The following is a 72089-nucleotide window of genomic DNA, read 5'->3' on the forward strand; positions in this document are numbered from 1 at the left end:
TGGTCAGAATCCCACAGAGCTTGGGACTGGGCCCACGCCTACTAGGAAGGACGGACCAAACTTGCAAGTTCAGATGGGAGTCCCGTTAGATGGTGCCCAGCTTTTCGTGGAGTTACGTGGATACTGGGAGGGCCCTTTGTGAGCACCGTTCAAGCCAAGGGAACTGGGAACAGTGACGACCCCGAGCTTCTCCCACCAAGACGTCCAGGCGACTCTGTCTCTGTAACCCACAGACTGAAAGGGAAGTCAACACCACTCAACTCCATTCAACCATTTTGAGCCCTGTTGTGTGTTGGTCCACTTACCATATCTGGGGACACAAAGACGAAGAGAGCACCATCTTTGGTCGGGTTCTTTGACTGTAAACGATGTAGGGCCCTCCAGCTGTGGGGTACCTCACAGCGTTGATGGAAAAGCTAAAGAGCCAGCTTCCCCAAGGAGGAAACCTAAGGAGCCAGAGGACAGGCTCCTCACAACCCAGTTCCAGACATTTCCATCTTTTTGTCACCCACTCAAATCCAAGTACCAAGGAGGGACAAGGCCCTTTGATCACAGTTCCACCCAACAAAACCCCGAGGCCGTCCCAGAAGAGGGAACTGAGGCAGCACCGGCAAACAGCAAGGTCTAGCTTACATCCTAATACGCAGGGCCTGCCTTCGTGGGGCCTGAGCCAGTGGGGGAGCAGGACCCGCAGAGGAAACGGTGCCAGCGTGTGAAAAGTGACAGCGAGGAGCCCGGGGCCTGCACAAAGGAAAGGCGGTCAGCAGCGCGCTTCGTGGCAGATGAGTTCCACTCCAAGAAGAAGGTTTTGAAAAGGCAAAGGTGCTGAGCCTCCCTTGGCTGCTGTGTCTCTGGGTTCTCGGGGCACGTATGTGAGTGTGTCAGGGCAGTTCCAAGCGTTCATGGCTCTGCTGAGGATCCAGTGTGAGTGCTGTGTTGTGAGGNATCACTCATCCCTGATGGGGGCTGTGGTTACTGTTGAGAGTCAACTGTAGGTGACCTGGGGTCAGGCCTGCGGTTCTCACTTCAAAGTCTGAGATAATCTGTAAATGGTTTTCTCCCTGGTTTCCTTTCCCAGCAGAAGTAGTTCACCAAAAAAGTTTATTTTTGCAAGAAAAGTGGCTCAAAATTTGATCATTGATTTTGCTTTGTTTTAAAAGTTTCTAAACAATGTTTAGAATCGTGCAGCGGATCCCAGCCCACCAAGGGGTTGCAGGAAGGAAGGAAGAAAGAAAGAAAGAAAGAAAGAAAGAAAGAAAGAAAGAAAGAAAGAGGGAAAGAAAGAAAGAAAATGAAGAGAGAAAAGCAAGGAGGGAGGGCAAATAACCTTCAACCAACACTTCAGGTCAGGTCGGCTCACCTGGAGCTGTGCCTGCCCCCACCTCCACCCCTGGGCTGGGCTGTCCTGGGCCCAACCCCAGGTCCCCACTGTGCACCCACTTGCTGCTATTCGGAAGGCTGGCTCTTGATGGAATGCACAGCTTCTCAGCTAAAGCTGCCTGGGACTCGGGCCCCAGGGAGAGGGCAGCATACTCAGATGACGAGGGGAGACTGAGGCTGCACACAGCACCTCCGACCTGGAGCTGGGCCCAAGGACAGAGTCTCTGGAAGCTTCTGGCACAATGCAGTCGGGGGCCACTGTAGCGCCAGTAGGAGGACACACTTCCAGACTCATCCCCAGACTTCCACACCTCATTCTAGGGCCAAGGGAAAACAGATACAAGGAGATGAGTGGAGCAGGGACCAGACACATTCTAATTAACAAAGCACTTTTGTATTCATCCTTTGGACAGTTCGTTAGGACTTTTGTTTTCCCCATTTCGCATATGTACCAACTGAGGCTCAGAGAGACTTGCTCAGGGTCAATCACAGGACCACACAGGGGGCATCACACTCAAGTCACACACAGACCCCATGCTCTAAGGGCCAAAGCCCAGGCCGTGTCTCCGTAATTGGTCTCCCCAGCCCCGTGAGAGAGATGCCGCTGTCCCTACTTCAGCAGAGAATGAGATGAGGGACCCAGGGTCACACAACTAAGGAGTGACAGACCCCGGGTTCACCACCCACTCTGTGTCCACTTGATCTACGTGCGAGGTTTCCTCCCATACAGATAGGACACCCTATTTAGATAACAATACAAATAATCTGCCTGAAAAGTCTGTTCTGTTCTGCTCTGGTGCGAACTCCCTAGTCTGTAGAACTCCAGAAAACAAAGCATTTCACAGACACCCAATACAAGCAATGAAAACATCTCCATTGTCTTTTCAGTGACACGGTCCTAAGAGGAAAACTGATGTGCCAACAAAGATTGGCTCCAAGCACAAAATCTATATGAAAGAACAAATGCTTTAAAAAAAATAAATAAATAAGCTTTGTAAGCAGAATGCAAAATGGTATACTCAGTGGGGTTACCACTGAGTATAAAAAGTGCACACATGCAGACAAAGGCTGGAAGGGAAATGCAAAAATTGAATCGGTTCTATGGCAAAGAGATGGTTTATTTTTCCTTCTTTAAAAAACACATGTAATATTTTTATCCTATCGGTGTAAAAACAAAAAGACTCTGCTATTGTGCGTGGAGATTCGTCACGTGAAATACAAAAGATCTTCACGTGATGCTATAAACCCAAGACTCAGCCACTGGAGTTCCTGGGAGAATTGCCGCTAGGTTGACCACGTTTGACCTTGACCAGTCCGGTGATGGTCACCATAGAGATAGAAAGAAAGAGGGGAGGGAGCTGCCTTTCCACCCAGCCGTTTTGCTGATTGCTTGTTAGTGTAACATTTTGGATGCAGACTATTCCCCATATATCCATTTTTGTAAAGCCTCACGGCCAGGTCAGAATCAATTCAATGCTGTCAAGTTCACTGAGCACCTACTATGCGTTGAGCCCGGGGGTTCAGACAGCATAGGACAGGATCTCTGCCTTGTGAGAGCTCACAAGTTCAATTGTGGGCAGTTTTAGGAGCCTGTAGAGGGTGAAGCCGTGTGGTCTTTGCATACCCCTTCCTCCCACAGCCTGTCTCTCCCTTGCCCCCAAGCAGAGCTCCTCCAGAGTCATGAGGCTCTCTCTCTGCATCTCATCCATTGTGTCTAACACTCAGACAATGCCAGGCACGTGGTAGACACTCGATATACCTTCATCAAACAAATCTCACGGCTACCTTGCAGATACCACTCGCTCAGTAGATGCATGACCCAGGCAAATGTCCTGAACCCTCTGTGTATCATTCTCAATAGAGCAAAGTTATGAAGCCTGCGGGGGCAGGCTAGCATCTTATCCATGTGTAGCCAGGCCTGGCATGGTAAATTGCTATTTGGGGCGCTCGGCCAAGACCTATAGAGTTAACTCAACTTGACTCAACCTTGGAGGGAGCACAGCCCCTCAGTGGGCTTCTGTGAACCTCTCCCACCTCCTCAGCCCCTTACAGATTACCCGGGGACTATTCAGAGAAGCTGTTACAGGGGCTGCGCCATGAATCCAAATTTCCTCTGGCTCGCCTCCCTTTCACTGATCCCATGTTTGATCTCAGACCTCGCCTCCCTCCTGGGTGGACCAGAGAATGAAGAGAGGCCTGGCTCGGGGGCCCAAGGAAGAGCCATCCTCCCAGGATGTAGGAGGTGGCAGCTGGCCATCAGGAAGACTCTTTCAGAGGAAGACGTTGATTATTTAATCCGGTCTCTCTCTGTCTGTTAGAAGACAAACAGAAAACTTTAGAGCCAAATTACTTCAAAATTTAAAAATAACAGCCCAGAATGCACCTCCTAATTCCTCTCCAAATTCTGCTGAGTAATTCCCCAGGTTTCTCTTTTGTTTTGCCACTAGATGCAGAGAACTATCGGGAAATGGAGTGGATGTATTTTATTTGTATCCATGGACTATAACACCAGCTTCTGGAGAATAAGGAATGTGTATTATTTGCTACGTTCTTAGCATAGGACCTAGAGTGCAGACCTAGTAAGGTCCGTAGTAGGTGCTTAGTGTTTGCTCAGATACTGAGCATCCACAATGAACTCTGCACTATGTAGAGTGGAAGGGTACACGGACGGGTGAATGGATGGTTGGTTGGATGGATAGATCATGGGTGAACTGGCGTATGGATGGATGAATAGTGGATGGATGGACGGGTGGGTGGATGGTGGGTAGACGGGTGCATGGGTGGATAAATGGATGGAAGATGGGTGGATGGGTGGGTGGATGGGTGAATGAATAGTAAGGCACTGTGTCAAGAAACAGATGCACAAATTGGGAAATTGAAGGAGGGTTTAATCAAGAGCTATTTACAAAGAGGTGGACAAGGGTTTAGGGAAATCAACAAGACATGGATGCAGTTCCAGGGCAAAGGAAGAAAGTGATTACCAGAACCCAGAAAGAGCAGCTGACAGGAGAGGAAGCTGTGGCTTCCAGTAGAGGGGAGCAGCGAAACTAGGGAGCAGGAAAGACGCCTTGACTTCAGCTCCTCCGAGGTATTACAGGTTAAATTATATCCCCCAAAAGGATATATTGAAATCCTGACCCCAGTGCCTCAGAATGTGACCTTCTTTGGAAATAGAGTCATTGCAGATGTAATTAATTAAAGTGGGGACAAACTGGAGTAAGACGGGCCCTTCATCCAACAGGACTGGAGTCCCCATAAGAAAGGAGAAAGCCCTGTGAAGACAAAGACGCACAGGGACAGGAGGGCCATGTCAGGACAGAGGCAGAGACAGAAATGACGCCTCTACAATCCAAAGAGCATCTAGTGGCAAAACCAAACCAAACCAAACCGAAAAATCAAGTGCCACCTGGAGAATAACTCAGCACCAGAGTCCTGCCCACTTGAGACACAAGGAAGTTTGGGTTTGGAAAGAGTAGCTGTCTCCAGTCACCCAGGCAGTAGGTGGCAGAGCCAACACTAAAGATCCTGTTGGATCTACAATCTACACCTGCGTGCTCCCCCAGCATGGGGCCCTGGGGCCCGGGCCAGGTGTGGGAAGATAGCATGCTCTCTGTGCAGCGTGCCACAGACATGCCAGGTACGGGGTGAGGCCCGGCACCAAGGCACACCACCTGCAGCACCCGCCTGGCCTGCTAGATGTCCGGCGTCCCCATGAGTGTAATGGGTTGGGAGGACGCCGTTTCACAAAGGCCTCCCTGGTACTGCGCCGGCCTCCAGCCTGGGCCTCACTGGAGGAGGGAAGAGCCCATCCAGCCGTGTCTCTAGCTCCCGGTGGAGCCGGCGGGGGAGGAAATCCAGTGTGTCTAGTACTTACGGCACATCTCAGTTAAGACTAGCCGCATCTCAAGGCTTGAGTAGTAGCCACATGTGGTTAGTGGTTACCAGACAGCGCTGGTCTACACCTATTTCAAAAACAAAGGCCCAGAAAAGACAGGTATACTTTCAAAGTCACATAGCTAGTAGAGTTGAGACAGCATGTTGTGTGTCTGACACCAAACCAGGGCATTGCCCGCTATCCCGCACAACCAGGACGCCGAAGGGTGCATACCCACAACCGGTCCCAAGCACCCCGCATCGGCTGAACAGAGGTGTTTCCCACTGCCTCCCAGGTCAGGAGAGGGCCCCTGAGACGGGGTGGGGCGGAGAGGAATGAGCAGGGGCGGACGTTGCAGTCCCGATCCTGGGCTGAAGGGAGGACTTGTATTCGAGCACCCAGGAGAATCTAAGGAATGAAGCTCTCAGCCGGAGATGACTCACCCAGGCAAGGCCTCCGCAGGCCCTCTGCCCAAGCACCAGCCACTGCCTGTCCCTTACTTCTGTCTCTGCAAACCCCACTTGGTTGCAGGGCCCAGCACCTTCCAGAAAAGCCAGGAGCGCACCACTTCTAATCTCCCAGTATTTGCTGTCTCTGCAAACCAACAAGGCTGCTGCCAACAAAGAAAGCTGATGGGGAAGTTGGCCTCCGAGAGTGACTCTGGGGAAGAGCTGGCTCGGGCCTGAGAGCGCACTCGCCTCGGCAGGGAATCAACACCCTGCAGGTGGACTGCGTGCGGACCGGCACCGCCACCGAGCAGCCCGCCGGCCAGCCTCCGAAGCGGGCTTCCAAGGGAGTCTGGAAGGAGGCCTCGGCGCTTATGCGCTTACAAGCATGTGGTTTTTTTAAACTCGGAACGAGGCTTATGAAACGGACGTCTGATCAACAAGTCGTGGTTTCAGTGATTTTCTGAACTTCACATGAGAGTCTGGGTTCCTTTGACCAGAATATCATTTCATGGCCCATTTCAATTCCTAAACAAATAAGAAGCCGTTTCAGCTCTGAGGGGCTTGCTTTGCACACCGAGTAGAAGGCACTGGGATCCGGTGCTGGGAAATTTGGAGATCTAGATACCAGTCTTGGTTCTACCACTAAGCAATTGGGAGCTCTCAGATGTCACATTAACTAGTTGGGGTTCAGTTTCCTGATCTATAAAATGGGTCTAGACTGTGGAGTCTCAGACGTCTCCAGGAGTTAGTGACAGAGGTAAATGAGGACTGATGAGAAGGTCAGAAGACGAACACCTTGCATATAGGAAGAGCTCAATAAATGATAGCAAATTGACTGAGTGCAGCATGTAACTCACAGATCTCTCCGCAAATACTAAATCTCTTTACAATCTGTCTGGCTCTCACTCCCACCTCTGTCTTCAGCCCTACTCCTCATCTCCCTGTCCCGTACTTGAAGCTCCCAACTGCTCATGATTTCCCGGGCACACTTTGTTTCCACATATGATTCTGTGACTTTGCATATGCTGTTCCCCCTGCCTGGAATTTTCTTGCACCCTGCACTGGCTGGGCTCACACTTCTTCATTCTTTAAAACCCAAGTTAGCTGTCATTTCCTCCAGGAAGTCCTCCCCACTCCCCTCCCTCCACATTACGTGGAGGTTTCCTTTCCCAGATGGCATTTGTCTCTTCCTCTTTCTTGGGGCTACTGCGTCATCTGGGGGCAAACTTTTTCCTCCCATACATCCTGTATTGTACTATAACAGGGTTGACCCTGTCCCCACAGACCTGGGAGCTCCTCAAAGGCAGGGGGTCCTTGTTCCTCTCTGTGGCCCCATCTGGGACAGGGCTCAGGAAATTGGGTGCAGCAGGCCCTCCAGTGTCTATTTCTCTGAAGAGGCCTGGAGATGTGCCAGATACCCTTTCTGGGGAGGTCCCTTCCTAGTCCCTTGAACTCTGAGACAGGTCCCCTGAAGGGCTCCCCTGTTTCCAAACATTCCCCCCGAGGTGTGAGCCTGCACTTAGTTACGTTCTCACCTCCCCCCCCACAACACTGCCGAGGCTGTGGGGCTGGGCAGGTGGAGGCCAGGTGAGGAGCCCTCCTGGCGGCCAGGAAGCCCTGAGACTCCCCTCCAGTCTTCGGCTGTACCCACTGCTTCTCTCCTCCCTTGTGGCTGCCACCGTCCCTAAGAGGAACTTGGTGCCCAAGGCACTGGAGGACTTGGGGTATAGACGCTTCCCTTCCATCCACCCCTTTCTCTGCCCCTTTAGTTCTCTTTCTCCTTGAAGCAAACATTTGCGAACAAACTGCCACATGGCCCCGTCACTCAGCTAGGTGCCTGGGACCCAGAAACAGACACTATAGGCCCTGGCATTGGAGATTTCACAAGAAGGAAACCACCATTGCAACACAGGGCGGGAAAAGCAATGCCCAGGGCTTCCAGGGCACAAGCGTGCAGTGAGGGGTGATCAGCAGGGAGGCTGTGTCCTGCCAGGCCAAGGCTGGGGAGGGGGTGGCATGCACAGACAACCTGCACGATGGGTCATGGGTCGATGGTTCAATGGGTGGATGGGTCGGGGCTGCCTAGGCAGGGTCTCTCCACAGGGTGTGTCTTCCCGAACCTTGCAAAGATACCGTCTGGTGAGTGGTGGCCCTGGGCTCAGGGCAGTTTGGAAAAGAGTCGTGTAAGCTTGAAAAAGGAGAACGTTGACTTTAGAGGATGAGTAGAACCCCACTGGTAACAAAGGCAGCAGGACGCTGGAAGTGGAAGGAAGGGATGAGTGCAGGGAGGGAGGTGGGCAGGAGAGAGGCCAGTGTGAGGGCTGGGAGGGAGGCAAGAACCAAGAGTGGGGGCTTGGTGCCTCACCTAGAGTTTCGGATGTATCCCGCGTGTGATGCAGAGCCATCAGAGAGGCGTGAACCGGGGAGTGGCATCATCCTGTCCTTTCTCCAGTCTCTCTCTCCAATCATTTCTGCCACAACCTGTCGGCTCTCTGCAGGTAGTGCCATCCCTTCTCATGGACACCACCCAAGGAAGTGCCAGCATGTGAGTCCCCAGCCACCTGCTTCCGCATCAGGAAGGACTAGCCCCCTGCAGCAACTGACGTCCTCCTCCTGAAATGTCCATCAGCTTGGCTCCCTGGTGCATCGCCTCCAAGCCCACTGCCCAGCAGTGATAGCAAAATACTTACCCACCCAACATGGCTGCAGAGCAGGACTCCTTACCCCCACTCCCAGGGCCTGGGCAGGCACTGACCCTTTTGTTGCTAGAAAGGGGTGTGGAGAATCTAAGGGGTCCCAGGAAGGAGCCGAGCAACAGGGTGGCATTCGTGGGGCTTGGAAGCAGCCACTGCTTACTCACGGGAGCAGACTATTCCAATATGTTAATGTTGGTGCATGCCGTCGTCCTGGGGTGCACGCGAGTCTGGCATTGGCCCCCAAGTGACCTGCTTGTGACCTCACAGTTCCAAGGAGTAGAAGCTCACTAAACCTCTTTGCAGCAACAGAGAGGACGGGCCCCCGTCTGAGGGAGGCAGAGTACAGGTTAGACTCAACAAAGACAAAACTGGAAGGAACTTTTGTTTGTCAGGAATCTTCCTTGCTAACCAATACAACAGCTCAAAATTCTGCCTAATGATGAAACTCTGCTCAAAAGAACTCTGGAGGGTGTAATGATTTTCCTGCCTGAACTTCTTTTTTCTTAAATATGTATTTATTTTGTTAGTGTATTTTTTTAAGTTTATTTATTTATTCATTTTAGTACTCTCTACACCCAACCTGGGGCTCGAACTCACAACCCCGAGATCAAGCGTCACACACCATTCCAAATGAGCCAGCCAGGTGCCCCTGAACTTCTCCATAAAAGCTGTCGGGGGACTAGAATCTTTTTTTTTTTTTAAAGATTTTATTTATTTATTTGACAGAGATAGAGAGCCAGTGAGAGAGGGAACACAAGCAGGGGGAGTGGGAGAGGAAGAAGCAGTCTCATAGTGAAGGAGCCTGATGTGGGGCTCGATTCCATAACGCCGGGATCACGCCCTGAGCGGAAGGCAGACGCTTAACCGCTGTGCCACCCAGGCGCCCCGGGGGACTAGAATCTTGCACCAGGAAATACAGACAAACACTTGCTGTCATCAGAAACCAGGAAAATGGTCACAAAGTGAAAGGTGTGTGTGGAAAGAGCCACATCGTGCTTCTGGTGCGGTGTCGTTCCTGCTGTGCGCACACTCACGACCGCTAGTTGGGTACACGGCAATCAAGGACAACACGCACGCACACATACGTGCTCGTTCTCAGGCAGCCCGACCCGTGCCTCTCCTGCCCGCATCAAGGAATCAGGTGTGTCCGTGACTAAGTTGAAGAAGTTTCTGAGTTTAATTGTCTGGAAATGAATCATTTTTGCTGTAAAAAAATTCCTGACATTAATATTTATCGAGTACTTACACTGTGCTGGGGGAGAGAGAAACATAGCCCCCGCCCTCAAGTTGGGGAACTACCATGGCACGTAGTGAACAATAAATCGCTTTCCAGAGACACTGAATGATGTTCGGGCATGAAAAGCCAAGTGTGTTGAATGATCAGAAACTCAAGCCCCACACTCAAAATACCTTCAGAATCTATGACGTCTGACTTCAATGAGCAAGTGTGAAAAGGAAACTGAAAGCTTTTTCCATCAACAAATCCTGGATTCTCTGAGCCAGCAGTCAATGAGGTAGCCGCCCAGCCCTGTGGATTTGGCCTACGAAGCCTATGATTTAAAACAATACGGCACGAAGAAGTCGGGTGCGTGCGTGCTCCGTCAGGCAGACAGAGCCCAGTCCTGTGGGAACAGAGAAGGCTTGTACCGTTTCCTATTCGCATGAGTTTCCGAGGTCCCTCCAACCCGTGTCCCATCCCCGACACCGGCCAGTCTCATCTCATTCAGCAGAGTGCACACCAGCTCACACCCTGTTCCAGATGCTTCCCTGCACCTACCCACACACCACCAGCCCACTTGGAGCTCAGGGTGTCATGCAGGGAAAGCCCCATGGTTTAAGTGTTTAGATGAAATCCTGTGCTCAGAACACACTTCTCAGAAGGGCACCCGAAGGGGAGCTCCCAGGGGTGAGGAAGGCAGAGAGAGAGATGGGTGTGCAGGCTCTGAGGGAGAGTGTGCGGGGGAACTGCAGGGGGAGCCGGATGTGGTCTGAGAGAGGGGAAGGAGAGGAGGGGCTCACCCTCCTCCTCCTGGGCTCCCAGAGCCAGCAGGAGATACGGGCATCCTGGGCGCAGGAAAGGAAACGTCTCAGGTGCTAAGGAAGACAGGGTGGTTTGGGACCAGAGCAAGTTGGGAGAAGCAATGAGAAGGGAGAAGAATGAGGCTGGCAGAACCATCGTGTGCAAGAACTTCCTTTCTGCAGAAAGTGAAGGCCAAGTCTTCAGGGAGGGGGGGACCCGTTTCTTCTTCAGAACAACAAGGAATGGGCAATTCCATCTCCTCACGAACAACCTTCTATATGTATATTTTACCACAATAAAAATAGATAAGTAAAAATAGGGATGCCTGGCTGGCTCAGTCAGTAGAGCACGTGACTCTTGATCTTGGGGTCATGAGTTCAAGCCCCACGTAGGGCATAGAGCTTGCTTAAAAACTAAATCAAGAGAATCTGGTGATTCCTAGTGGTCTCGGATGCAACACCCATTCCTCAGAAAGACGTGCAAGGCCTCTCAGAATGTGACCCCAGTCTTCATTAGCGTCTCTGTCCCCCACTTCCTTGTGGGGGTCCACGCTCACAAAATGTCCCACCCATTTTGTTACCCAGACACACCATGCTTTCTCATGGTTCCTTGCCTCTGTCTATACTGTTCCTTCTCTCTAGAGTATACTTCTCCCCCTGCCCCTCAATGGGCAAGAACATCTCAATCTTTAAAACTCATTTAAACCAGGTCACCTCCTCTGGGAAGCCTTCCCGCCTCGACACACCTGGCACAGATATGACATTCTTCTCTAAGGCACAGGCCCTGCCTTTGTCCCCTCAGTCTCCCCAAGGCCTACCAGACACTCAATAAATGTTTGTTAACTGTATAATGAATAAGATTTTTGTCTCCATCCTGGGGGAGCTTTGCAAGACATACATAAATGAAGTGATTCAGTTCTTAATAGTATGATGCGACGTGGAACAGCATCTTCCATGAGAGAGAGAGAAAGAGAGGCAGAGAGAAATCTTTGTGGATCTGGCAGGAGGTCAAGTTTGAGTGGGGACAAGACTTCCAGGTAGAGGTGTCATTGATAGCAAAGCCCCCGTCTCTTTCTTCCGGAGAAAGACGAGATCCAGGCCAAGGCTTTTCCCAGACTCCATCTTTCATAAGCCCCCCTGGCTTTTGCCAAGTATTACTTCAAGCGACATGGGTCTTTCCAGGCTGCCCAGCATCTGAAACCCTTTCTGCTGTTTGAGGAATTCCTCATGTTATGAGTTTTAGTGGGAGGCAGAGCCCATTTTCCTCCCTGGAAGGTATATATTCCTGATACCTACTTTCCCAGCTCTGTCTTACAAAGGGGTGTGGCACGTGACTCAGACCTGGCCAGACACCCTACCCAGGATTTTAATTCTAGAATGAATGACCCAAAGAAATGGGGATGGAGGAGAATCCCTTCTGGGGGCAGCAGCGAGACTGCCTTGGATTTCAACAAGGATGGAGCCAATGCAGGGTCCAGGGCTCAATGTCTTGTGTCCATGGAGTGCCATAGGGACAGGTGTCTGGGGTCTGGTGGCTGAAACAACAAGGATATCTCCGTGCAAGCTCTGCAGTGTGATTTGGCCTGTAGTTCTGGCTATAGACCCTCCCCAGGGCCCGCCCGTTTTCGAGGCCTGGTTTGCCAGCCTTCCTCACGATCGGTCAGAAGTAGCGGCCTCATATGTAAGTCCACGAGAGTCAGTTCCTATGACTTGTAGCTAGGGACTCTGGGGTAATGATGAACCCTGTCCAAGCTGGTCTTCAGGAAGGGAAGGGAACCCTGCACTTTCTGAGCACCTCCTAGCTAACGTGGCTACATGTGCTTTTCTCATTGAGGCGTGAAGGTCCTGGGGGCCGTGGGATGCTCTTGTCTGGGCCGGCCTGAGCGTCCCTGGGCAGCCTCCCAAACCCCACACAGGCAGCCACAACCTGCTGTCAAAGCCGCAAGACTGCCTTCTGCCTGCCGCTCGCGAGCAAATTCTCATTTCACCGACTTCCTGGAGGTGGTGGGTTTTTAAAATCTCTCTTATTTGGTCTCGTGTTCTAAATCCATTGGCTCAAGAGACGGCAAGTTGCTGCCTTTCCCCCTTTATTTCTGGAAGCTGTGGGATGGCTGTGCTCCATCTGAACACATGGGGGCTGGCTGGCCGGCCTCCGAGCTTCAGGACTGGGAGTGGGAGAGGGGCAAGGGGTCCTTCGTTCATTAGCACTGATCAGAGCGATCACGGTCTCCAGGCACCTAGTGGCATACTCATAGCGGAGCAGGGTGGCGTGGGCTCCTTCCTTCTGGGGGCTGCTTTTGATGGACCATGCTTTTCTGTGTTTTGTTTAGATGTATGATGCCCCCAAATTTCTTACCTGGGCTTATTCTGGAAAGGAGAGAAATTGTGCAAATTAATCAGGGAGTTATTACATTCAAAAGAATTCCTTCCTCTGCAAAAGTCCCCTTGCCTCGGTTCGCTTCGTCACCAGGCCCGCTGCAGTTGGGAATTTGTTTACAGAGCTGGACGGGACTGAGGGGAAGGAGGGCCACAGGGGGCTGCCTGGAGCTTCCAAGCCCTCTCAGCTACAGTCATGGGTGCCTCCAGCTGGGGGCTGGACCCAGGCCAGCCTGAAGCCTTCCTGAGCAAGCAGCCTCAGCTCACCCTGTCCTGTGGCCACTGTGTGCCTGCCCATGACTCCTCCCTCCACCCATCCTTTGTTCATTTGTCCATTTGGCCATCCATTTCTCGGCACCCAGTATAACCACAAAGCACTCTGCCAAGCACTCTGCCAGGCACCAGGGCTACCCAAGCAAATCACGGAGGCTTAATCCTGCCTTCCTGGTGCCTCAGCCTGTCGGGGAATCAGACCCAGAAGTGACGTTGTGTGCTCCATCTCAGGGAGCTCACCCGGCTGCGTGGGGAGAGGAGGGTCATTTCTGCTGAGACTCTGGAAATGAGAAGGTGAAGATGTGAGAAAAGAGGGGACAGCACGAGCAAAGTTCAGAAGGGGCTGAGGCCCAAGAGAAAGAGGAGTAAGCCAAGAGCTAAGGAGAGGGGCTACAGGGAGATCACTGGGGGCTTGGGAGTCCCCGGAAGGATTCTGAGTTTATTCTGTTTATCTCAGGAGCACATAAATAGTGCTGTTTAAAGTGCTTTATTAATATTAACTCATCAAATCCTCATATTGACCCTTTGAAGAGGTATTATTTTTATCATCATCCCCATTTCACAGATGGGGAAACCAAGGCATGAAATAGGTAACCTGCCCAAGATCATATAATTAGTGAGTAGTGGAGCCAGGATTCAAACCCAGGCCGTCTGGCTTCGGAGTCCAACCAGGAGCGGCCCCTAAACGCTGCTGAAGGATTTGAAGCAGGAAAGTAATGCAAGGGTCAGACTTGCGTTTTTTATAAGATCCTCCCCATGAAGGGCCCAGGAGGTTAGCATAACCAGTCTCCCCAGTGCGGCCTGCACTTGTTAAGCTGCCTATGTGGCTGCGCTGGTTATGGCAGAAGGAGGTAAAGAGGCAGAAGAGATCCCAGCTCTGGATACCGAGCTCTGCCTGGGTGATCTGCATTCCAGCCTGCGGTCCAGAGCTATCTTCTCGGGGTCGGCCATGTCCAAAGCCGACTCCCACACAGGGAGGAGCAAGTAGAACCTTTCTGCCCTTCCAGAGGCACCCACCGGGGCAGCGGACAGGAAGGAAACGCAGACCTTTCTCCTCTCGGTGGCTCTCCCCTTTTCCTATGGTGATCCCTTTCCTCCCAAAGCTTTCTGATGCCTGACATCCACTGCAATCTCTCCAGCCCACACTCGTGTCTCCCTTCTCTAGACTCGCACAGCACTTCCTGGGAGAGCCACACAATCAACTCCTGTGTGCATTGTTCTCAAATGGTTCTGTGTTCGTTCAACCGCTCAACTGTCCTGAATTGTCTGCAGATGAGTCATAATTTGGGAGATGTTGAAGATTTGTCGCTTTATGTACCAAAACTTAAATATATAGATACATAGTGTGTGACTGACTCCCTCAACAACAACAAAATGAACACATCGTGAACATCTTTGCATGATGATGAAGTCTCATTGCTATGTGGCTCGGCCCGGTCTGAGAGATATTTGCTGTGTGCCTTTAACTAACGGGGGCCAACCTCTTGAGCTTTTTTGTGTGCTTTTTGTGGGTTCGATGTCTCCACCCTGACAACTGATTGCCTTCTGTAGAGGGGATCCCGGGTCAGCCGCTGGGGAAGGCCTTCTAAAGCCTCAGCTCTTACCCTGCTCTGAATCATCAGGTGAGAAGGTACAGTGGATTCGGAGGGACTCCCACGTGTAATTCTACTCCTGCCTTCTAAACAGCCACCTCCAGACCCCCACAGGCTTGGAAACCAAGGTGAGCACGTGAGAACTGAAAAGAGAGGGAGAGTCTCTCAGTTCCTCCCTAAGCTCCGGGTTTGACACCCCACCTCTGGGCTCTCCGCCAAGGTCCTTGTAGGCACGGGTCGCGTCTTATTCATTTTTGGAATCCCAGCCCCTAGGACAGTGTCTGGCACATGGTAGCCCCTTCGATACTTTGTTGAAGGACCTAGCAAGAAACTGGTCCTGAGTTAGGAGTGTAGCGTGCGTGCACATTTGTGCAGGAAGCTTAGGAAGGATTTCTGATTGCTCAAGGACCTTCCATGCTAACTTCAGGGCTCTTCAGGTGCTCTGCATAGCAGATGCAATCCCATGTTTACGGCATTTGTGAATTTACCACCGTTCTAGTGATTTCATATATGGTTGGGTGCAAACAATTGCTATTATTGGAATGCCCCCCTTGATGGCCTGGATTCACTCTCAAAACAAAACTTCGCTAAATGGCTTCTATGGGTCAGTCAGAGACACCAGGGACATGGGAAGCAGAGGAAGGTCTGCCTACTGGAAGTTCACAGGCTAACCGGAGAGATGGATATGTAATTAACTAAAGGGAACAGACAAGGAACAAGAAGGTGCCCTCTCCCTGCAGATGTGTTGAGTGTAAAAACAGAGACTTCATATGAAAATAAAATCAGCCACTGACTCACTGGCCGGTATATACTCAGCCACCCACCAGCCCCAAATAACTAAGCATTATTCCTGGGCTGGCAAACGTCGGAGCTTCCATCTTCCATCGCAGGTGGCACAGAGTCTTGTTTATTGTGGTGGAAGAAGATTGAAATCAGGCCTGCTTTTGAATCTTAACTCTATTGCTTACCAATTTGGACAGGTAACGTAGCCTCCCTGAGGGTCAGTTTATTCAACCACACAGTGGGGGTTATAATACCTACCTTTTGTTGAGAGGGCACTAGAGATACAAGATCAAAAAAGAAAACCCTTGGGGCACCTGGCTGGCTGGCTCAGTTGGTAGAGCATACGCTCTTGATCTCAGGGTTGTGAGTTCAAGCCCTACATTGGGCGTAGAGCTTACATTAAAAAAAAAAAGTGAGGGGCCTGGGTGGCTCAGTCAGTTGGGCATCCAACTCTGGATTTCACCTCAGGTCATGATCTCAGGGTCCTGGGATCAAGCCCCACGTTGGGCTCTGCTCTCAGCGGGGAGTCTGCTTTAGGATTCTCTCTCTCCCTCTGCCCCTCCCCTGTTTGTGCTCTCTCTCTCTCTCAAATAAATAAATAAATCTTATAAGAAAGAAAGAAAGAAAGAAAGAAAGAAAGAAAGAAAGAAAGGGAGAGAGAAAGAAAGAAAGAAAGAACTCTTTCCCTCAGGAAGCTCACAGTCTGACTGAGAGAGGTTGATATTGCATAGACATATGCTTTTAGGTATTTAAAAATATCATACCATTTGTTGAGTGAAAAAAGAAAGTTACTGGTTGTATTAGTCAAGATTCTCCAGAGAAAGAAAAGCAATAGGATGTGTTCATATACAGAAAGATATTTGTTGCAAGGGATCACAAATCCGAAATCTGCAGGGTGGACCGACAGGCCGGAGACCCAGGAGAATCAATGTTTCTGTTTGAGTCTGAAGGCTGTCCGTTGTAGACTGAAGAAGAGGTGGTGTTTCAGATGAAGTCCAAAGACCATCTGCTGAAGAAGTCTCTCTTGTTCAAGGGAAATTACTCTTCCGTTGTTTTCAGACCTTCAACTGATTGGATGTGGCCCACCCACAGTATGGAGCACAATCTGCTTACACAAAGTCCACCAATTTAAATGTTAATCTCTCTCCAAAACACCCTCACAGAATAATGTTTGGTCAAATACCTGGGCACCCCATGGCTCAGCCAAGTTGACATGTTAAATTAGCCATCACACTGAATAAAGTGACAAATGCAATCTCATAAATGCAAAACCACATACATATATCCAAACAAAAAGAGAGATATCTAGAAGGTGATCGCCAAAACGCTAACAGTGGTCACTTCTCAGAGTCACGCTCTCAAGATCTTTTTAATCTCCCTGGTACACTTATGTATTGTTTCCGTTTTCAGTAGAATGAATGCTATTACATTTTCTGTTAACATTATCATCATCACTATCATCATTACGAAAGTGATCAAGCATTTTAAAAAATACTCTGTTGCCTGGCACATAGGAAACGCTGGGGAAATGGAAGAGTACTGGAACTCTTCCCCAAGAGGCCAGCTTACCAAAAGCTGCTTCAGGATGCCTGACATGCTACTAGCGACGACATGTTCGTTTGTTTGTTTGTTTGTTTGTTTTTTAAGTAGGCTTCACACTGGACTCAATACAGGACTCGAACTCTAGACCCTGAGATCAAGACCTGAGCTCAAATCAAGAGTCAGATGCCTAACCGAATGAGCCACCCAGACGCCCCTAGACTTACATAGTTTTTAATGAAGGAATAACTTGATTTGTTTTTTTCCTTAAAGCACACAGTGAGAGTTGTAAAACAGTTATGTGGCCAAGGGGTGTCCAGGGGATGCCGGAAATGGGAGAACCGTGGGCACAGAGGGATGCCTGCATATGGCAAGAATAAACTTCTCCCCCTGCAGGCCCGATGGGAAACTGAGTTCTATAGGCCTGACCCAGCCTTAAGCCAGGGAATGTCTGGAAGACTTCCCTGACCAAGTTCCCTTGATTTCCCCGCCTGTCTGGGCTCTCCATGAGTCTCATTAGTGCCTCCAGGTAGAGTGAACAGTGGGGACAACTCTTCAACTATCCACGAAACAGAAGTATTGATAACGATTACACAGGGATTTGGGTGAAGAGTCCCACTCGAATGCTTGCTTGTCAGTAAAATATCTGCCATATGGCAGGAGAGGAAGAAGTTCCTCTGAAATGACCGACTGCTTTGCGCAAATAAACCACCGAAACAATTTATGAGTAAACTCAACTGGGAGGATTCATTCATTCTGAAATGTACCCTGACTGGGGCCATTCTGCAGGCCATTAACTCCACTAATTACAGTGATTCAAGAGATAAGGCTCCTTGCTGCGACCAGGCATTTCCCTCTCTCTTCTGCTCCCCACCCCCAAACAGAGGGAAAGAAGGAAGAAACCTAGCGTTGACTGAACGTTTGCAATAGGCCCAACATCTTCCGACGCGATAGCTCTACAAGTATTCTGTGATGCAGGATGACTGTCACAGGTTAGGGAACTGAAGTTCGGAGGGGATCACAGTGTCCAAGGTCAAGCTGGAAATAAACAGCAGGGCTGGAATTGAGGATCTTCAGGCTTCACATTCGGTGTGCTCCGTCTTAACTCCAGCAGCTTCTTCTCACCAAGGAATTCAGTAAAAATAACAAGAACATCAAACAAATAAGTCATAACTTCTCAATACTTTCTTTGTGAGCTGTCTGTTCCCTAGAGCTCTTGCCAGCATGTTCGATGTGGATGCTTATGCACGTTTTACCTTTATCTTTTATCTTTACGGGACGAAACTCCTGGAGGACAGAGTCTAGCCTGATCTTTCCTAGAGTCTCTATGGCACTGAGCAAAGATCCGGCAGAGTGGAAACGGAGATGGGCTTGGGTGTGCAGACCGTGTGCAAGGGTCCACATCCAGGTTCTGCCACTCGCTAGCTAGGAGTTCTGCACAGAATACTTAACCTCTCTGTGCTTTTAGATTCCTTATCTGTGAGACAGAGGTGATGATCATAGTAGTACTGACTTCGTGGCAGCATTAAGCAGACTGAATGAGTTAATACAAAGGATGTAAAATAGTGTTTGGTACATGTATTCACTCATTAATGTTAGCTTTTTATGTGTCGGGGAACCCAAAGTTCCCAGGGCTTTAATTTTCTCTCCCCAAGTTCTGCCAGGCGCAGAGGTGTTCAGATATGCACTTGTCCCTCTAGACCGCCATCAAATACTTTATAATTTCATAGTGTGCCATTATTTCGAAGCAGTTTTCACCCATGATTGCAGATGATCGTAACTATATGAGTTGGTGCTCAATGAATATTTGATGATTGAGTGAAAGCAGAAATTTTAGAGACTGAATTACAGAGAGCAGCAAAAAGTTGCCCAAGGTCACTGAGGGAGATGGCAGCACAGCCCAGACTTTCTGACAAAGAATTAGTGTGCTTGCCCCTTTCCTCTCTGCCTTCCACAGAGATTCAGTCCCCTGATAATCGCCTTCAAGGGTCTCTATCCCTCCCATCCACCTCCACTGGTATGTCCCCTTGCTTGGGCTGTCTCTAATTTCTGAGCTTGAAATTCACTGGTCATACAGAAAGCATTTTATCTGACCTTCCACATGCAAATTCTTTCCACTGGGATTTCTTGGTGTCCGGCTCCACCCCAGCCCACATGGCCATAAACACTTGTGTGTCTGCAGCTTGGCCCCAGGGATTCCAGAAATAACAGCAGGGCCCTACATTAGAACGCTAGGACATAGTGAGCCATTTTTGCATTGACACAGGCTGTTTCCAACCCAGGCCTCTCCTGTCCATCAAAGCACAAAGCAACCTTTACAAGTCAGGACAGGGAGGGGCACGTAGGAGGGAGTTTAGATTTCTGGAGAGTCTGTACCTTCTCTCGTCATCTGTGTGAACTCTCAGATCTTCCATTCTAGAGAATCTCCAGATCTGCTCCAGCCCCCAGTTAGATCTGGAATTCTTAGCTGTGGCATTTTTTGGCTTTCAAAGACCCACTCCCTTGGACGTGCCGGAACTGGAATCACAGCAGTGTGAGCCCAGATGGGAATTTTCATCTAAGATGCCACAGAGGCCTCTTCCCAGACACCCAGCACAGCCACCTGATTTGTCAGGCACTGGCGACGTGCCCAGAGAGAAGGGAGTGGCTGGAGGGCTGTGCCTCGTTTAAAGTGGAAAGAAAGTGCTAGTGATGACCCCAAATAAAAGGCATCTGGGGCAAACTTTCTCACTTCAGAAGGGTGTGAGCAGGAGAAAGTGTGGGAGAAAGTCGAAAGTGAACATCTAGGAGAGAAGTTTAGGGTTTCGAGTGTACTCTCAAAAATAATACCAGAATATAAAACCCATACACCCATAAAACGATGTGAAAAAATATGTATTTAGATGATAACCTGGAAAGACTAGACAGTGATATAAGAACAGCCTCTTTGGGCAGGGAGGGGTGTTTAATGTGTGTTTTTCTCCAAATTATCCTGAATGTCAGAATAAAATCAGATTATCTGGCCATTGCCGGAGAGACCTGCCTGGACTTCCTTGGGAATTTTACAAGGGAATTTTTGGCTTTAGGTGCCCGTCTGAAAACTTGAGTAGATCATGAAAAGTCATTCTGGAACGACTTTCTCCAGCAAGGCATTCCTCTTTAACGGGGTTGGGATTATTTCTAATTCGCAGCTCCAATCGCAACGTCATTAAAGGCTGGGTTCAGTGTATGGCGCTCCAAACCTTTGTCACGAATGGGAAGGTGGAGGAAAGAAAGGAGCTTGTGCAACAAAACAGCCGCTTATGTCACCATGCCGGGCCCTCCTCACCAGGCCGAGGAGTGCCGCGGCTGCATTAACCCACAAGATGCAATGCACCATGTGCAGCGGCCCTGCAGCAGGAGACGCGGCCACCGCGGGAGAGGTGGGACTAGCCTCCCGCTCCCGTGCCGCACCCACAAGTGCTGGGGGTGGCGGGGGGGATGAGGGGAGTTGGTAACAGCATCGCCATGGCAACAGTGACGTCCTTTTACCCTGGATCTAATTGGAGGAAACCCCGTGGCCGAAGCCGCAGCCTGCCGGCCAACCGAACTTGCCCAAGCCGACCCACCCTCCTAGCCTCCGCTTCCCCTCCCGCCCCGCCCTCTTTGCCCCCTTCCGCGCGCTCTGTCTTCATTGGCCAGCCGCGGAGCTGGAGGCGGGACTCTTGGGAACTTCTCGGCGCGTCATTGGGCTGCAGGAGCGAGGGCAGCGGCGCGGCGGCCCGCCCCTCGGCTCCGGGGTAGGCTGAGACGGGAGGGTCCTCGGCTAAAGCCAAAAGCGGATCAAAGTGGTGGGACTCGCGCCGCGGTCGCGGAGACGTGAAGGTGAGCGCTACGGTCGCCCCTGGCCCTCCTCGGCCTGGCTGGGCCTGAGGGCAGGGCGGGAGGCCGGCCCCCGGGAGCGGCCGGCCTCGACGCCGCTCTCCTCAGGGACGGCTCTGGCGGCAAGGTGTGGGCCAACGGCCGCTTCCATCTTGGGCCGGGCGGGCGCGGGAGCGGCCCTTTCTCCTCCCCTCGCCGCGGGCCGCCTCCGCCGGGCGCCCCTCGGCCTCCCGGACGCCGGCGGGGAGCGTGGGCGGGGGAGGGAAATTCAACGGGGCGGCGCGTGCGGGGACGGACAAAAGGGGCGGCTGGCAGGCGGCGGGCGGCCCCGGGCGGCAGGCGCATTGTCTGACGGCGCCGCCCCCGCCTTTCTGTCCGCGCCCCCGCCCGCAGGCCGTCCTCACGCCTCCTCCCGATCCGGGTCGGTGCTCGCCCTCGCTCTCCTCTCCGCGTCCCCATGGAGAAGACGGAGTTAATCCAGAAGGCGAAGCTGGCCGAACAGGCCGAGCGTTACGACGACATGGCCACCTGCATGAAGGCCGTGACCGAGCAGGGCGCCGAGCTGTCCAACGAGGAGCGCAACCTGCTCTCGGTGGCCTATAAGAACGTGGTCGGGGGCCGCAGGTCTGCCTGGAGGGTCATCTCGAGCATCGAGCAGAAAACCGACACCTCGGACAAGAAGTTGCAGCTGATTAAGGACTATCGGGAGAAAGTGGAGTCTGAGCTGAGGTCCATCTGCACCACGGTGCTGGTGAGTCTGCAGTCGTCCGGGCTGGGGAGGGAAGGGGTGGCGGGAGCCGGGGAATTGTGCGACTGGGGCGCCAAGGGTCCTTTTGTGTGTGAAGCCTTTCATTGAGAATTTCATGGGAATGGGAAAGAAACGTGGGCCGGGGCTTGCCTAATTGTCTGCCGACGTGTGGAGGATTTGAGAAGGTTAGCCTTGGCCTCCTGAATGTGTTTCAGCTCTTGAGACTGAGAAAGCCCCTTTTCCAGAGGTAAGGGCAGAACTTTGCCCAGATGCTGGGTTGCTACCAAACTATGTAACTTTGAAACATCCAGGTAGGTTTGTGCAAGACCGAAAAATCATTTTCTGAAACGTCCTGAGGAGATCTGGGAACCCTTTAAATATACCGATCAACTCACAGGCTCCAACCTATTCGAAAGAAGGTGTCTCTTTTCGATAGAGACAATGTACGTGTAGTAGGTGTTCCTCCCAAGCCTAGTAATGGAAATTTACTTCGAAAATCTGAACAGATACTTCATTTTTCAAGTAACAGTAACTGTTGAGCTTTTCCGTGCTAAAAGGAGTGGAGGGGGTGGGGAAAGTTCGATAACTGTGAAGAAGGTACAGATAAATCCAAAGGACAAACTGTCCTGATAAATTTCAGTATATGATACATTTTCTTGCTATTATTTAGTTACACTTAAACACTAATGTATCAAATGAAATTCCTTTCTGGCGTGGAGCAGGCGAGGAAAGCTTTCCAGGTTTTGAACTGTCCAGTCGCAAGGGTGGCTATTGGGTGGAGTAGGTGACTGCTCTGATTCACTCTTGTTAGTGAGAGAGAACATTTTTAGCTTTGTCATGGCATTGGAGCTTTTGATCAATAACATAAGTTTTTAAATTTTAAATGTCAGCATTATATCCTGGAGTGGTTTTTTTTTTTTAATTACAAAAAGTCTACTGATTTTTGGCATTTTGGGTGGGCTTTGAAAGGCAAGCATGCTAGATTGGTGATTATTCACCAAGTAAAAAGAAAATGCCTCTTTTCTTCACAACCCTCTCTTTCTTGCCCCATCAGATAATGTGTGGCAGGATTTTTTTTTTTTTTTTACTTTTTTAACCTAGTGTTCTAATACAAATAATGGGTGATCTGGTCAAAATCATGGCTAACGGAGTTAGCAGGTAAAGGGGCAATGCAGAGAGTGTGCTCTATGTTATATTTATAGGTCTCCTTAGCTTCCACTCCCTGCCTGGCCTGGAGGAGGCACTTCAGAGCTTTTCAAACTGAATTGCTGCCGCTTGACTTCAAGAAATTTGCCAACTCGAAAGTGATGGCAGACTTCAATAGCATGTGGTAATGGTTATTGACAACATTGACTCTACTAGCAAGGGAAGACTCCTACAAATTCCATATGTTAAGGAGGCTTTTCTACAGATGTAGTACTTTGGTGGCTCTCACAGCATGTTTCAGTCTCTTTGTGTTCAGTAACTACTTCGTGTTTTGTTCCTTACCTTGCAGCAATTCCGAATTACCACAGAGCTTTTCGTGTTCTCTAGCAAGTGAACTCTAGGCCAAAGGAATATTTGTTTTATTTTGTGGTTCTTATAAATTTGGTTTTTTTGATGGCATGAGTAGAGTTTTGTTTAGTTGACAAGTGACTTGAGAGAGAGAGCAGGTATATTAGACTCTCCTACAGATCATTTCAATAGGAGAGAACCCCTGAAATGAAGACAATTTTTTTACACCAAGAGAAAGAGAGTTTAGTTTGATTAGTTGGAGACACCAAGGTGTAAGCAAAATATTTTTATTAACAAAATGGCTTCAGAAACTAATTGTGACTTGATGTGCAGCCTATAAAGAAATCCTGGGAAAGCCCATCTTCAGGTTGGCAACTGTATTTGAGAGCTTGGTATGTGCAAGGCACTTTGCTAAGCACTATGGGGAGGAACAAAACTAAGAACCATAGATTTTTTCCTCTCATAATTGATAATCAGTATGGAGTGCATGTGAGAAATACCCAAATACATAATTCCCATAAGTGGTTATGAACAAAGTGCTACGTATTCGTAGTTCAAAGGAAACTGAAACCACAGGAAAGGCTTCACAAAGCGTGGTTTTTGGAGTGAGCTTTAATGGAGGAGAATCAGGAAAGGGAGGTAGGAAGCTTATAAGAATGTCAGAGTGAGATTTCTTCATTTGGTTGACAGGGAGGGAGGCATTGAAGATTTTTGAATGGTTTTTGAACGGCGTATATGTGGCAGCATCTAGAATTCATGGTTTGAGTGCTAATTACCAGCTTGTAACCTTAACTGACAGACAAGGAGGAAGCGATAGACTAGTGAACAAGAGTCTGATGATTGATAAGTTAGTAATTTAATGCAGAGTCTACCAAAATGATGAGGAAAGAAGAGTGAAACATGAGATTTCTGAACATTGGTGCTAAAATGAGATTTTCTTTTTTTTCCTTTGGTGAACAGGAAGGTGAATTTGGTATGGAGAAAGTGAGTGAAAATGACTTGTTATAGAAGACTAGTGGAAGAGTAATCTGAAGAATGGGCAAAATTTTGATCCTAAAGAGCAGAGATTCTTAGTCTCTTTCTCTTTAAAGAGTAGTAGGTTGGGGGTGGGATTATTTGAACTATTTACTCAAAATGACCATGGTGGACAACTCTTAACTCTTGGTAATCTCTGTATTGAGGGAGGCTACTAAACTGTAGAGGCAGGAAAAAAATGTTAAAATCCAAATGAGTAATCAGAAGAGCAGAGGAGATGAAGAGGGCCCAAATGGCCAAGACCAAACTCTTTATCTTAGAGAGTATCTTAGAGAGGTTAGAGGTTTCACCCAGTTATGGGTCTCTCCGTATTGTTTGTGAAACCAGAGGGTTGGGCTAGGTTTCCGGGTCTCTTTACATTCTCATTTTGGGTGATTAGAAAGTTCTACATACAGGTCCTAGCCATTCAACCTCTGTTCTGACTTTCTCCCAAATCTAAAATGAGTAATTTTTAAAGTCCAGGTTGAAGAATGTGTCATTGACAGTGTATGAAATGTTGGAAAACTAACAACTGTAGTGAGATCGTTTCAGGAGGAGGGGTCATGCCCGAGTTGTTGGTTTATTGGGAGTAGCAGAGTTGAAGCAAGAAAGATTAATAAGTTGTATGACAACCAAGCAGTGTATCTTGCCTTGTCTATTTTTGCCATTCTAACTGGCGTAAGGTGGTATCTTAGTGTGGTTTTGATTTGAATTTCCCTGATGGCTGGTGATTTTGAACATTTTTTCATGTGTCTGTTAGCCATTTGTATTTCTTCATTGGAAAAGTATCTGTTCATATCTTCTGCCCATTTTTTGATTTGTTTATTTGTTTCTTGTGTATTGAGTTTGAGAAGTTCTTTGTAGATCTTGGATACCAGTCTTTTATCTGTAGTGTCATTTGCAAATATATTCTCCCATTCCGTGGGCTGCCTCTTGGTTTTTTTGACTGTTTCCTTGGCTGTGCAGAAGCTTTTTATCTTGATGAAGTCCCACAAGTTCATTTTATCTTTTGTTTCTCTTGCCTTTGGAGATGTGTCATAAAAAAGTTTGCTTTGGCCGATGTCGTAGAGGTTGCTGCCTATGTTCTCCTCTAGGATTTTGATGGATTCCTGTCTCAAATCGAGGTCTTTCATCCATTTGGAGTTTATTTTTGTGTATGGTGTGAGGGAGTGGTCAAGTTTCATTCTTTTGCATGTAGCTGTCCAATTTTCCCAGCACCATTTATTGAAGAGACTGTCTTTTTTCCACTGGATGTTTTTTCCTGCTTTATCAAAGATTAGTTGCCCAAAGAGCCGAGGGTCCATTTCTGGGTTCTCTATTCTGTTCCATTGGTCTATGTGTCTGTTTTTGTGCCAGTACCATGCTGTCTTTGTGATCACAGCTTTGTAGTACAGCTCGAAATCCGGCATTGTGATGCCCCCAGCTTTGTTTTTCCTTTTCAACAGTTCCTTGGAGATTCGGGGCCTTTTCTGGTTCCATACAAATTTAAGGACTGTTTGTTCCAGTTCTTTGAAAAATGTCCTTGGTATTTTGATCGGGATAGCATTGAAAGTGTAGATTGCTCTGGGTAGCATGGACATTTTAACTATGTTAATTCTTCCGATTCATGAGCATGGAATATCTTTCCATCTTTTTATGTCTTCCTCAATGTCTTTCAAGAGTGATTTATAGTTTCTAGAATATAGGTCCTTTACGTCTCTGGTTAAGTTAATTCCAAGGTAACGTATGGTTTTTGGTGCTATTGTAAATGGGATGGATTCCCTAATTTCTCTTTCTTCGGTCTCGTTATTCGTGTATAGAAATGCAACTGATTTCTGAGCATTTATTTTGTATCCTGCCACGTTACTGAATTGCTCTATAACTTCTAATAGTTTGGGAGTGGCTTCTTTTGGGTTTTCCATATAGAGTATCATGTCATCTGCAAAGAGAGACATTTTGACTTCTTCTTTGCCAATTTGAATACCTTTGATCCCTTTTTGTTGTCTGATTGCTGTTGCAAGGACTTCTAGTACTATGTTGAATAATAGTGGCGAGAGTGGGCATCCTTGTCGTGTTCCTGATCTTAAGGGAAAGGCTTCCAGCTTTTCCCCATTGAGAATAATATTTGCTGTAGGCTTTTCATAGATGGCTTTTATGAGATTGAGAAATGTACCCTCTATTCCTACACTCTGAAGGGTTTTAATCAGGAAAGGATGCTGTATTTTGTCAAATGCTTTTTCTGCATCAATTGAGAGGATCATATGGTTCCTGAGTCTTGTCTTGTTGATATGATGTATCACGCTGATCGATTTGCAAATGTTGAACCACGCTTGCATCCCAGGTATGAATCCCACTTGGTCATGATGGATAATCCTTTTAATGTACTGTTGGATTCTATTAGCCAGGATCTTGTTGAGGATTTTGGCATCCATATTCTTTGGGGAAATCGGTCTGTAATTCTCCTTTTTGATGGGGTCTTTGCCTGGGACAACCAGGCAGTGTAAATAGCATGTGTGGGGTGTTTGAGAATCATGAAGAACTTAGGTGTGAGGTAAGGACAAATCAAAGAAACCGAAAGGTTCCCTAGAGCCTTCTTGGACTTGGGAACAAAATCTGTCATTTACGAAGTCAGTGACCTTGGAGTAAGAAGGACACTTAGAGAATGTGTACAAGATAAGCTCTGTCTCAGACAACCCAATGTTATCCTTGGGTGTTGATGGTCGTTTAGTAGACTAATTTTAATGAGCTGCTTTGGTGTAACATATAATGTCTGAAACTAAGGTGCATGTGAATAAGAATCATTTAAAATGGGATAACAAAACTGTGAAAGTTGTCTGTGTCCGTGTGTAAAAGCAGTGTGACCTTAATTTAGTTAAGGGTTCTAAAGTAATCTTTTAATGAAAATGTGTCTTGTGTTGGTTATTATTTTGAAGTAAGTTTGATCTTGATAGTTAAATGAATCTTAATACAGTTTTATTGACATAATGGAAAAATTATGGGCCCTGGAATCATACGTACTTTTTCGAATCATTGCACCATAGCCTTACAGTTTTGTGGCCGTGGGCAAGTTTCTTAATCTCTTGGCTTGTTTCTTCATCTATAAATTGGTGGTGATGGTGCCTGCCTTAACAGGCTTGTGGTAAAAATAATATCAAATAACTGACATTTATTGGGCATTTACTATACACTAAGCACTATTTTAAGCATTTTTTATTCACATTGTTCCCATAAGTTAAGTTGATGGTATTATTTCTGTTTTAAACTTGAGGGAACTGAAGCATAAGGAAGTTAAATAACTTGGTCAACATCTCGAAGCTAGTAAATGGTAGAGCAGGGATTTTAACCCAAGTGGTATGACTCCAAATGAAATTAAATGAAACCCATTTGGCCCTAAATACAGGGTAGCTGACTGAAGATTACAGTGTGAATCTCTGTTTTGAGGAATTTGTACAGTTTAATATAAGCCATTATGTCTGTAAGTTGTGAAGGAGGGAAGATAGGTCTGTGGTGGACAAAACTCCGAGTCTATAATTGTGAAGCCCTCATATACAGGATACTTCAATAAAAGTCTAAAACTTCTTAACTCTAGCATCTTTTGACTTTAGATTGTTAGCTCCTTGAAGCCAAGAGTTGTTTTGTTTTTGTTTTTGAAGAGTGAGATGGAATTTCCGGAATGTTGTCCATGCAGACAGTAAGTGTAAAGTTAGATCAGTGGTTCTCAACCAAGGTGAATTTACCCCTCGGGGAACATTTAGCAAGTTCTGGAGACAGTTTTTGCATGTCAGAAGGAGGGAAGGAGGGGTGCTACTAACATATGGTGAGTTAGAGGCCTAAATGCCTCTAAGCATTGTATAATGCACAGGAAAATCCAATTACCCAGCCCAAAGTGTCAGTAATGCCAAGGTTGAGAAACGCTGGGCTGGATTGTGAATAAAGTGAGCAGTATTAAGTTGTACTAGATTGTATAATGCCTTCCTTTGGGTTTTGTTTTTTTTTTTAAGATTTTATTTATTTGAGAGAGAGAGAGCGAGGGAGAGCAGGAGCAGGAAGGAGAGGGAGAAGCAGGCTCCCTGCTCAGCAGGGAGCCCAAGGCAGGGCCCGATCTCTCAGGACCTCAGCCAAAGGCAGACCCTTAACTGACTGAGCCACCCAGGCGCCCCTCCCTTGGGTTCTTATTAACATGTTGGCATCTTGTCAGAACCCTTTGTCTAGACTTCATATTTTTTTCTTGTTACCATTGTGTGTGTGCTATTTTAACTCTAGAGTTCACTTTTCTGGAACTTAATCATTGAGTCCTGTATTTTCAAGGGTGTGTATCATTGTTGCCTCCAAAGCTCTAAGCTTTGCTCTTTGAAAACCTTAGCACAGATTAAAAAGATGCAGCTGAAATTACAATGAAATTTATTAGGAAGAGGTGATTATAACTGATGAACAGCAGATATTCCCCTCTCATTCATAACTGCCAAGTGTTCTATTTTTATATGTGTATGTGCATATGCATATGTGGTTCCAGGCTTTTAAACCCTTGGTGTGTGTTTATTTGGATGTTGCATAATTATACTAATGCTCTGTTGAACATTTAGGTTGTAAATAATTTTTCTCCATTATAAAGAACACTGGGAAGAACATCCTTGCTGCATGCTTTATGCTAGGATTTACTTAGGTTCTTGGAAGTGAAATTTCCAAATCAAAAGATGGGCTTTTCTTTTTTCCACATAGCCTTTTGAAAAGATTGTGTGCATTTACACTGTCATCAGCAATTGCTGAGAATGGCCATTTCCCCTTATCCTCTCCAGCAGAGATAGTTTGTTTGAGGCAAACAAAAATCTAGTGACTGGAAGGGTTCAAATTTTACCTCCTTGTTCAGTATTGGAGGTAATGAGGATTACCTTTGTTCTCAGAAAGAGTTAGTTACCAGACTTTTTTTTTAAGTCTCGCACAGTTTCACTTATAAAATGGTACCATAGCATGGGATTAGTTAATTCAGGGTGCTTAACAGTTGGGAGATCGGCTTGATCATATTGATGTTCTTATGTGATATTTCTCAATACCAGGTTTTGTGTTTAGCTCTAGTTCTTTCAGAGTAAGAACAGAATATATCTTTGTACCATTAACTCTCTAGGTATTAAGGACGGGGTGGCAGAGAAGGCATCATTTAAAAGATATGAAGAGAAGAGAAATCATAGTTAATCCATTGATACTTTAGACTCTTAATCTGTAGGTAAATCAATGAAGTTTTCTTGACTATTTCATGATAAATAATCTGACCAGAGTTGAAAACTGTTTGCATATTGAAGTATTTCAAGACAAAATGATGATGATGATATATCTGAGACTTCCAAATAATGGGTGGGGCATAAATGAAACAAGGGTTTATGAATCAGTATAGGTGCAGCTGGCTTTAATGGGAAGCCATTATACTATTCTCTCTCATGCATATATTTGAAATTTTCTGTAATTAAAAAGGTTTTTCCCTCCTAGAAATTCCACTTCTAGGTATTTACACAAGAGGGATGAAGATGTGGGTCCAGAAAAAGACCTGGACAAGAATGTTTATAACAGCTTTATTCTAGGACACCTGGGTGGCTCAGTTGGTTGAGCGGCTGCCTTCAGCTTAGGTCAGGATCCTGGAGTCCTAGGATCGAGTCCCGCATTGGGCTTCCTGCTTGGCCGGGAGTCTGCTTCTCCCTCTGACCCTCACTTCTCTCATGTTTTCTCTCTCTCAAATAAATAAATAAAATCTTTAAAAAAAAAAAAAAAAGCTTTATTCTAAGAGCAAAAAACTGGCAACGGTCCATTAATAGTAAAGTGGGTAACTGTGGTATATTCCTACAATGAAATACTACTCAGCAATAAAAAGGAATGGACTGTTGCTATACACTACAATATAGATGAATTTCAAAAACATGCTAAGTAAAGGAAGCTGCACAAAAAAGTATATCATGGGGGCGCCTGGGTGGCTCAGTCAGTTACATGCCTCCCTTCAGCTCAGATCATGCTCTCAAGGTCCTGGGATCAAGCCCCCCCCCCCATCAGGCTCCCTACTCAGCAGGGAGTATGGTTGTCTGCTTCTCCCTCTCCCTCTGCCGCTTCCCCCCCCCCTCCGCTCCTGCACCCACACACTCTCTCCCTCTCAAATAAATGAATCTTTTTTTTTAAAGTGCATTGTGTAGAACAAGCAAAAGTAGTCTATGGGTGAAAAGTCAGAAGAATGGTGGCCTCTGTGGGGATGGAGGCAGAGATTGACTTGACTGGAGGGAACTTTTTGTGGTGATTGTAATGTTCTTTATGTTGATATGGGTTTGAGTTCCACCGGTATATGCATTTGTGAAAACTCACCAAAGGTACACCTAATGTTTATGCATTTCATTTTATGTAAATTTTGCTTCAAAGGGGAAAAAACTAGTGATGCACATACTGGTGTCTACAATTTACCTGAAAACCAACAGAAATGGATTGGTATGTGATAAAGCAAATATGTCAAAAGGTTAACAGTAAAATCTGGGTGGTGGGTATGTGGCTGTTCACTGTGGTTGGTGGTTGCTGTGAATTAGGGGTATGATATTTTACGCTGTTGTGATTGAATGCCTTTAAAACCTATAGCAAGTTAAACAGTGAAACCTAGGTCTTATTGATGTCAAGACATAAGCATATATGGAAAGGTATCAATAACCACCTCAGAGAAAGGACTGGTAGACTTGGCACCATAGCTTTTGTTTTTATTTTGTGATGAATGTTAATTAGATTGATGGAGTTATGGGTCACAGTGGAAGACTTACATAATTGACCGATACTCTAGGGCAGTGTTTTTTTGTCTTTTGTTTTTAGTAAACTCTGTGCCCAACTCACTACCCCAAGATCAAGAATCTCATGCTCTACCAACTGAGCTAGCCAACCCTACCTCTAGGGCAGTGTTTTTGAAACTCTTGGACTCAAACCTAAACGTATTGTGGAAACCAAAAGTTTTTGTTTGTATAGATTATACCTGTAGATGTTCACATTATTAGAAATTAAAAGCGAGAATTTTGTAATCCATTTAGAATGCATTTAGAATAATAAACTCATTAGAAATTAACAATGTGTGGTTTAAAAAATTGTGGTGAAATACACATAACATAAAATTTACTATTTAAAATTAAGTGTACAGTTCTAGGGCACGAAGTACATTTACTTTGTACAACCATCACCACCATCCGTCTCCAGAATTTTTTCATCTTCTCCAACTGAACTCCTTATTCTCCCCTTCTGGCAACCACCATTCTACTTTCCATCTCTAAATTTGACTACTCTAGACACCTCATATAAGTGGAATAATAACTTTTAAAGAGAAAGGTTAATTGTGGCATCGCTTTACGTTATGTTTATTGCAGTATCCCACCATTTGTAGCTTCTGGAATATTCCACTCATCTAACAGTGACCATGAAAAAGCAAATAGCATCTTAGTATTGTGAAAATGGTTTGACTTTGTGCCCCTTCCCCAAATAGTACAAGAGAGACTCCTAAAGGTCCCCAGACCACACTTTGAAAATTGCTGCTTTGTGGGGATTCTGCTTTTAAACTTCCTAGTCGTCACTGTGATCTTCACTGGGTGATTGAGCAGTTTTCTGAGTAGTTGTCGTTCATTATGTGGTGATAATGAAATTCATAAAACTTTCTCCTCCCTTCTCATTGCCCCATCCCATCATCTCTTAAATTATTGTAAGAACATAGATTTGGAGACCAGGAAAAGTCACAGACTTGGTAACAAAGAAAAAGGAAAAGTTGGTTTTAGATATTGAGTAATGAAGAGTCCCTATTCCTGAAAAAATGAAAGAACTGGTATCTTGAAATGACTTCTGCTTCCTTATATTGAGAATGGTATTGTAAGGTTAAGATGATCTCTCTTTTTACTCCTGAATTCCCAACCCCAAAGCAGAGTTGGCATGAATGAAATATGTAGATAATGATCTTTTGCAGTTGGTTTCATTTAGGTTTGAAAGTTACAAAGCTTTTGGAGATAGGTCATCTGTTAGCCAGGATGGCTGAAGCATCTCAATGGAACTTGTCTTTCACACAGATCTTCACTATCCATTTCACAGTTTTTCTATTCACATGAGCTGTATTCCATGATCTTTTTGTCCTTTGGACCTTTTACTCCAGTTGGATTTGGTACTAAACATCTATCATATAGTATCCTTAGTTTACTAACTTTAACTGTGAACGTTCTCTCTCCTGTATATTTACGTAGGCTTTTCTTGGAGAAATGGGGAAACAGTGGTGCAGGTGGTAAGAACATGACTATTAAAGACTTTTTTTTTTAAGATTTTATTTATTAGAGAGAGAGAGCACTCAAGCAGGGGGAACAGCAGGCAGAGGGAGAAGCAGTCTCCTCACTGATCAAGGAGCCTGATGCAGGACTCCAGGATCATGACCTGAGCCAAAGGCAGACATTTAACTGACTGAGCCACCCAGGCATCCCTGACCATAAGGGCTAATACACATTTAATGTAAATGCTTTTTTCGTAAAGGACAGTCTTAGATTGCTGTTTATAAAATCAGGGTGGCCATGGGAAATAAGTAGGGAAGTACGTGAAAATGCTTTACAACTAATGATACTGATGTTCAGATTAGATTTCTACTGGCCAAGTTGCTCTTGCTGGTGTTACTCATCTAGTATTGGTACTCTCACTTTCCCTCTTGTTTTGCTCCTTCACCAAACAGCCATTACTTGAACACAGCTCAGAAAAGGTTTGTTCTTGGGGCGCCTGGGTGGCACAGCAGTTAGGCGTCTGCCTTCGGCTCAGGGCGTGATCCTGGCGTTACGGGATCGAGCCCCGCATCAGGCTCCTCCGCTGTGAGCCTGCTTCTTCCTCTCCCACTCCCCCTGCTTGTGTTCCCTCTCTCGCTGGCTGTCTCTATCCTGTCGAATAAATAAATAAAATCTTTAAAAAAAAAAAAAAGAAAAGGTTTGTTCTTTTAAGATATTAGACACCTGCTGTATTAGACACCTGCTATTAGCTGTGTGTGTGTGTCTGTGTGTCTGTGTGTGTCTGTGTGTGTATAGTGTTCTGATCTCTCAGCTTGGTACTATTTCCAAGTATTTAACAATATATTATTTATTTAAGGATTTTTTTTAAGTACCCTCTACACCCAGCGTGGGGCTTGAACCCACAACCCCGAGATCAAGAGTTGCACACTCCACCGACTGAGCCAGCCAGGTACCCTTAGCAGTATAATTTTTAGGTCTTCGTGCATGTGTTCCCCCCTCACAATTCTGATGGACTAGTGAAGAGGTTAGAAAGGTTACAGTTAAGGGTTTATGTATCCTTAAGTCAGAAAATACTTTATTTGGAGGCTGATTACAGAGACCAGGTATTTGGTTCTTTGTGATGTCAGAAACTTAGAGTCTGGCAGGATTGACTATCCAGTTAATACAATCATGCTGTATGAAAGTTAATGTAGTTTAGTTTTTACTGTATTTAATTTTTTAAAAAATAATATTTAAACATTCAGGGACTGACATTTGAAATGGGAAATGGTGCTATGTTGAAGTGACTTCAAATTGAGCTGGGAGCCTTTATCAAACTACTGATAGTCCTCAAGAAATTTTTATTTCCTTCTCCTCTCCCCATACCTGCCAAGATATTTGAGGTAGAAGAAAACTTAGGAACCATTTAATTAGAGAAATGATCAGGAGAATAACAACTTCAGTAGATGGGGGAAGGAGGTAGAAGAATGTGCATTGGCTGTGTTCAATGGCTAAGTGTAAGAGTAAAGAAAATTTATTTGGCAAATTTCTTTTGTTTATCCAAGTTTGTGTTTCATTTATTTTGCACAGAAATGAGGCTTTGTCAAGAATATGACATTTGTTTTTGTATTATTATTTCTTATGATTTTTTATCTTTAATTATTGCTGTGTTTAAATAGTGCAGGACGAGGCGCCTGGTTGGCTCAGTTGGAGGAGTGTGCAAACCCTTGATCCTGGGGGTTGAATTCAAGCCCCATGTTGGATGTAGAGATTACTTAAAATCTTTTTTAAAAAAATTAATATATAGTGCAGAGTAACCTGCTGCAGTTTGAATAACTCAGCAGGTGAAAGTGAAGGCTATACCTCTGTTTTATTTATAACGAGCTGTACATTTTTGGGAAGAAAAAGACAGGTGATCCTCTTTATGTGGATGTCAAAAAAAAAAAAACCCACTTCGTGATTCATTTTTATCTGACACAGACTTCTGAGAATTTCTGCTTTTGTTCTAAATGGCCTGGCAGATGTTTATAAAGCTTATTTCAGCTATTGATAGAAATAGTTTCCTTTCAGTTTTCTTTCAATATACCAAAGCAGCATGTCCAGCCACCAAATCTGTTGAGTCTTTGGAGGACCTACTAAGAATTGTTAGTTTAGGTTCTTAGATATTTTTCCATAGGAGGCGCCTGGCTGGCTCAGTTGGTAGAATATGCAACTCTTGATCTTGGGGGTTGTGAGATCAAGCCCCACGTTGGGCATAGAGCTTACTTAAAAAAATAAGGGCACCTGGGTGGCTCAGTCTGTTGTTGATGGCTCAGGTCATGATCCCAGGGTCCTGTGATGGAGCCCCTCATCGGGGCTTGCTCTCTCTCGCAAAAATGAATAAGTAAAATCTTTTTTAAAAATGAATAAAATAAAGCAACTATTTTCCCATAGAATATAATACTGTCTTTCCTGCGGTAGAATTTATGTTTAGAGAGTTTATGGGGAAAATAGGATTAAAGGGGTGGATGGAGGTTAAAAATCAATCTCTAAAACTGAGTGGTTTTCATTTAACATGTGTTCTCTGATCATCTGATCCTGTGTGCTTTTTTTGTTTGTTGTGTTTTTAAATAGTTCCTAAAATAAGACAAAGCCAATGCACTCAAAATTTTAGTGATATTTTACATATATTTTAAAGTCATAGTAATGAGTGCTATACAAATAATTTCCTTTTCCCCCCCCTATTCTTCCTCTGAAGAAACTTACCAGATCTTCCTCTCGGTTCAAAGAAATGCTTGCAAAATAATTTGTCTTAATTGCAGATACTATCTATGTTAGAGAAGATTTCTTTTTCCATTGTCTTTATTTAATGATTTGGGAGTATCAGTTCATATATATTTTCTTCTTTTTTTTTTTTTTAATTAAACTCCATGTCCAGCATGGGCCTTGAGCTCAAAACCCAGAGATCGAGTCTTGCTCTACTGACTGAGCTAGCCAGGTGCCCCCATGTATCTTTTAATTAAATAGAACTCAAATACTATAAAATTCATCTATTTAAAGTATAGGATTAAATGGTTTTTAGCATATTCACAAAATTGTGCAGCGCCACTACTATCTAATTCCAGAACATTTTCATCATCACAAAAATCCTATGCCCATTCGCAGTTATCCCCCAGCCCCACTTTCCCCAGCCCCTGACAACTACTGATTTACTTTCTGTCTCTATAGATTTGCATATTCTGGACATTCCATGTGAATGGAATCATACACTCTATGACCCTTTGCATCTGTTTTCTTTGACTTAGTGTAATGTCTTAAAGGTTCAGCCATGCCTTTTTATGCCTGAATAGTCTTCCATTGTATGAATATACCACATTTTTTTATCCAGTCATCTGTCTTTAGACATTTGGGTTGCTTCCATTTTTTGACTATTTGAAATAATGCTACTGTGAGCATTCATGTACACTTTTTTTTGAGATTTTTTAAGAGATTTTATTTATTTTAGAGAGTGTGAAGGTATGAGTGTGGAAAGGGCAGAGAGAGAAGTAGAGCGAGAAAGAGACACAATCTCCAGCAGAATCACCACCGAGCAGAGTCTGACGTGGGGCTTGATCCCATGACCCATGAGATCATGACCTGAGCCAAAACCGAGGCTTAACTGACTGAGCTACCTAGGTGCCCCTGAGATTTTATTCTTAAGTAATCTCTGTACCGAACATGGGACTCAACTCACAACCCTCCACATGCTCCACCAGCCAGGGGCACCTCGTGTACACATTTTTGTGTGGACGTGTTTTCATTTCTCTTGGTTATATCCCTGGGTCATATGATAACAGTGTTTAATAACCAGTTGAGAAACTGCTATAGTGCCAGAGTGGCTGCACCATTTTAAATTTCCACTAGAGTTCCAGTATCTCTGCATCCTCACTTACAGTCATAGTGGGTATGACTTGCATTTTCTAGATGATTAATAGATGTTGTGCATATTTTCATATGCTCACTGACCATTTGTCTGTCTTTGGAGAATTGTCAATTCAAATCCTTATTCATTTTTTAATTGGGCTGTCTTTGTTGAGTTGTAATAGTACTTTATATCTTCTGGATACTATACCTTTATCAGTTATATGATTACAAATATATTCTCCCATTCTGTAGGTTGTCTTTCACTTGCTTGTAGTGTTCTTTGAAACACAAAAGTTGTTAATTTTGATGAAGTCTAACTTGTTTTTCTTTGGTTGCTTGTGCTCTTGGTGTAATATGTAAGGAACCATTGCCTAATCCAAAGTCACAAAGATTTACACTTATGTTTTCATCTAAGAGTTATAATATCTTAGGTTTTACATTTAGGTTTTGGTCCATTTTGAGTCAATTTTTATATATGGTGGGAAGGAAGGGGTCTAACCTCGATTCTTTCCATGTGGCTATTCACTTGCCTTGCACCATTTGTTGAAATGTTAGTTAATATATTCTTGATCTGAAATTCTCAACTTATGGAAAAAATAATCAGAAATGGTTTGACATAAAAATTCACTTAAGGAAAACTTGTGACTACTCCATCCTTAATGCTCCAGCCAAGTTGTTTGCCCGAAGTACCCGGTAGTTTGTTTCCATCCCTCTACTTAACTGCTATTCTCACTTGTAAAGCCTTCCATCTACCATTTCTGTATGTTAATATCACACCTATCCTGCAAGATAATTTAGGTGTCCCTGCACTCATTCCACAGTCAGTTACACATTATAGCTTATTAATACTTTCACATCTGTTTCCTTGCACTATTCTGTGTGCAGTTATGGATAAATGAGATGTGTTTACTTGTATGAAAACTGAGGCATATCGATTTACATACTTACATAGCCAATTAGCTGTGAACTCAAATTCAACTTTTCTAGAAAAGTGGTGTTTCTGTTTCCACTGCCTTTCATTGTAAAGCCTTCCTTTACAGACCCCATTCTTCTGAAATCCTCTCTCCTTTCTCTGGATTCTCTTTTGTGTGGAAATAGGGGAGATTTGGGGTTCTGTACAACCATGTTCTTCAACTAGAGCAGCTCCCTTTTACCTCTGCTGATAGATACTTATATATTGCTTTAAAAGACTTGGGGGAGCAAATAATTACCGATTGTTAAAATTTTGCAACTATTAACCATGTTAGAAGGAGTTCAGGTTCCTAAATGGGACTTAGACCTTCCAGCCTTTCTCTTCAGCCTCCTTTCTCACTCTTTTTCCCCTCAATGCTCCAGCCGCAAGGAACTACTTCTTGTTCTGTATTGTGAACTTTCTTCCTTTGCTCTAATTCTCTCCCCTGTGTAAGAATGTATTGTTATATTAATGTAACATTTTCTTTCTCACCAAGCCTAGTCTTGAGGCCCAGTTGCATATTGTCTGGAGTTTACCTGTGTCCTGAGTTCCTCTTGTGGCTGCCCCCAAAATAAATTGTAACCAAGTCACATCAATATTGGTAAGCTTCAAGGGTATGTAAGAATAAGGACTTCATCTTTATTTTTTCCTCTCTGTACTATAAGCACTACTTTATTTTTCAAGGTTATTTTTTGTGCTGTACCCAGTAGTTCAGTTGAATTAATAAACCATGTAAATTTAGTTCCAAATGCAGAATAATTTTCTTAGCACAGTGTCATAAATTCCTTTTGACTCTGTTCTTCCCTTTGTGCCCTGTAACAGGTGGTAGACTAGAGCACTGTGTGTGTGTGTGTGTGCGTGTGCGCGCTTATATATATATATATATATCCGCAGAGATAAATATATGTGGCATAGTTTAGCCATAGATGGAAAAATTAGTCTGCAAATAATTATATAATTTCCGTAATGTAGACATGGCTTAATCCAATTTGTCATAGACCTACAAAAGACAAAGTTCATATTAAAGTACACTGGTGTCTTTGCTAGTATAAGCTATTATCTTTTTTTAGTTTTCCTAGGATATCTCAAAACTGGACCCATATATTAAGTTAGCAAGGCAGTTTTGACCTGTTTTTAATTACTAGAACATGGTTTCTATTAGGTATCAGGATGTCTGTCAGTACCAAACTTAAAATTTCACTTCCTGTTTTGTTTTTGTTTTTTGTGTTTTTTTCCTTTTAAGAAAGACTTGTTTTCTCACTGTCATTTTTCTTTTATTTTGCAAATCAGTGGCTAGAGTGTTTCTGGATACCAGTAAATTGCAAGTTCCCTGAGGGGAAGGAAGTACAGACACTGGTGTTATTCTTGGTTCTTTGGTAGCACTCATCTGTAAATGTTGGTATCTTGTGGTTGTGTATGTGTTAATTGTTTTTTTTTTGCAGACTGACAAATTTGGAAAGTAGTGTTAGTACTACCAGTTGGGTATATTAAACTGTCATTCCAAATCTGTGGATCTTGGTCAGAGAGTTGAGAATCTTTGAACAGAAGGTGTAACATTCCTCTTGCTGTTACCGCCGCTCAGTATCCACCTGCTAAAATTAAAATGTAAGGATATATAGCAGACAGAGGTCAGAGATAAAGGACTGGGCATTAACATTTGTTTCTAATAATATATGGAATTGGCTCAGCTGCTTTGTGTGAAGTGAGGGTATAAAGACAGTGACTTTCTTTGATATTGGCACATGGCAGTTCATAGACACCCCAATGTTTGTTAGAGGCTTAAACTTTTTCTGGTGTGTGTCTTCAACACTGTAGTCATAACAGCTCTGTAGCTGAGTTGGGAGGTAGAATGAACATTCTTATACAAGAGCATTTTATTGGTTTTGGGTTTTCTAAAGTACTAATTTTTGAGGGGAGCAGAAGGGGTGCACTGTGTTCACAGAGAGGCCATCTAGGCCTCATAGGCTCAATAAACCTTGCTTTGCTGCCCACCAAAAAAAAAAAAAAAACCCAAAAAAAACTGGGCGGCAGAGAGATAGATAAAGCTTTTTCTCTTTTATTGAGGGCCCTGGGTTTTTTTCCTGCCTTTCCTCTGCTTGTTTAACCTGTGTTTTTTAGCTCTTTACTTTCTTTTGCCCAACAAAAATAATTAACTGCTTGATTTGTATGGACTAATCTGGCTTACTTTTTTACTTTTATTATTATAACTACAGTAGCACATACCCCTTTGGGTCTGAAAAATCCGTAGTAATTCTCTAACCATGATGACAGTTTATCATGACACAATGATCATTCTAATATTGATTTGTTAACTTGACAAATATCCCAGCCAGTGTTGAGTTTTAGGTCTTTGTTACTTTTAGAATTATGTTTCAAAAGTTTGAACATGGGGTGGTTTTTAGTCTAACACTAGTATCAGTTCTTCCTCCCAAAATGTACATGCACATTCATGAGTACCCCAGAGTTGTATGAATTTTGCTATGATGGCCTAATAACACTTTTTCAGAGATTCCCCCACTGCCACCAATTTCAGGATAAGGAAGAATTTGTTTTATTGATGGGGGTGCCAGATCACTAAAACAATAGTAGTGTACAGTTATGGTCCAGGGTTTGTCCCCTTGGCCCTTTGGGCTCCGCATCTAATTTGTTGGTACATTGAGAGTGGAACTGCAAAAATTACAAATTGAAGTATAGAGGTCTAGTCATGCTTATTGCCTACAGATAAATTTACAGGAGGAACCAAACTTAGCATTTGAAAATTGGTGAGCAAAGAAATCCAACAAAAGACAATAGTTGGATGGTCTTATTGACTAGTTACTCTTGACACCTGCTGCGTCCAGCTTCAGTATAGGTGATTTGCTGTTGAAAGACTCTGTTTGTGGACCTAAGTACCCCCTCTCCTCATACTAGTGCTAGAGATTACTCAGTGTTTGCTTTTTCACTTTCTCCCCAGTACCTGCTGTATTGCCAGCTTCTAGCATAATGATTGCCGGTGTGTTTTGCTTCAAATATTTGGGAGGCATCTCATTGTTGTAAGGAATGGTAATAGTAGAAATAAGATTGGGCATCAGTTAGTCAAGACAGTGCTACCCAAGTGTTTTTGTATTATGGCACACAGAAGAACCATATTTATATTTCCCAGTATATATGATACACTGGGGAAAGTAGATTTTTCCCCCAGCTTCACCCTGCTGGTGTGATGGCAGAGGGGATCACTATCTCTTTACCATTTATATTAGTTAGAAGCTGTCGGTTACAGTCTGATTCTGGAGGATGGTGAGTGCTAGGCTATAAATTTATTCTTTCTTAACTGGCCATTGGGATTTTTGAGCAGGGGATTATTAACATACCCAGAATGGATTTAGGGTTAATCTGGGAGCAGGGTATAATATGGATTAGAGAAAGAAGAACCCTTAAGCCTGGTAGATCAATTAGGTGATTGGATTAGTTGAGGTGAAGTGATATGGTTAACTTGGGTAATAGAAATAGGAATGGGACTGAGAAGACAGATCAGCATACTGTTACAGAGGCAGAGTCGTAGGGCTTGACATCTGGTGGTAGGATGGGAAAAGGAGAGTGAACGTCAAAGGCAGTGCTGATGGCTTTGGGTAGCTAGGAGAGGAAAGAGGATGGTGGAGTAATTAGTAGAAATAAGAATAAAAGTATAGAAACAGATTTGGAAATAAATTTATTTCTGTTGAAGGCATATTGAGATATAGTAGAAAATCATTTATAAATGTATGAGGATACTCAAGCATGTAACACTACAGAGAAGTTGGGAGTGTGAATGGGCTGCTGGAAGGGTTGTATTACCTCCGTGAGTTTAGTGCACTTTAGTATGGCCTTTAGCCTTGTGGAATCAAATACACTGAGTGGGGGGTGCTTTTTCAGGGTTAGATCCCAACAATCAAGCTCTTGTGACTGGTATAGAAAACCAAGAACATTTTTCATTTACAGTGAGGAATAACTAGCACAAAGCTTGCAATACTTGTGTTGGCATGACCAATATGTTCTCTTTCAGTAGCAGATAGACTCAATGTAGAAACCAAGTCATCATCAGGAAGTTGTTTAGTAAATGTGGCCTCATAATGAGGAAATCTGTGGCTGTTCTAATGTATAATGGCCATCATCTCCACAGCAGGGCATGGATTTGCCAGTGGGTTGATTGACTATGATTCACACTCCTTAGGCTATATATTGGATTGTTTTCTTCATCCTTTTCTGTTTCCATGTTTCTTTCTGTTCTTTCTGATTGATTCATCCTTATTTTTAAAGTGTATTTATTTTCTTTTATGTCAGATTATAGTCAAGTCTTGCATTTTTATTAATTTGCTATACAAATTTTCATATATCAAAACGAGACAAAGTCTTTTCCTTCAGTAATTTATAGTTAAGGAGAGGGAGATAGATGTTCCCAAAGTATACCGTGCTTATTTGAGATTTCCAAATGAAATCTTGATTTGGATAAAATTACATCCATGGGTTTGGGTCACTAAATATCAGACGGCTGGGGGGGTAAGGCCAAAGGAAACAGCAGGATGACACCCAGCTTTCTAACCTAGGGCAACTGATGCTTTTCCTAAGAAAACTTGAGTAGGGGAGGAGAATCAACAGATTGTGTTCGCAAGGCAAATTTTATTTTTTTTTTTAATGAGTAAGGTTTAAAGTCCCAGTGGCCCGTCCAGGAGGTTCTGTGTGTGTGCACACACATGCGTGCATGTAGGAGCACTCAGTCTAGTTTGTAAGAGAAAGATAAGTGCGGTGGTGTGTGTTCATTGAGGTTTATGTACCAAGCAGTATTCTGAGCAATTTGAATTAATTCACTTAATCTTCACGATAGCCCAGTGAAGTAATAGTGATTGGCATTAACTCTGTTTATAGATGAATAAACTGAGGTACAGAGTTGTAAAAGTAAATTGCCCAAATAGGCACAGGGCAAATTTGTGAGTCATTAGCATGTAGATATTGGTTAAAGTCATGCCAATAAATATCTCAAGTTAACCCACACCTTGTCAGTTACCTTAAAAAGGATAATGAACTATTGAAATATTTGAGATCCTAGATTATTCTAATGAAACATTTCTTTCCTGAGAGCAAATTTTCATATTTAGTCATCAGATTTTAGAAAGTATAGTCATAAAAACAGACACTTGTTGAAAAAAAATTACTAAACTTAAAAATGTAGATAATCCTCTAAAAGAGGGTTGGGAGACACATGTCCTTTTATAGCCATCTCAGTTCTTTGCACATACCAAGTATGAAAGAATTTCTGTATTTCTAAGTAATCTGAAATACTATTCTCTACAAACATTATGTATCACACATTGTATTATTTTTCAGAATCTTATAATAATTCTGTGTTGTTACGGTTTTAGGAGCGTGGAAACTTCACAGATTAAGACCAGGAATTTTTCAGTTACTTGAGATTTTAGTTACTGTAATTATTCTAATTGGTGGCTTTTCTTTTATTCCATTACTTCTTCCGTCCCACTCTAAAGGGTTCTTTCAATAAAGGTCTGAGTTGGAACTTCTTTGTCTGGATAGATAATTTATTTTGCACCTGATTTTATATGGTACTTTTATTGATTAAGGAATTGTAGCTGACAGTTGTTTTTCTCAGCACTTTGAAGATACTTGCTTTCTAATGAAAAATCAGCTGTTAGTCATATTGTTGTTTCTTCCTTTATAGGTAACGTGTCATTTCTCTGGTTGCTTTTAATAATTTTCTTGTCTTTGGCATTCTTCAGTTTTATCATGATGTTCTAGGTATGAATTTATTTTTATTTTCTCTTGCTTGGGATTCAGTGTGCTTTTCTACTCTGAAGATTATTATCTTTTATACCATTACTGGGAGAATCTCAGCCTTATTCCTGAATTCCTTTCTCTCTGGAATTTCTATCACACATTATCTTAAACTTTTTTTTTTTTTGAGAGGGAGAGAGAGAACCCTTAGCAGACTCCACACCCAGCTTGGAGCTTGACGCAGGGCTGGATCTCATGACCCCGAGATCATGACCTGAGCCAAATTCAAGAGTTGACGCTTAGCTGATTGAGCCGTCCAGGTGATCGATCCTAAACATCATATTTTAGACCTCTCTGTTTGCATCTTTAGACTTAGCCATAGTTTTTTCATCTTGTTAGTTATTTGCTCTGTATTCTGATTAGTTTCTTAAAATGGGCCTTCCATTTTACTAATTTTCTCTTTAATTCTAAAAACCTTTTCCCCCTCTCCTCACTTGCAGGCCTCCTTTTCTTAATTTATGGTATCCTGTACTTCGCCCTAGCTTCTATTTCTTTTTTTTTTTTATCTTTTTGGTTATTTTAATTAAGTAAAAGTGTCAAACTTCTACAAAAAAATTAAGAGAATGTTCTAATAACTCATTACCCAGCTTCAGAAAATATGAATTCTGTTTTGTTTATATCCCTACCAGAAACACTCCTTCCCCCACCCACCCCACTTTTGAAGCTAGTCCTGGGCAGCAGCATCTGTTTAATCCATAACTATTAAAATGTGTACCTTTAATCATTTTTAGCATGCTTATTTTATGTTTTATTACACACTTTCGTTTTTTTAAGTTCTTGGGTACTATCTCTTGTTTGTGTGCTGATCCCTCATTATGGTGGATTTATTCCTTGAGTAGTTTTGTTATTTTTAATAATATGGGTGTAGCTTTTTCCATGGAACTTGTGTATGCCTTGGATTGTGGAAGTGTCTTTGTAGTGGTTTTGGTGAATCGTTTCTGCTGGGCACACTAAGCCTTCGCCCATTTTTACGTCCATTTTCAGCTTGTGGATTCACACATCATGTATGAAATAAAAATCTAAACAGCACCTGCTCAGAACATGGGTTCAGATTTCGGTGTTTTATGGGAGACTATACCCACCTGCCACAAAAGCCCAGGAAATAGCTTTCTTGCTACTTCTCAGCAATGATAGACAAAGTTTTTCTAGGGCTTCTACTCCCTGCACACACCATCGTCATTGTGTTATAAACTGGCACTTTTTGCTCTTTGTTTCATCTTCCTATCCAGCACCTCAAGTTCTCCCTTTTTTCTTTTGGAGCTCCGTTACAGTTTTTCTATTTTATTTGCTTCTATTTGGCATTTTGATTATTTTTAGAACGGAAAGTGTGCTCAGTCTCACTATATTGCCAGAATCAGAAAGTCTTGTTTTTGCCCATCTATTTTAAGGTGACGAGTCACAATTTTCTTAAGTACTCCATACTAAAGTGAGTGAGGTGTGTATGCCTCTGTGTGTGTATGTATTTTAATCTTAACATTTAAAATATGTTACCATTTGGTATGGTCAGGTAGACAGTGCATTAAACATGCATTCAGACTTATATTTCAGTTAGAAGTCCTTGGTTTGTGTATTTTATTTGTGCTAAAATTGTATAGTCCCATTAACTTGTGCATCTCATGTTAGTCAGAAATGTTGGGAATGCTATATATGACTTAATATAATAGAAAATATTAACAAATGCCATTTAATTGCCAGTCTTTAAATACATGAAATTTATATAAGATACATCTGGGAAATGAACTCCTATTGTTAACTTATAAAGAGTTCCTACAAGTCAGTTTAGGAAAATGGCAAAGGATATAAATACAGTGTCAATAGAAAAGGATGTACAACTGTTTGACTTCATTTATAATAAAACTACAAACAAAACTCTAATACTATATTTTTCCCTTACTAGACTGTAAAAGAAAAAAGAAAAAGAATGTTTGATAATACTCTTGAATTCAGAGGATGTTACGAAATAGGAACATTCATAACATTGCTAGTGGGATCGTAAGTTGAAAATGGCCTCCAGGGAGGACAGTTTAACAATTCATCCTAAGGATAAAATGTACATTTGGTACATTGTTGGAAATATCAAAAGATTTGAAGCAACTTAAATGTTCATCAGTGGAAGACTATTTAAACAATTATAGTATGCCCGTTTGGTGGACTACTGTGCAATCTTCTATATACAAAAGAGGCATTTATAAATATATGGATATGGAATGATCTCAGAGGGGTTATTATATGGAAAAAGCAAGGTATAGAATAATGTATGGTGACATGAGGAAGGGGGAACATGGATTTTAAATGTATAAAACATCTGGAAAAACTTACAAGAAGCTAGTAATGATGATTGCCTTGAGGGAGAGGAAGAGCTGGATGGCTAAGAACCCAGGGAAAGGAGAGAAACTTTATCACTTTTGAATCTTCTGTGATGTCCATGGATTATGCATTATTTTAATGGAAACCAGAGTCTTATTGTGTGTCAAGAGAAGATACAGATAAGGAAGGAAGAATCCTTCCCCTAAATCTAAAGATTTGTTTGAAAGAGAGAGAGAGAGAGTGAGCTCATGGCACAGGGTGGGGAGGTGGAGCAGATGGAGAGGGATAGGCAGACTCTTCGCTGAGTGTGGAGCCCAATGCAGGGCTCCCCTATTCAATTATTCTTTCAGATAGCCCCATCTATAACTAGTATGTCTCCTTAACTAAATTAAAATAAAATTAGTAGGTAATATATCTACACATAATTTTTAAATATATGTTAATATAATATACATTAAGACTAATGGGAGAGTTCAAAGTAATTTGTAGTAAAACAGTATGTATTTCCATATGTAAGTGTTCACATGTTTAAAGTATGAAGCATAACACAGCCAGATGTTTGCCCCTAAAAATCACCATGAATGCAAGAACCTTCAAATACAGACTTCCACAGTCTGTCCAGAATTCTCTCTCTGCTCCTCCCTCCCTCCCCTCTTGCACGCATGCACTCTCGCACTGTCTCACAAAGTCAGTAAATCTTTAAAAAATAAAAATAAAATCCGTTTAGGGGTGCCTGGGTGGCTCAGTCAGTTAAGTGTTTGATTCTGGATTTCAGCTCAGGTCATGATCTCAGGGTTGTGAGATTGAGGCCCAAGTTAGACTTCTCACTCAGCCAGGAGTCTACTTGAGATTCTCTTTCTCCCTCTCCCTGTGCCCTTCCCGTCCCCCAATAAATAAATATATTTTTTAAATAATAATAAAATAAAAATTAAAAAATGTTCAGAAATAACTGCTATTAGTAACATGACTTCACCTTCCGTTCTCAGCACATGCCTAAAAATTTTAGCACCTTCTATGCAAATGTTAAATAGTATGGCAAGAAATTTAATTCCTTACCTTTTAGTATTGAAAAAATGCTCGATTTATGACTGACGCCTTATCTTGAGGATGATTATATATCTTCTGAAGTGGAGTACTTAATGAGAATGAAAGAGGTAGCATTAATAACTACTCTGGGACAGCAAGCTTAAGCTGGGACTGTCCTGGGCAAACCAGGACACAGGGTCAAACCAGGACATAGGGTCACTCTACTCTTCTGGTACAGTTTATAGTTGAAATTTTCGTTTTGTTTGTTTGTAGAGGTTTGGGATTTGATACAGGCTTAATTAAGCAAAGGAAATAAGGACCTGAATAGGCTTTGCAACTTGAGTTTGAGCTCTAACTGCTCTCATCTGCCATGTGATGTCAGCTAAATCACACAGCCCTTGGGATCTCTCACGTTGGTCATTAGCCTCTGTTTTTGAAAAATTTTACTTCATTCATTCATTCATTTTTTTTTTTTAATTTAGGCACCAGTCGTAGTTCAAGACTTGATTCCAGTTCTAAATCAGTAAAATTTTTAAATAGTGCAAGGGCAATTAATTGTTCAAGGCATTCATTTTAATAAGGGTAGAAAATATTTCCATAGACCAGTTGATGCTCTGATCAACTTGGATCATATTTTGGGTGATTTACTGCCTCGATTAAGGCAACAAATCCTTTATGAGATTCAACTCTAGCTGCTGTACTTAGAATGGTAATTTCTGAGAATGGAAGGCCTTTGGATCTTAATACTCATTATATATAGTTAGACAGTGTTCTGAGAAGCTGTGATTTGCCACAAGATCACAGAGCTAATGACAGAAGTCACTTTCATGAATGATAATCTGATTTCTAAAATCATACACTCTAAAATAACTCAAAGTTACTCTTGTTCTTTATCTTCCTCTTTCTTGGACCCACCCTGTAATTCCAGCCTCTCACATGAAGCTTCTGAAGGGTCCTCTCAGCACCCCCAAATCAGGGTGGTTATGTTTGTATAATTTCTTTCTGTATGAAATACGACTTCTTCTTGAGTCTCGAGTTTTACTTTGATTTCAGTGTCTTGGATTAATCAACCTAAGTAAGAGATAGCTACTGTCTAGAGACTATTCTTCATACATACAATGTCAGTGGTTCTTTGTACTATTTATAATACTTGAGGTTGGAATGTTAGAAGAATTTAGCTCTTACCATTCAATAAATGTTCCAGTTGTTAAATAATTATATTGTCCTGTGCACCATATTAATTCTTTTGTTTGTTTTATTAATTATATATCTAACAAGTCCAAATGCTCTTAGATATTTTTGGCTATATTAACCCTTATTTTATAGGGTAGTGATTAGAAATACTGGCTCTAGTTTCAGATTCTGGCTCCATGTAATTAATCGTATGACTTTGGACATGTTTCTGGACTCCAGTGTGATTTTATTGTCAATGGTTTGTTTAGGGGCGCCTGGGTGGCTCAGGCGTTAAGCGTCTGCCTTCGGCTCAGGGCATGATCCCGGTGTTCCGGGATCGAGCCCCCATCAGGCTCCTCCGATGGGAGCCTACTTCTTCCTCTCCCACTCCCTCTGCTTGTGTTCCCTCTCGCTGGCTCTCTCTCTGTCAAATAAATAAATAAAATCTTTTTTTAAAAATGGTTTGTTTATATGTAAATGATACAATAAATCCTTAGAATGGGACTTGGCACATGTAGGACACTTGAATATTTGCTGAGTGAATGAATATAGTGAGTTTTTATGGTAATGTGTGCTGATTAAACTGATAAAAATACAGGGATAATGATTAGTATATATGCCCTGAAGTCAGAGATTGAATGTGTTTAGTGTTTTATTAATGAATTTAAGTAAGTTACTAATAGGAAAAAGAAAATCCTTAGGATATTTTTTGTTTCCTTTTGATTATTTTGTTTGTATTTTAAGGCTCTTCATCAGTTACGTACTCTTTCAGTAAATCAATTTCTTATGTAAAGAGTAAGCTATGTAATGAGGGACAGAAGCTGTTTATTTTGTTTGTAAAACAGAAACCATTTAAATGAATTTAAAGATATTGTTTTAGTTTGTTGAATGCCGCAGAATATTACCACTGAAGCCAGATGAATTGTTTAGAAAAACTGTTGATGTGATGTAGGATTATTATATGCCAAAATAATTCACTCCTAGGGAGAGTATGAGTATTGAAGTTTTGTTTTCTTCCTAGCCTTTTCTCGAAGACATGGGATTGAAGAGGAATGGTTACTATGCTAAATTTACATCAATGTTATTGCTTGATAATTTCATTTCTTACATAGTTCTTCATAGTTTTTCTGATGCAGTTCTGTATTTTTATTGCCATCCTATTTATATGAGATTAAGCTTATTCTAAGGTCCTTTAGCATCTCTTAAAGTGACCTGTACAGTAACCGATATTTTTTCCTCAGACTTTGCTCAGGTTTGAGTTTCTTTGGTCTAAAACTCAATTACTAGTCCATCTTATAATTTGGGGTAATGAGTACCCTGACTTCTTTACGAATCTGTCAGATTTTCGGGGCACCTGGGTGGCTCAGTCGGTTTTGTCTGCCTCTTGATTTCATCTCAGGTCATGATCTCGGGGGTCATGAGATTGAGCCTCATGTCGGGCTCTGTGCTCAGTGGAGAGTCACCTTCAGATTCTTGCTCTCTCATTCTCAAATACATAAATCCTTTAAAAAGTCTCTTAATTTTCAAAAAGGATTGCCTTCTCCCCTAGTCAGGTAGCACGGTCAGTGCTGGAGGGAACCCCAATCTTAGCTCTCCAAGCCTTCCAGGATCATAAAATCTGGATTTTATAAAGGGGATCTCATGCTTAATGGATAAGAATAATGCACAGGAGAAATTAGCGGAGGAGCTTTTAACTACATAGATGTAGTTAACTGATTCCCTTTCTCCTGACTTCTTACCAATGACCTTATGTGGAAAGATTTCTTATTCAGGGAACCACTTGTCATTTCTGATCTGTATTGAGTTTTTTTAATGATTTTTTTTCTTTTTTACAAAAATTGTACACTTAGGCTATATACCTTAAGTATTTATAGCCTTCATTTTATCTGGCATTAATAAGTAATACTGGTGTTGATACTATCTGATAACAGCCATGATCATTTTGGTAAGACATGAAGCAGAATCCACTTTCTTTTGGGGCTAAAACACACATCTGTACTACTGGTAGCATGTGGAACGACAGAACTGTTCTGTAACTGTTGTTTCCTTCACACCGAGCTAGTGGCATCTGGTGAAGAACCATGTTACCTGGCTGAAACTCCGGGATGGAAGTGATGTACGGGTCACTTTATAAAAGCCAGTGTTGTCAGTCGTATATAATGGCTGTGTGCAAACTAGTAACCGAAGTGAGTAAATTGAGAAGGGACAAGTTTAGCTCATGAGTGGCTGTGTGCAGCAGTAGCTGTTGAGCAGCTTGCCACAGATCTTTGGAAGGCCAGTAAGCCGTCCACATGAGCACGCCCACATCTGGCTGCGGGACTGAGGGCGTATCAGTGCTAGAATCACAATTCTCTTCTCAGCCCAAGTCCTCACTCTACTCAGGCTTTGCTCAGCCTCTGTTACCACACTTCTACCACATTTAATCACAAAGTGCTGTCTTAAAGGTACTGAGTAGCTTTTTTTTGTGACTAAATGTCTTCACCAGAGTTGGCACCTTTTTGGAGATCCTCTGAGATCTTGTGTTAATGGAGTGACTCACTTGGGAGGAAAAAAAGTGAGAGGCACTTTGTTTTACATTATAGTTCCTCAGTTTGGGTACAAGCAGAGGTGGTGATTGCCACAGAATAAATACATTTTTATGTGTTTGCATTATTTAATACAACTTCTCCGAATCCACTCTTGTTTAATTTTTCTTTTAAGATAGCGATGACTGGGGCGCCTGGGTGGGTTCAGTTGGTTAAGTGTATGCCTTGGGCTCAGGTCATGGTCCCAAGGTCCTGGGATCGAACTCCGAGTCGGCTCCCTGCTCAGCAGGGGAGCCTCCCTCTTCCCTTGCCCCTGCTCCTTTGCTCTCTCTCTCTCTGTATCTCAAATAAACAAACAAAATCTTAGAAAAAAAGGATAGGGATGACTAAGTCAGTTTGAGATTTCAAAACAAGTAAACTTTTTGTGGCAGTCTCACTGTTGCCCTCCCTCCCTGCAAAAATCCTAAAGTCAGGTGTTCCCCAAAATAGTTTTTAAGTTGAAAGTCATCCATGATAGATAAAAATGGTATTAGAGTAAAAAGTTAAAGTAGTACAAATTTCTAAGATTCTGGGAGTTTCTTAGGTTCATTTTAATAACTATTAAAATTGGTGATGTTGAGCAGAAGAAATTCTTACAACCTAATCCTTTGAATCTCCTCTCAGTTAAGAGGATGGTGGTGTGGAAGCATTAGTTTTCATGCTTGCCTCTCCTGTTTGGGTGTGGCCCTTAATGACCTCTGTTGCTGTGTTCCTGGTCCGGCAGCTTTCCAGATTGAAGCCACAAATTTGATAGAATTTGCCAGTTTTATAATATATAGACTTCTTGGGGCTTTGTTAGGTAATTTTAAAATTAAAAATTTGCCTGAGCTTTAGGCCCTTTCAAAATATCTTTACGTAGGGGCGCCTGGGTGGCTCAGTCGTTAAGCGTCTGCCTTCGGCTCAGGGCGTGATCCCAGAGTCCTGGGATCGAGCCCCACATCAGGCTCCTCCGCTGGGAGCCTGCTTCTTCCTCTCCCACTCCCCCTGCCTGTGTTCCCTCTCTCTCTGGCTGGCTGTCTGTGTGTCAAATAAATAAATAAAATCTTAAAAAAAAAAAAATCTTTATGTAAACTTTTAAAAATTAAGGATTTAAAATATTTTTTTAATAAAATATTTTTGCTTATTTCCTTTAAAATAACTTATGGATATAACCACTGCATTTGTTTAGGCCGTTTTTAGATAAACAACGGGAAAGTTCTTGAGTTAGAACTACATTTTCTAAACTTAGCCTTTTTTAAAAATCTGTAAACGGTCTTCTTTTATTTCTTCAATAATAATACTTAAGTTGAATTTGAAAGTCTTGACTGAGTTCCTCCAAACTTCTAATTTTGTATTGTAGTTGATATTTTTATGTAGTGTTAATTGATAATATCAGTGGCTGTTTTTCCAGAATGTAAACATGGTTGTGTCTGTTCCTTGCTTTAACTTTTTCACTAGTTTTACATTGCCTAGATCAGTGCTTCTCAAACTTTGCAAGTAGTCAGGGAAGTGGGAACACCTGGCTGGCTAATCACTATCACTGAGCACTTAACATGTTGAAACTGTACCATGCTTTCACATCCATTTATTGGTTTTATTCCCCAAACAAACCTATGAGGTACAGGTATTAGTATCTTAAGATTTCTATGAGAATCTTTATTTTATTTTATTTTATTTTATTTTATTTTATTATTTATTTATTTATTTGACAGCGAGAGAGGGAACACAAGCGGGGGAGTGGGAGACGGAGAAGCAGGCTCCCCACTGAGCAGGGACCCCTATGTGGGGCTCGATCCCAGGACCCTGGGATCATGACCTGAGCTGAAGGCAGACACTTAACGACTGAGCCACCCAGGTGCCCCAATTGCATGATATTTTTTATTACAAAAAGATTTTTATTTAACCATCAAGTAAAATTGATAGGCCAAAAAGATCTCTATCATATTTGTCTTCTGTGACCTTTTTTTTTTTTTTAAGATTTTATTTTTAAGTGATCTCTATGCCCAATGCCGGGCTGGAACTCAAAACCCAGAGATCAAGGTTGCATGCCCCACTGACTGGACAGCCACGTGCCCCTCTTCTGCGACTTCCTATTCTTCTGGCACACCTTGTACAAATCCCCCGGTTTGAGAGGTACTCACTCATTGGATCAAGTATACATTTCTTTGAATAAAATAGGGAATGAAGATGTACTTAATTGCTAACCCAATTTTTTCAAATAATTCTCTTCAGTAGATACGACTGTCAAATTGCTATATGTGTTTCTAGACTGCTTTCTCTTGATCCCTGTACTTACCCTTATTTTGGATGAGCACTGCTCTGCAGAAGACACTGAATAGCCAGCCCTGCTCTGGGCCCTGCTGACTTCCTTGTTCTGTGATTATACTGTTCTTCATACTTGATGTCTTAAACATTGTTTCCCCTCTCTAAAATGATAGTACGGGGCGCCTGGCTGGCTCAGTAGAGCGTATGACTCTTGATTTTGGGGTTATGAGTTCAAGCCCTGCGTTAGGCCTAGAATTTTCACACACACACACACACACACACACAACTAAAAAAAAGATGATTGCACATCCCCACTTTCAAACTGCTGTATGCCTGCTGTTCCTTCTTAACAAGTCAAATACTGCTTCAGGGAAAGGATGTCTAGCCAGCGGCCACCTCCAGCTCAGCCAGGTGCTCTCACTGTGCTGCCATTGTCCCTTATTCACATATCTCTTAACGCCTGGCATATGGTAATGGTGTACTTACCTCTTTTCTTACTAGACTCGTGAGCTCTTTGAGGGCAAGAACTTTGTGTTTTCCTTTATATACCCCTCTGGCCAAATGTAGTGCCTGGCACCCAGCCAGTACCAAGAAATGCTTGCTTGAATGAATGGATGGGTGAATAGACAGGCTCTTTCTATTTAGTGTTTGATGTGACTCAGCTCTACTATTAGAAACTATGACTTGCGATGAGCCAGAGCATTCAGCTCATGACAACCACGTAACCCCTGCTCTCAGCCCATGCTTCAAGTCCAGGGTGGTATGGTTGTAGTACTGAGGTGTAATAGTTAATGATTCAAATGCATATCGTTGTTCTTGTCTGTAATAAAACAGCTTTTTATTAGTACCTAATATTTTTTTTTTAAAGATTTCATTTATGTATTTGACAGAGACAGTGAGAGAGGGAACACAAGCAAGGGGAGTGTGAGAGGGAGAAGCAGGCTTCCCACGGAGCAGGGAGTCCGATGCGGGGCTCGATCCCAGGACCCTGGGATCATGACCTGAGCCGAAGGCAGACACTTAACGGCTGAGCCACCCAGGTGCCTCAGTACCTAATATTTTATCTTCTTTCTTTCAGGAATTGTTGGATAAGTATTTAATAGCCAATGCAACTAATCCAGAGAGTAAGGTCTTCTATCTGAAAATGAAGGGAGATTATTTCCGGTACCTTGCTGAAGTTGCATGTGGTGATGATCGAAAACGTAAGTATGTTTGGTTTATGGGTAAAGTTAAAAAAGGAAGGGAGGATAAATGGTACACTGTGACAGTAGTCTCTGTGTAATCTCCAGGCTTCCTGTAACTTTTTAAAAATCTTGGAATCTACGTAAAAGAAAATTAATGTTACTTAATGTTCTCAAAAATGAAAACAGTCATGAATTTACATTATGTACTTTTTTGAAAAACTCATAAACTCTTTGATTATAATCTGGTAAGATATTATTTAAAAGAGGCTTAATCTTGGGCACTTGGGTGGATCAGTCAGTTAAGCATCTTACTGTTGATCTCAGCTCAGGTCTGGATCACAAGGTCCTGAATTCAGGCCCTGCGATGGGCTCCACACTGGGGTGGAGCCTACTTAAATAATAATAAAAAATTAAAGAGGCTTAATCTTTTATATTTTAGAATTTGGTTAGGCATATTTTTAGCCCCCTAGTCATTTGCATATGCTTTGAGAGATTGTGTTGTCAGTGGCCTTTTGTGTCATTGTACCTTGAAACTTAACCAGAAGTGACATACAGAATATAGAAACAGGATGTTGTACTTCTTCTGTTTGACATACTAATTTATTAACTACTACCTACCTATTTTGAAGGATCATGACACTGACTGCTAATTATATATATAACCAAATTTCTGAGGAAGAGAGTTGAGATGAGAGTACTACTGGTATATAATTTGTCATAGAAAATATAGATATGGGAGAGAGAATAACTGAATTGCTGGACTTGATTGTAAAAAGAAAATCGAAGTGATTTATTAGCAGTGGACTCAGTCTCCTGTAGTATTAGTAGTGGAAGTCCTATTAAATTTTGTGTATGTGCCTGCTACCATATTTATCAAGTTCTAGGTAGAAGTTGCACTTAATTTCTTATTTCCAGTAGACTTATTATTTTGTTTTTAATTTTGCCCCATCTGAAAAGAGTGTGCACCCTCAAGTAGTTAACTGCGGCTTCCTACCCTTACAGAGGTACTAACTGAAAGTGGAATAGTTTTACCATCCCAAATATCAGTGTAAGTGAAGATACAAAGAGAAGACTATTGTATCCTTCTGTAATAAAATTTGTTATACTTAACTTATTATGTATAATTTCTGTTATCATAAAGATAAACAGAGCTGAAAGTGACAGATATTTGCAGGTCACAAGGATGTCTTTGAGGACTCTGACATAGCCCCAGTATTAATGTGATTTAGCCTTCTCTGGCTCATTGGCATTTGTATTTCTATCCATAGAATACTCCAGTAGTCTGGGACTCATAGATAGTCTGTATTTACAGCCCAGGAGCTGAGACACCTTACTACTACTATTATAGTACTTCCTTATATGCCAAACAGCAAGAACTCCTTATTGCGTGAGGGCTGTACCAGCCATGTTTAGATCAATAGATGTGCCATTTCAGAGGGAGGAAAATGCACATATTCAGGCCATAAAAGGCTACCTTTACATTTCTGTTTGGTCAGTATTTCTAAAACTGTAATGGGCCAGTGGTCTCATTTAGAAAACCTACTTACCCTTTTGAAAGCATGGATACAATCAGATTAGTATTGGTAATAATTACTGAACAGTTTTTTTCAGGAAGGTGACATTTTTATTAGGCCAGTAATCAACCTCTGGTCAAAGCAGATTTTGTTCTGTATATTGACACTTTCATATTGCCTTTCACATAATACATCTTGATACCAAGGATCAGTATTGTTTTTACAAATCACAAAAATAGAGATTTTGGTGGTCATCTTTGTAAAAGTGTTTTTCATTATTTTGAGAAGTATTACAGCCAAAATTTTTTCTAGTTTTATTGAGATATTATTGACATGCATCAGTTAAATTACTTTTAAATTGCTGCATTTCCAATTAGTAAAACTGAAAGATATGGAAAAAGAAAATTGTTTTAGTCACAGATTTAGAAAATCTGATTGCACTGTCTCATGTTGGTTTTTTTTAAAGCTGAAGCAAGCAACATTATAAACTAGTTCTCAGTAACCCAGTACGAGGTAATATTTTTGGTTTGCTGCTATGGTTTTGAAAGAAGGCCACAGAGAAAAATCCAGCTGTACATGAGGTAGTAGCATATGTGAAAGGTTAATGTGCTCTATACTTGATGGATATTTTCAGTATTGTGCCTTTTTTTTCCCCCCCTTCACAGAAACGATAGATAATTCCCAAGGAGCTTACCAAGAGGCTTTTGATATCAGCAAGAAAGAGATGCAACCCACACACCCAATCCGCCTGGGGCTGGCTCTTAACTTTTCTGTATTTTACTATGAGATCCTTAATAACCCAGAGCTTGCCTGCACACTGGCTAAAACAGTAAGTTTCGGGTCATTCTTGTTAAGTTCTTACTCTTACTGATAAAGGTCATTGTCAAACTGGGACTCTGGAAATGATTCCATTGAGATTTGTTTTTAATTGATAGTAGAACATAAAATGGATTTTGTAAAAATGGCTCGTAATTGTAATCCGTCTGTGTCGATGCGAATATTGTTGACCGTGGATGTTAATATTTGCCAGGCTTTTGACGAGGCCATTGCGGAACTTGATACACTGAATGAAGATTCATACAAAGACAGCACCCTCATCATGCAGTTGCTTAGAGACAACCTAACAGTGAGTTGTTCATTCTTTTTAAATTTATTTTCTTCTTAAGAAGAAAGGTACTTATATTTTATTTCAGTCTCCCTGTCTTTTGGGGCAGTTATGTAAGAGCTACACTTTCTCTTAGAAAATGAGTATCGAGATATGCAAGTAAAAGTATTAAGTGCTTGTTAATATTTTGTATTGGCCAACTGTTCTTTTATGGGCAGATTTTCCAGTTCAATAGGCGTTTTATCAGGCCTAGACCTTCCTGAGAAGGTACTAAGATTGTAGGAACTCTTAATATTAACATCACTATTTTTCATTGGAATGAAGATGTTGATGATTTACGTTAATACAGAACGTTGTGGTGGTTGCAGTATTTTCTTCCTTTGGGTAAATTAGCGAGTTAGGCACTATAAGCTTTCCTTTTTTTTTTTTTTTTTTAAAGATTTTATTTATTTATTTGACAGAGATAGAGACGGCCAGCGAGAGAGGGAACACAAGCAGGGGGAGTGGGAGAGGAAGAAGCAGGCTCATAGTGGAGGAGCCTGATGTGGGGCTCGATCCCATAACGCAGGGATCATGCCCTGAGCCGAAGGCAGACGCTTAACCGCTGTGCCACCCAGGTGCCCCACTATAAGCTTTCCTAAAATCACATTGAAGTGCCTTGTTTTAATAAAAATTTACTTTGTGAAATCTACATGATGTCTTACAGGCATTTGATGGGGAGTAAACCTTAACCTCCATTTATTCCACCTGTGCTTCTAGGCCAAAACCTGTTCCACTTAATTGTCTTTGTTTTTCTTTTGTTTTTCTCCCTACTTCTTGAACAGGCAGATAATGAAGAGAAAAGTAATGGAGAAAAAAAACACGATTTTAACTTAGCTTCTTTTATAGGTTCAAGGAAATTCGATAACGTCAAAAATTTTTGACAAAATGTGGCAGAAGGGACTATACCTTTGAATATAAGTATAGATCTCCAGGCCCTCAGTTTGGAGCTTTATCTTTTGCTAGAAAGGATTTTTTTTTTTTTTTAATGTTACTACCATATCTGTTCAACTTTGCTGAACAAGGAAATTGTGATACTTCATTCTCAGCCATTAGAATTCCCTGTACTTGTGGGGTAATAGAATGATGGGCATAAACCACCTCCATAGAAGAAAAAACAAACGAGCCAATACACCTCTTCTCAGGAATACCATGGAGCTGCTGTATCTTTTAAGTGGTTTTTATTTTCTCTCTTATAGAGACAGCTTTTTAGAGATTTGTTTTGTGTTTTGTTTTTATTTATTTTAGTATTTGAATAATAACTTGAGGATTATATAAGATTCTAGCTTTTCTGGAATGCTAAAAATGCCCCTAGTCTCTTGGTATTGTTGATTTAATAGTACTTCATTTTTTGAACTGTTGGTTGTAGTCAATAACTATTGACGATTCCCTTCTTTGCTTCATTGTTCGTACTAAAATTGGAGAGTTCCTTGCCAGTCAGTTCTGTCTTAACATCCTAGCTAATTGAGGAATGTTTTCTGTGCACCTTCCATCCACTGCTGTTCCCTTCTAACTTCCATCACCCACTCCCATTTAACCCTTGGCTGCACGCACAGTAGGTCTACCCCTTTTTCCATACGACGGCCTTTCAAATATTTGGAAACCGTTATTATGCCTGTGGTTCACCTCCGCCCTTAACATTTTTTTTTGTCTTATTCATCTCATAAGTTATATTTCAGTAGTGCTTTCAGGAAGAGCATTGAGCTGCTGTGAGTGGAGAGAAAGTTAAATTCTAAGGATACTGCCTTGGTTAATTTATTTATTTTTTTAATTATACTATTAAAAAGAGAAAGCTTTAAAAACGTACTCAAATAGTGTATGTTCGTATATCATTTGTAAATGCATAGTGAAAGGTTTACAAAGATACACATTGGAGGAGGAGTTGGTGGTGTTTGGGATTTTGAGAAATCTAACTTCCATTCTTAGTCACAGTCTCTATGGTCTGGATAACTTATTATGATTTTTTTTTTTCCTAGTTATGGACATCAGACAGTGCAGGAGAAGAATGTGATGCGGCAGAAGGGGCAGAAAACTAAATGCATACAGGGTGGTCATCCTTCTTCCCTTCAAGAAACCTTTTTACTCATCTCCATTCCTTACTCCATTCGGATTTCCTATAGCAAAGAAACCCATTCATGTGTATGGAATCAACTGTTTATAGTCTTTCACCTTGCAGCTTTGGGAAAACTCCATTCCTTGATTTGTGTTTGTCTTGGCCTTCCTGGTGTGCAGTTACTGCTGTAGAAAAGTATTAATAGCTTCATTTCATATAAACATAAGTAACTTCCAAACACTTATGTAGAGGACTAAAAATGTATCTGGTATTGAAGTAATCTGAACCAGTTCTGCAAGTGACTGTGTTTTGTATTACTGTGAAGATATGAAAATATAGTCATTACAATTTACAAAGTGTTCTACATAACTTCTTAATTTCTACATTCCCTCCCTTACTCTCCTTTGGGGGTTTCCTTTCAGTAAGCAACTTTTCCATGCTCTTAATGTATTCCTTTTTGATAGGAATCCAGAAGTATTAGATTGAATGGAAAAGCATTTGGCATTTCTGCGCTGGGGGTCACAAATTGAAATGCCTCCCGTATCATATATGATGGAGGTCTTGTGTATCTGTGACAACAGGAAGTTTCCTTATACATTCTTCATTTGCTGCTGTTTAAGTTGACAACTTCCCTTCCCAATAAAAATTCACTTACACCTCCTGCCTTTGTAGTTCTGGTATTCACTTTACTATGTAATAGAAGTAGCATGTTGCTGCCAGAATACAAGCATTGCTTTTGGCAAATTAAAGTGCATGTCATTTCTTACTACACTAGAAAGGGGAAATAAATTAAAGTACACAAGTCCAAGTCTAAAACTTTAGTACTTTTCCATGCAGATTTGTGCACATATGAGAGGGTGTCCAGTTTGTCTAGTGATTGTCATGTAGAGAGTTGGACCACTACTGTGTGTTGCTAATCATTGACTGTAGTCCCAAAAAAGCCTTGTGAAAATGTTATGCCCTATGTAACAGCAGAGTAACATAAAATAAAACTACATTTTATAAACCATTTACTATGGCTTTGTAACAGTTGCACACTCATTTTAAGGGACAGATGAATTTACTACTTTCTGAAGTTTATTTATACTTCCCTTTTATCTTATGTAAAATGTAGTAATAATTTGTACCTGCGTTGTGATTCACTTGTCTAGGGATGCCTGGAAATGTATAAAATTGGACTTTGTGTCTTAGAGTTAGTGTTTTACCATAGATCAGTTGTGTGGGCCATCTCTTCCTCAGATGTAAATGATACCTAGTTAAGTGTTATATGGAATAAAGTGGACATTCTGAAACTAGAAAAGTTAATTATGTGAGTATGAGTGCTTTGGTTGGTGTTAGAAGTATGTTTCAGTGGATTTCAAGCAGAATGTCAAAGTTTGAGAGTATATTACTTGTTTAGTTTTCAAATAATTCAGTTTTTGTAAACACTCAGTTGTACCATTAGTTTCAAATAGTTTTGGTTTTATAATATCACATGGGCTGTTACACTAACCTGTCTTCAAGTATTGACCTGAGAATTTAAAGTCAGAAGATAATCTGAAAATTTCAGCTGTGTAGGATTAGCCTTTATCCCCTAATATGTGACCATGAAAAGAGAATTGAATGGGACTTGGGGAAATATCCATTTGAATATGGACTTTGGTCCCCAAAAATCTAAATCGGTAAGACACTACTTTTTAAATAAAAATTTCAGTGAACATAGGAAGAACATTGTGAATCAGGAGAAAGAATTATCACATCTTAACAAGTACTGGTAAGTACTGTGTAATCACTGAGTTACCAAAGTAGTCTTCTTTGTTTTTTGTTTTTGTTTTTTTTGAAGATTCGATTTATTTATTTGAGAGAGAGAGCAAGCATGAGCAGAAGGAGTGGGGGGGCAGCAGGAGAGGGAGAAGCAGACGCCCCACTGAACAGGGAGCCCAATGCAGGACTCCATCCCAGGACGTTGGGACCGTGACCCGAGCCGAAGGCCGGTGCTTAACCAGCTGAGCCACCCAGGCACTCCCAGAGTAGCCTTCCTTCTTAAAATGCAGATTATTCTCAGCATTTAGTCTCCTCTAAATCTCTCCTTGCTTTAGGAGAAAGTGGCATCTTTAAGAGGAGTCCAGCCTTGTGTTATCTCCTTTGACCTCTGATGCTGGGACTTCCCTGCACTAGGTGTAGAGGATATTTGTAGAACACTGCTGGGAACTTAGCAGGAGAGAAAACAGCTTTTCTCAAGGGAGAGGAATACATTGGATAAAGTTTCTGGTGGAGGGAAGGTTCAAAGACGTGTTCGTATTTGAATTTTTTAAATTACTTTCAGACATCAGAAATGTTGAATGTTAACTACCTATTTTGTAGTTTGAGCAAGGTGGTTTTTTTTTTTTAATGTCCTTTCAGTTTTAATAACAAAATAATTGGGGGGGGGATTGCATTCTAACATTGACTATCCAAAATAGAAGCATTGGGGATTTCTGTTCCAACATATAGTACAGTGAGCTATGATTTGTTGATTTTAGGTTGGAAAAGAAAAACTACTTTTTGGTTGGAGGGGCAGAATTGGTAAAATATACTCAGGTATATAACTTTAAATATCAGTAGAGATTGTTAACTTTGCTTGTTTAAAATCATGAAAAACACTAAAAAGATGTGTAAAAATTCTAGTAGAAGAGTAAAATAATTTGAGAAAATCAGAACTGTAGTCACTTACTTTTAAATGCACTGATTTTTATGGAGTTGAGCCAAACATTGAAAAACATTTGAGGCCTATAGCAGGCATGGGCATGTGATTGTTTCTGTCAGATTGTGAGCCTGATTTTATTTGGATTGATGATAGGTGAGTGCCATCTGAATCTATTAAAACTTTAACACTTAACCTCATCATTCTTTATAAAGTGTAGGAAGATTTTCATTTTAAACTGGTGTATGCTGTATGTTTTCCTCTGACATACCTCTGTTGTCTTCCCTTATCTAATTTGTATTTGATGAGCTTTGCAAGAGGACAGTTAACCTGTATATAGACCATGTGTAGTACTATTGAATTTTGAGGACATTGCAATTAAGTTGCAATCTAAACCGCAGTGAACTGTTTAGGATCCATTCAGNAGGAGCTTAGGGAACCTGTCATACCTGAAGACGTAAGATCATCAAGACCAGGAAATCCAGTTTGAAGCAGTCTTGCCATTTACTGCTTATCCATGTTTTTTTACTTGCCAATGACTATATGCCTTCAGAACTGAGGTTTTAAAGGGAATAAGTAATACCCAGAGAAGAAAGCTGGAGGATTCCTCATCTTCAGTTTAAAATTATAACACCTTGAGCATGTCCATAAATGTTCCAGCCCTTTTGCTTTACTTACAGGGAACCAGTATTGACTGAGTAGATTCTAGCGCCTGGTCAAGCACTGTGCACATTCGTATTTAATCCTCTCAACTGCCCTGCCAAGTACCTTTCCCCTTGACTCATGGGACAGCTCATCAGAAGGAAAAAAAGGAATTATTTGTCCAAAATTATGTGTCTTATTAAGTGGCAGACCTAGGGTTTGAACTCAGATGCCATACCAAGTTCATTTTTATGCCACTGTTCCCTGCTACGGGTGCCTCAGTTTGCTTACTAGAGTGAATAAACACAATTAGTATTTATCTTTCGTTCTATCCTATTTGGAAGCTTGGGTTTTTCTTTTTGTTTTTACCTCTTTCTCACCTCTCCCCAGTCTCCTTAATCTGTCAGTTTTGCCCTTTGAGTAAAACCTTAAAAGCAGCTCAAATTGTAGGATTATGTTAAACCTAACTTGTGGTATGGAAAGTCAAGAAAGACCAACTGACTTACCAGAGGGCCCAGCAACTAGCTGATGTTTGGCCTGAAACTAGACAACCTAGATGCAAATAACCAAATTCTCAGTAATTCTGTATTGGCTAAATTGAAAAGGATTTTCAATGAAAATTTCTCTCTCTTCTGGTCACTCAGATTTAGAAAATGAAGGCTTTAATGTATGTTTCTCTTTTTTTCTTCTAAGGTGTGAGCCCTTTGACAATCTTCAGAAAGTAAGGAAATAACAATCATTGCCAAGCATTATTTGTCAAATTTACAGTTCAAATATGTTGTTTGTTGTGTATGCTTCCCACTGAAGGCCGTTGAATAATCAATATTCATCATGCTCAGTGCTTTCTTACAGTGGGAGGGCCATCAGACTGTTTCTGCCTGGGCTACTACTCATACTGCTGCGTGTGTATACATCAGGCCAGCATATTAAGGCCCAACTTTCCCATCTAAACAGATTCTGTTTCTTTTTTTTTTTTTTTTTTTTAAGATTTTATTTATTTGACAGAGAGACAGCCAGCGAGAGAGTGAACACAGGTAGGGGGAGTGGGAGAGGAAGAAGCAGGCTCCCAGTGGAGGAGCCTGATGTGGGGCTCGATCCCAGAACGCCGGGAACACGCCCTGAGCCGAAGGCAGACACTTAATGACTGAGCCACCCAGGCACCCCAACAGATTCTGTTTCTTAAGCATCTTCACAAACATAACCATTTCATGAAATTTAGGGGTTAGATTTTTCTCCTGATTTATGGAGGAGAAAATTGAAGCACAGAAGCTAAGACAGGTAGTGGTGTCAGGATTTGAAACTGAGTAGCCTACTTTCAAGTTGGTACTCCGCTCCTGCACTACATGGCCCTTTTTTTTTTTTTTTTTTTTTTTTTTTTTTTTTGAGATTAAAGCAATGGTAGTAGATTACTACTTACTTTCTCAAGTTTTAGGTTGTATCCAGGTAGTGGATCGTGGGAACTTGGTCACTGCCAGCCTTTTTTTTTTTTTTTTTTTTTAGGATGGAAAACAGGGTGCCTGGCTGTCTCAGTAGGTAGATCATGCGACTTTTGATCTCGGGGTTGTAAATTCAAGCCCAACACTGGGTGTAGAGATTACTTTAAAAAAAAAAAACAAACAAAACTTTGGGAGGCGCCTGGGTGGCTCAGTCCCTGAAGCATCTGCTCAGGTCCTGATCCTAGGACCCTGGCATGGAGCCGAGTCTGCGTTCCCTGCTAAGCGGGGAGCCTGCTTCTCCCTCTATCCCTCCCCCCCCACACACACTCGCACGTTCTCTCTCTGTCAAATAAATAAAATCTTTAAAAAAAAAAATCTTTGGGATGCCTAGCTGGCTCAGTTGGTACAGCATGTGATTCTTGATCTTGGGGTCATGAGTTCAAGCATCATGTTGGGTGTAGAGCTTACACTAAAATAGTAACAGGATGAAATATATGACATGTTAATAAGAGTAGTAGTTTGTAAAATCAGTTTATGTGAACAATGGATTATGTAAAATTGATTTCAAATGAGTTTGGAAACAATTGCTTTTAGGTGATCTTACAGGTTTTTTTGCAATCCATGTCCTAGGACTATAAATTCATAATTTTCCTGTAGTAAATAATACCAGTTTTTAATGGTTGGGCCCCTTCCACTTACGGCATTGTGATCATGGCAACACTTTCTACTTTAGAATGTGCTGAGCAATGGGTCCTTTAATGCCCTTTAGAAAGGAGGGGAGACTCCCTCTTCTGAACGGGATGCTTTTATTCCACATTGCTTAAAGGATTATGTAAGGATTAATTCTTTTATCTTTCCTTTGTCCTCAGACACTATTTCTACAACATACCACAGCGTTGGCCTAAGACTACCAAGAAAAGTACTTAAACCCTGGAAGCAGGGTAGAGTTATGATTTTACTCAACTAGCAAAGAGGCTTATTGAGGGCTTTCATGCGATACGAATTACTAAATGCAATCCCTTCGAAACTCAGTTGAGCCCTGAGTAAAAAAAAAAAAAAAAAAAGTACACTAGGCCTTACAACTCTAGGGCCTTAAATTCTTTTGTATGAGCTGGATACAGATGTTTCAGGAATATCTGGGCTTCTTACTCAAATGCTCATCAAAAGGGGTAAATGCTATAATTTGAGCTAAAGATTTAGTAATTTCTTAGCTAATTCAGACAAAATTACGTGCTTATAGGCTCATTTGTTTGAGATGCTGGGCTGTGGGAGGCCGGCTTCGTTCTCTACTTCCCTAGGGCATTTACTTTTTGCTCTTGCTTGTGATAATGTGCCACTGACTGAGCATAGCTGTCAGACTGTCACCTAGGCTATTTAGAAACGCCCTGTTATTAACAGATACTTGCTTATATATACAAAAATCATTTTTCTTTCTGTGACAGTCTACCGTTGTTTCCTAGATGTCATTGGTGAAAACCTGAAGAGGTTTGTTTAAAGCCACCTGAAATTTAACTTAGAGGGCAGCCTGATTTTCTTTCCACGACGCAGACGTAGAGGAATTAAACCCATTTAATGAGGCTCAGGTTAACCTCATTTCTGAGTATGTGTGGATGTGAATCCTGGAAGTTGGCGTTTATTGTAAAAATACCTGCCATTCATTCCATATCATCTGACTTGAAGAACTCGGGTGCCTGGCAGAGACTAAACCTCTTGTTTTTCATTTTCTGCCGACATCATGAGGTTTTTTTTTTACCCGTCTGGACTTAGTACTTAGCTCTCTTTCTCCTCATTAGAGAAGGCCCTGCATTTCAGCTATTGTCCTTGACACACGGGTGTTCTTTCAGCTATCCGGGAACTTGGTAAGAACCTTGGAGGATTCACTGCAAAGATCTCCGAAGACTTGTGTTCTCCAATTGCTGGCAACATGGCAGCTTCAGAGCTAGGACGATAAATGGGACCAGATTATTCCAGATTATTAACTCCTCCAAGCTAGACTTGCCTATTTCCACAATTGCATAACATGAGAGAGAGTGTGACCTAAGTGAAAAGAGTAGCAGCCTAGAAGTCAGAAGGTCTAACTTACATGTTCATTTGTTCATTCGTTCCTTCGTTCATTCGTCCGTTCACTATCGAGTGCCTGCTACGAGCCAAGGACTGTACTCAGTATGAGAACTCACAGCTCTGCTTCTCTCTAGTTGTGGGCTTAATCTCGCTCACCTTCAGTTTTCTTCCCTATGGAAGGTAGACACCTGTTTTGCCTGTGAGCCTATGCGTGTATTTCCAAGTGTAAAGGATTGGGAATATATGTATGTGGAACACTTACATGGGAAAGAAGCCTAATTTGAGAATTGGAAAGATTAATGAAGTGGAAACAGTCTTGTGGATCAGAAAATCACTCTTTGAGCAGACCTATTGCCCTAGATTTTCAAGGACATAGACACAAAAAATGACAGTGTAACTTGGGAATGCAAAGTTTAAAAAAAAAAATTAAGCAATAGTTTTGCTTCTAATTAGCATTCTCTGGTGGAATAAAATGGGGAAAGGTCATTGTGTTAAAATAAGAAAAATCAAGACCCAGAGAATAAGTGTCAAGAAGAAATGCCTTCCTTTCTCAAGAGTTAACTGATAAGTGTTTGGTGGTGCCTCCAGGCCATAATTACCAACTTTAGCAGGCACCAGGAGTACCTGGAGGGCTGCTGAAACAGTTTTTGATTCAGTGGGTGTGGGGTAGTGCCTGTAAATAATGTGCATTTGTAACAAATTCTAAACCACTGCTTCAAGGAAGCATGAACAATTATTAACAGCAAAGGAAAGATCCAGGTGAGTTTCACAGTAGGGAAATAAAAAGTTAAAGGATTCTGGGAGGAGCAGGACTCTGTTGAGATTGGTGCTCCCCTGAAGCTAATGAATGAGAGGGTCTTCTTTCAGCAACTCACATTGATGGGGTTGTACATGCAGAAGAGCGTGGGAGACTGGACTACTCTGCCTCGGCCCTCTGTCATTGCCCATGTCAACAGTTTTGTATTAAAAGTAAAAATAAAATATAGCTTTACTCTTATCCTGACCAAGCAGATTTCATGATTTGACAAGATGCTGAGAGGAATAAGTTAGTAGACTCCATCCTTAAGGTCATAGGTAAGGAAGCCAAGGATCTGGGTGCTGGGTATGAGGCCAGAGGTCTGCATTCGCTGTTAGTGAGAGATCAGTGTTGATGGGAGATTGGCCCCAAGCTTGAGGCAGGAAGCCAGGGATGTATCTCAGAGATGGGCTGGAGGCCTAGAAACTTGTTAGGGCATCCTCTAAGCTGACTAACGGTTCTGTGGGTCACCGGGGTCAAACTGGGGGCCCAATATTCCTGTTAGAAGGTAGAGCACGAGTTCCTCTATTTCTATTCACCAGTCCCCCCTCCTCTCTTTTTAAAAGATCTAATAGAAGAGCTAATATGTAGGCATTCAGTGTGTGTTCACCTACTTCATTTGCTTTTAAGGTGCAGGGCTGTAGTAAAAGGATCAGGGAGCTGTGTCAGTCCTGTGGGGGCACAGTTACCCCAAGGTGAGCTCTGCAAGTTTTGCTTAAGTTTCTAGTAGATCAAATAATGAGAAGGATAGAGACGTGATGTTCAAACCTCTGTTGCTCACCTAGTATATTTGGCCATAGGATTTGATGATCTAAAATGGCTTCACCTCTCAAGTGTATGGTCTGAGGGGATGTGCGTAATGAACACCCCAAAGTGTATGATGAGGGGACACCAAACACCCCAAAACACAATGCCTGTCACACGTAGTGGCTCAGTAGATCCCCATGAATGAAATGTGTGCAATATGCTAGCAGAAATGGCTAGAGTTTGGGCATGGGACATGAGTGCAGTCTGCAGAAGTGAGGAAAAGTAGGCTGAACTCAGTTTTACAGGATGCTGGCTAGAATTTGTTTTACCACCTGCTAATAGAGTTCCTGAACTTATGCCAAATTCTACAGGTGTTTGTTACGAAGGTGAAGTCAGATGGCTCTGGATTTGAATCTTGTGACCTTGGGCAAGTCACCTCATGTAAAATAGGGATAATGCTTCAAAGGATTGCTAGAGGATTAGATGCAATAATTTATGTATCTTGCATGCAATAAATATTTGATTATGATATGCTGATATTTTGCCAGATGAACAAAACAACAAGGGCCTGGTTCAGGCACTAGTAGGAATCCAGTAGATGTCTCCATAACGTACTGTGTTTCATGCCAGTATATCATTTTGCTTCAATTTTTTTTATTTATTTTTTTATTTATTTGACAGCACAAGCAGGGGGAGCGGCAGGCAGACAGAGAGGGAGAAGCAGACTCCCTGCTAAGCAAGGAGCCCGATGCGGGGCTCCATCCCATGACCCTGGGACCATGACCTGAGCTGAAGGCAGTTGCTTAACCCACTTTAATTCTTTTTTATGAAATAATTTATTCTTTGCTGAAGTATTTTAAAGCAAATAACAGGCATTCTGTATTTTTACTACTACATAATTTCAGTGTACATCTCTTAAGAAATACAGCATTTTCTTTCATTATAACAGCCATTTTCACACCTAACAAAATCATATTCATTCTTTGGCATCAACTGTTCAGTTCATAGTCATGCTTCCCCAGTTGTCTCAAAAATACATGTCTAGTGGTTTGTTGGAATCTGGATGCAGAAAGGGACCACATGTTGCACTTGTTTGCAGTGTTATCTCTTAATCTAGAGCATGCCTCTTTTTTTTGGGTGGGGGCATTGGCTTGTTGCAGAAGCAGGGTAGGTTCCTTTAGAATGTCTCCCATTTTAGGCTTGTCTCTTGTGTCCTTGGTTTATTTAGCTTGTTCATTTATCCCCCATCCATATCTCCTATAAGTGGAAGTTAGCTCAAGAGGCTTTATTAGATTGAGAAAAAAAAAATTCACGTTCAGCTTTTCTGGCAAGAACTCTTCCGCTGTACTGTGTGCTTCACTGTGGTGCATGAAGATGTGCCACCGGCTTGTGGCTCTTCATCAGTACTCTTTCCTGTCTAGAATGTCCTTCCTTACCCTTTCTGCCTAGCAAACTCCTACTCATCCTTCAAAACCTTGTGTTGAAGTAAAGTTAGAGAAAACCCATTGCTAACTGACTCAAAATGAAGAAGGTTCCTGATGGTTCTGGGGAGATGTTACTTCTTAGGTAGAAATGGGATACTCATCACTTTCTCCTCTATTCTTTATGGGTTAAACCAGAGTAAGGCTGCCCTCCCTATCTTTCTCTTCTTAAGAAGAATCTCAAGGGCAAATATCTCTATACCTCTCCAGGACCTGAGAGCTCCTAACTGTGTAAAGAGAACATTGGGCCCTCTCACGTCTCCCAAAACTCCTTTGAATTTTGCATTAAGCACTCAACTTTGCCCTGTTACTAAGCCATCAGAGGTGACAACTGGTGAATAACTGGGCTTCCAGCTGTTCTTTTTGCATATATGGTGCTGTGTGGATGTTCCCATTACTACCAAGTGTTGGACTGCACACTCATCCATCAGTTGGCAATCAAAAACCAGCCTGTCTCAGCTGGGGCCCAGTTTTAGGAGTTGTCTAAATAGTTAACCACTGTGTAGGTGACAGAGCCCCAGACTGGAGCTCAGAGGTCTGGACTATCATTCCTGCTATGAACTTGCTGGGGACTGTGAGAAAATCACTGAACCTCTTTCTGGAAACTTCAGGAAGGCTTAAGGATTTATGAAGATGTTTCACGAGTATTTCAAACCCAAAGGCTCTGCTTTGATCTATATAAAACAGATTGTTGCATTGTTTCTGCAAAAGATTCCTCTTGGGGATCAAGTGCTATAGCTAAAGGTAACAACAATCCAGAAAAGGAGGGGGGCTTGAAAAGGTCACTGGACTAGATGACAGCCACAGTGCCTGGTATATTTAAAAATCACATCTATGTCACCAACTGGAGGCTTGGTTTTTATGTTTGTTGTTTGCTTGTTTTTTTAAGTAATCTCCACACCCAACGTGGGGCTGGAACTCACAACCCTGAGACCAAGAAATCAAGAGTTGCGTGCTCTACCACCTAGGCCAGCCAGGTGCCCCACTATCTGGATTTTTTTTTTAACAGAAGGAGAGACAAACTTTTTTTTTTTTTAAGATTTATTTATTAGAGAAGGGGGAGGGGCAGAGGGAGAGAGAATCCTGAAGCAGACTCCTCTCTGAGCGTTAAGCCCCACAGAGGACTGGATCCTAAGACCCCCAAGACCATGACCTGAGCCAAAATCAAGAGTCAGACACTCAACCAACTGAGCCACCCAGGCGCCCCCATCTAGAATTTAATGGATGTCTGCTTTGAAATTATTTGTAGAACAAGGCAGAATGTAAATAAGTCAATACATAACTAGATTGTCCTACTGATGAAGTATCAGGGGCTGCACATGATCCCGAAAATGAGCCAGTGTTGTAGCATCAATTTACTTACCTGGTCTACACTGCTTCAGAGTAAGCCAATAAATAAATGGTACCGTTCCTCACGCCACCCACCCCTGCCACTCTGTTATGTTCCGGCTCTTCAGTGTGATCCGTCTCTCAGAAGCAAAGCGCAGGACTGCGCAGTGACCACGTAGATCAGAATTAAGGAATTCCCACAGCGGAGAGAAGCACCCCTAGACCAACAGTTCTCGCTGGTTTCCATGTATAATCTGAACAGCGTGGAAGCAAGAGTGCTTCTTTCTGTTGTTTAGATTCTACGATGGTTTTATAAGCAGAGCTCACTGATCAAGATCCTAGACCCTGACCTCTTGGCTCCCTGCAGCGATGCCATGGTCAGCTGTGTACGCTGCCCACTGCCCAACTCAATGCGCCATGCACAGCAGCTATGACACGGAGTGCTACGGCCTTAGAGGAAGGAGTCTGCAGCACAGACCCCCCAGCTCTGTGGCTTCTTTCTCCTAAACCACATTGTGGGTAAAAGATCTGTTTTTGTATAAGAAGGACGGACTCATTCCTAATCAGCCAGGATTCTCCAAGCCTAAATTTGTTTCTTTCTTTAATAAACTTTTATTGAGCACAAACTGTGGCTGGGGCTCCACTCCTCTGACCCTTAGCCGACCTTTTTATGGACAATCACTGAGCTATTTTAAAGGTGTAAAAAGCACTCCCCTAAGATCCTGACGCTCTTCTTCGTTCGGGGCCTTCTTACCTCCAGCTTTGCTGCTTTTCTCAGTCTCCTGCTGCCTGATGTTTTGGTTATGTGATGACTCACAAGGGACACTCTCTGCCGGCTGGCCGGCCAGGGGGAAAGAAGGGGCAAGAGGCCAGGCAAGTGCGTGAGGAGGTTAAATCGCGGGGCTAGGTCAAAAACGTGGGAGTTTCTTGTGAATTTTATTGTTCACCCTCAAGCAAGAATAAGCTGAAATTTGCCCCAAAGCAAAGAACAAATCATTCAAGACTGTTAACCAGTTTATTTTCTGGGAACAGATTCATGAACTAAGGTTCCTTAAATAGAGTCAGTTCTCATGCCCAATAAACACGTTTTCTCTGAACAGTGTATGGACGAGGCCAAGGACAAGGACAGCTCTCCCCCAACTGGGAACAGAAGCAAAGAGCTTGGGTCCATAGCTCCCAGGGGACCTGGCCTCAGGGCTTCATAGAGAAAATGGAATCAGTTGAACAATGATGATTAAATCACAAGAGCTTTCATATTAAAATTTAGAAGAAGACAGGGAGGAGTAGAGGAAAATGTGAATTTATTCTCTTCTCAGCCGCTACCTGTCATCGTCATCCTCTGTCAGAATGGCTTTGAAAGACCAAATATTTGCATAATGTATGGCTTTTTTTGGTTTTCTTTTGATCATTCTGCTGCTCCAACAAATTACTTTCAGATGCTGCAGTTATCTTCCTGTACCTCCACCAGACAACACCGGCCTCTCATTTAAACACTATGAGCCTGGTTCTCTTAAATCCCTGTTTTATTTAATTTTTTTTGAGATTTTTATTTATTTGAGAGAGAAAGTACATGTGTGCATGAGAGAGAGAGAGAGACAACGAGAGGGAGAAGCAGTCTCCCCGCTGAACAGGGAGCCCGACACAGGGCTCGATCCCAGAACCCCAAGATCATGACCTGAGCCAAAGGCAGACGCTTAACCCCCTGAGCCACCCGGGTGCCCCTTAACTCCCTGTTTTAAACATGAGGCGACTTGTCAAAGTAATTGCCGAGTGTTCAAGCCCAGGCTGTGTGGCTGCAGTCCATACCCTCCTTTCTGAGCCCTAATGAAATCTTCAAAGAACAGAGTCGAAACTTAGAGGTAAAGTACCAGATAGCGTTGGTCCTTCTGCCCCCTTTGCTGGGAGGGTACCATGGTTGGAAAGGACATAGTATTTAGAAGAACCCCGGGGGAAATACTGAATACTGTGGAAATTTATTAAACCTGCATGAAAGCTTCACTTAGTCGGGTTTGGATTAGGGGACTAATTCTCGTGGCTTGGTAGATGCTATGTGTCCAGTAAAAAATGTCTCCTAAACTCCCCTGGTTAACTGTTCTCTGCCTACTCTTTTTCAGTTACCATGGAATCTTCAAAAGGTGAAAAGTACTGAAAAATGGTCAAGGAGACCTGGAATCCACAACAGTATCTTAAGTTGGCTACTGAAGGGTGGTTAGGTTTTTGGTGGGTAGAGATATGTTCTGGGCAAGAGGAATTTCAGAAGAAAAGGCAAAAGGGGAGGAGACCCCCCCCCTCAACCTGGTGTTCCATGAGTGTGTATTAGGGCCCCATGTGCCCTGAGGTCTGTGTAACACATTATCACAAACTAGGTGGCTCAAAAAAATTTATTCTCTCACAGTCCTGTAGGCCAGAAGTCCAAAATCTAGTGTTAGCACAGCCATTTTCCCTCAGAAGGCTCTAGAAGAGAATCCTTCTCTGCCTCTTCCTGGCTTCTGGTAGCTGTGGGCAACCCTTGGTGTTCTTGGCTTGTGGCTGCATTACTCCAACTCTCTCTCTCTCTCTCTGTCTTTTTTTTTTAAAGTAAGCTCTGTGCCCAGTGTGGGGCTCAAACTCATGACCCCGAGTTCAAGAGCCTCACGCTCCACCGTCTGAGCCAGCCAGGTGACCCTACTCTAACTTTTGCCTCTCCATCATTACATGGTATGTGTGGCTTCTCTTTCACCTGAACATTAGTCATTGGATTTAGGGCCCACCCTAATCCAGCATGACCTGATCTCAGCTCGATTACATCTGCAAAAATTTTCCAATA

General features: G+C 42.5%; 1 protein-coding gene across 1 annotated transcript; it reads left to right on the forward strand.

Annotated features, from left to right (window-relative positions):
- Positions 1-20669: 20669 nt before the first annotated feature.
- On the forward strand, positions 20670-59138 carry YWHAQ (tyrosine 3-monooxygenase/tryptophan 5-monooxygenase activation protein theta). The gene is made up of 6 exons (XM_040622816.1): positions 20670-20824; positions 21215-21572; positions 53313-53436; positions 55598-55761; positions 55963-56058; positions 58053-59138. The coding sequence occupies exons 2-6, from the start codon at positions 21279-21281 to the stop codon at positions 58110-58112; spliced, it is 738 nt and encodes a 245-aa protein (XP_040478750.1). The 5' UTR covers positions 20670-20824; positions 21215-21278; the 3' UTR covers positions 58113-59138.
- The last annotated feature ends 12951 nt before the right edge of the window (positions 59139-72089 follow it).

This window comes from Ursus maritimus, unplaced genomic scaffold (assembly GCF_017311325.1).
Source record: "Ursus maritimus isolate PB19 unplaced genomic scaffold, ASM1731132v1 scaffold_6, whole genome shotgun sequence".
Lineage (NCBI taxonomy): Eukaryota > Metazoa > Chordata > Mammalia > Carnivora > Ursidae > Ursus > Ursus maritimus.

What these genes read in the sequence shown, in the direction of transcription:
- YWHAQ (XM_040622816.1), top strand. Translation starts at nt 21,279, where the DNA reads ATGGAGAAGACGGAGTTAATCCAGAAGGCGAAGCTGGCCGAACAGGCC. An exon ending in CCATCTGCACCACGGTGCTG is followed by an intron (nt 21,573 to 53,312) that starts GTGAGTCTGCAG and finishes TCTTTCTTTCAG; the next exon opens with GAATTGTTGGATAAGTATTT. An exon ending in TGCTTAGAGACAACCTAACA is followed by an intron (nt 56,059 to 58,052) that starts GTGAGTTGTTCA and finishes TTTTTTTCCTAG; the next exon opens with TTATGGACATCAGACAGTGC.